The following is a 72,089-nucleotide window of genomic DNA, read 5'->3' as shown; positions in this document are numbered from 1 at the left end:
ACCCACCAATCAGAGTGCTCTGAGCCTAATTGCAGGGCGGGGCAAGGCTTTATAAGCCTTCCCCCACCCTGCAGAGCTCAGTCTGCGCGGAGCCCTCCATGGGTGAAGATGGATTTTTTTTTGCGCTCGTTTTTTTGTTTGTTTTTTATAATTGCGTCGGTTATTATGGTTTTTTTATTTGGCCTTTTTTTGGGGCTGAAAAAAGAAGATTTTAGAAGAAAGAAAATATCGAATGGAAAGTTTTATTTATTTTTTTACAGGTACTTAGTTAAAGGTCCCCCCCTCATTAGTTTTTAGGGTGAGGGGGGTAGGTAGGGGGGATTACTTTTATTGGGGGGGAGGGGGTGACTAGAGGTTTGGGGACCCCTAGTCACCTGGGGGAACACATTTTTTTAGGGCCCCCACCCGCCGCTCAGGGGTGGGGGCCAGGGAGGAGGACCTTAGGTTCCCCCCCTTATTAGTATTTAGGGCCCCCACCTGCCGCTGAGGGGTGGGGGCCAGGGGGAGGACACTAGGACCCCTCTTATTCCAATTTAGGGCCCCCACCCGCCGCTCAGGGGTGGGGGCCAGGGGGAAGGACATTAAGTCCCCCCCTTATTAGTATTTAGGGCCCCCACCCGCCACTCAGGGGTGGGGCGGGGGGGAGGGCCTTAGGTCCCCCGCTTTATTCTTGTTTAGGGCCCCCACCCACCTCTCAGGGGTGGGGGCCAGGGGGACGGACATAATGTCACCCCCCTTATTCTAGTTTAGGGCCCCCACCCACCGCTCAGGGGTGGGGGCGAGGGGGGAGGACATTAGGTCCCCCCCTTATTCTTGTTTTGGGCCCCCACCCACCGCTCAGGGGTGAGGGCCAGGGGGGAGGACATTAGGTCCCCCCCTTATTAGTATTTAGGGCCCCCACCTGCCACTCAGGGGTGGGGGCCAGAGGAAGGACAATAGGTCCCCCCCATAATTTTACTTTAGGGCCCCCACCCGCCGCTCAGGGGTGGGGGCCGGGGGGGCACTATTTTTTTTATTTTTTTTAAACAGTGAGCAGTCACAGGCTGCTCACTGTTTACTAGACATGCCCCTACTCGCGGTATAGCGAGTAGGGGCAGAATTTACTAATACTAAGTAGTTTTTACTTAGTATTAGTAAATTTGGCTGAAAGACCAATTTAGGTCTTTCAGCCTTTTGGGGGGCACTATTCCTTTATTTTTTTTAAACAGGGTGCAGTCACAGGCTGCTCACTGTTTACTAGACATGCCCCTACTCGCGGTATAGCGAGTAGGGGCAAAATTTACTAATACTAAGCAATTTTTACTTAGTATTAATAAATTTGGCTGAAAGACCAATTTAGGTCTTTCAGCCTTTTAGGGGGCACTATTTTTTGATTTTTTTTTAAACAGTGAGTAGTCACAGGCTGCTCACTGTTTACTAGTAATTTTTACTTAGTATTAGTAAATTTGGCTGAAAGACCAATTTAGGTCTTTCAGCCTTTTGGTAGATAACTCCCTAATACCGTGGGGATTAGGAAGTTATCTACTAAGCAGCTGCAAGAGAAGTGCCGAAGTGGCGAAATGCCGAAGTTCTGAAGTGTCGAAGTGCCGAAGTTCCTGAATTTCCAAAGTGTCGAAGTGCCGAAGTGTCGAAGTGCCGAAGTGCCGAAGTGCTGAATTGCCGAAGTCCCGAATTTCGGAATGCCGAGCCGAACCGAACCGAAAATTTTCCCCATGCACATGCCTACTGGAAAGCACACAATGCTGCTTAAGGTCACAATTTTTTTCCCATTGAGCTGACTGTTGTGAATTTTATTCCCAGCTTATCCGCCCATTTCTCCATAAACTTTGGGGGTGCTGTTCTAGCAGGGGATTGGAGAGTGCTATAAAAGTATGTAATCCTGTGTTCTAGGGCATCTGGGTCCAAACACAATGATTCAAATGAGGGTAAGTCTCTGGCAAGGAGAGGATCCTGTCAGATGTTTCTAAGGAAGGTCAGGAGTTGTTGGAATCAGAATTGAGTAATGAAACACAATGTGTCTTGACCCATCAATCCTGTCAGGGTTTGGATCTTATTATTCACCAGTATATGTTTAATCTGTGGGGTAGGAGTTTTAAAGGGTGTAGTATATGGTAGTGCTTCCAATTTGGTTTAAAGGCTGGATTGTGAACCAGTAGGTACAGTGGGGATCGGAAGGAGGACAGTTCCCATGTGGCAACCACCGCATGCCATACTATTAAAGTGGACAGAATAAGAAAATATTGGGCCACTAGCTGCGTACTCAGTTGCTGCTCCATTCAAGCTAGTACTATAAGTTCCCTGTCCACCATATCAGTTTCTGTCTCCTTCCACAACTTATAAAATCCTGTCTTTGACCACTCTACAGTTCTCAGGAGATGTGTGTCCATATAAGATAATCTAAAGTCTGGCAGAGCTAGACATTGGCAGCGTCAGTCTGGCATTACCAGTACTCAGAGTACTCTTATGCCAAATATATTTGGTGAATAGCAAGCGCAATGAGGCAAAAAAGGCTACTGGAATGTAAATCGGCAGCCTTTGGAACAATAAAATATACTCAGAAATAAATTCATTTTTATAATAACTCTGCCCAGCCAGGAGAGGTGCGGCAGCGTCCACTTCTACAGATTACTAAAGAGATCTATCCAACAGTGGTAGAAAATTTGCCTGATAAATTTTACTGATATCACTTGTCACCCAAACCCCCAAATATTTGCCTCCAGCACTGATCTACAGGTTTTCCAGGCGGCAACTGAGTTACAGGAAGTGCAGATTTCCACTAGGCAGGGGCACCGCAACCATTGGGGTTAAACCGTTTTCGAACAGTATTATCTTTTTAAGGCTAGAGAGAGGCTTTTTAAGGCTTCATTTAGATTAAGTTGTAATGGTGACCGTAATGTTTCTTTAATGTTCCAGTTCCATCTGATTGAGTTTAGGACGGGTTGGAGAGCAAGGACAAAGAGTAATGATGAAAGGGGGCAACCCTGATGGGTACCAAGTGAGAGTCAGGAGTGATTCAGTGAAAACCTTGTTGACACACACCCTGGCTGAGTGTGACTAGTAAATGGCCTGAATCCATTCCATTAGTTATGGGCATAGTAACAGGTAGTCTAGACTCTAGAGTCTCAAAAAGGAACTCCCATTCCATCCTGTCAAATGCCTTCTTTGCATCTGTGGATAAAAGAAGAAAACCCCCCGATGAGACCTGTAAATGGTGGATAACTGACAACGTCTCAATTGTGCCTGCTCTCGCTTCACATTTAGGGACAAAATCTGTTATTGTAAGCTGTCAGGGTGGCCCGATGTATAAATGGGAGATACTTATGTATGAGGATAGCAGTACCCCTCAATTTGTTCTTGGGGTTGTCACTCTGGAAACATCTTGTGTAAATGTGTTTGTTGAATCTTGGAGAACAGCTATCTTTCAAGTATATTTCTTGTAGGTAGATTATGCATGCTTTTAGTTTCTGAAACTGTCTAGTGCATGGGACCTCTTATGTGAACATTGTGACCTTTAACATTGAGTTAAGTGTGGTTTGGTGAAAGCTATGGAAGTCTAATATGGGATAATGAAGTGGAAAAGTATATTTTCTAGCAAGAGTGACATGGGAGAATCTTCAGTTGTCTTGTTCCCTTAGTGGGAAGGTAACCCCTTTGTCCACTTACCCTTGTAGAAAAACCAAACAAAAATAAAAACTTTAGCCTAACTACAAACTAATTGAGAGCTCACTCGTCAAGAGGCCCTGGAGTCTGGAGAGACCAAGCTCCAATCTTAAAGCATGGGAATGCTATGCAGTTGCCTGGGGGCCTCAAACGCATAAGGGCCCCATAGACTTGCCAACCTTTCAGTGTATTGTTCTGGGAGATTTAGATTCTAGCATGCGAGTGTGGTGGGAGTATGATGCTAGAAGCAAACTAACACACAAACATATACGACGAATACCTTTTTCAACTGCCAAACAACAGGAGTAATCTATTTACTAACCTGCAGCTGCAACCTGAAATATGTAGGAAAGACCTTCAGACCTTTTAAAAAACGAATTCTAGAGCATGTCAACTCTGTGAATCCCTCTAGACACCTCGATACGGTCATTTCTCGACACCTAAAATTAAGACATGATGGCTCAGCACAGGGCCTACGCTTCAATGGCATAGAAAAAATCAAATTAGGTCCTAGAAAGGGTGATATAGATACAAAACTACTTCAACGGGAGAGCTATTGGATCTTCACACTGAAAACTTTATCCCCAAACGGACTAAATGAAGGTTTTTCTTATACTCCTTTTATTTGATATACACATTTATCTGGAGCGGAGTAGCCTCTCCAAGTGACATGTCTAAAAGTACTTTTTCATTCCCATTCTCGTCTATATACCACCTCTCTATGGCAGTACAGAACCAACTTCTTACTTCCATTCTGAGCACGCTCTACTATTAATGTTTATTAGTACAAAAGAGTAATCTGTATATATTGTAAATATGTAAATATGTATTATATGCTCCATTATAATCGCTGTGTCTCTAGGACCTAACTGTCCATGTAGAGTACTTTGTTAACTCCCAATTTTCCCACAACTAGTTCTTCTCCTTAACCATCTAACATTATATATGTTCTTAATAGCACTCCAACCCACTTTCAGCACGACTATAACAGTGTGTATGAGTAATGCACTATACCAACAGAACAGTATAAATGCTAATACATATACGCTTGACTTTGATTCTAAATAATATACACTGACTAACATGGCAAGTCACTAGAGGTGAAGATTGATATCACCTTCTATAAGATTGGTTATGGCCATGAAAATACAGAGTATTTACAGGGCCGGATTAAGAGCACACTGGGCCTGGTGCTGACAATTATGATGGGCCTAATTACGGAATCTTATCGACCAAAAACATTAAAACAATCATACCTCCCAAGCGTCATGTATCTGATGGAGATGGTGCTGGAGGGAAACTCATAGGATGCAGCTATAAGAAAACACATACTCTATGCTAATCTCTCTCTAATTTATATCTTTCATCTTTCAATTAAATCCATAACCCTTAACAGCAGTGTCCAGTGAAGCAGGAAGTCAATGGGCGGGGTAAAAGGGTGGCCACTAGTGCGAATCACGTCACCAGACCTGCCAAAAGGGGAGAACATGCCCAAAAAGGGGGCATGTCTGTCCAAAGAATTTGAAGGACAGCCTGGCATGAATGCATGTCAGGATGCCCGCCAATCATGCAGGCTGTCCAACCAAGGGCATACTATGCAGGCAGCACCCTGAGCTTGACATAAATGCGTCTAATGATGCGCTCACTCAATGCTTTCTAAGGACTGTCCCCTAGCACTTGCTGGTCCACTTGTCTCCTTACCTTCTTACTAGCAGGCAGAAGTTCCTGGTATATAGTCTGAGACAGATAAAAGGTGTATGTAGTGAGTGTAGAAGAAAGGGGACATGCCACAGTGTTAGAGAGACCAACGTCTGCATTACCTAAACTAATTTTATTGTCAGCCAGTCCACACAGGTTTTGTTCCCATACATCACTCTTAAGCTTCCAAACTTAAAGGGACACTATAGTCACCAGAACAACTACAGCTTATTGTATTTGTTCTGGTAAGTAGAATCATTCCATTCAGGCCTTTTGCAGTAAACACTGTCTTTTCAGAGAAAATAACTCCACTGGCCGCTCCTTAGATGGCTGCTAGAGGTGCTTCCTGGGGCAGTACTGCCTAGTGTGCATCACTGCCATTCAGTGTCTCCTCCCTCGGCATGCAGACACTGAACTTTCCTCATAGAGATGCATTGATTCAATTTATCTTTATGTGGAGATGCTTATTGGCCAGGGCTATGACTTGTGCTGGCTCTGCCCCTGATCTGCCTAGTTGACAGTCTCAGACAATCCTATGGGGAAGTATTGTAATTTGCTCAGACCACCACTTCTGATGATGTCAGTAGACAGTCAGTTCAAAGGCAGAGCCAGCAGCTTCAGACTTGAATACAAGTTATATTTTACTATACTTAGGGAGGCAAGAAGGGGGCAGGGTGGTGGTTTTAACATAATAGGGTCAGAAATACATGATTGTGTTCCTGACCCTATAGTGCTACTTTAAGCAAGAGTATGTGAAGAGTAGTTAAGGTTGCCACCTTTCTTGGAACAAAATACCAGCCTTAATCCTTTGTATAATCACAAGGAGTGACATCAGAGAAAATTCTGTAAAATCACCAACAAACTACTCACAGTTTGATTCTGCTGTATAGATGGATTGCTCCCAGTGTCTCAGTCTCCCTATGTATCACAGTGTCAGTGTCCCCATGTCGCCCAGTCCCCTAGTCTCCCAGTGTCTCAGTGTCCCCATTTCTCCCAGTGTCTCAGTGTGTCCACATGTCACTAGGACACTGAGAGACATGGGGACACTGAGACCTGGGGACACTGAGAGACCCGGGGACACTGGGAGACATGGGGACACAGACATTTAGGGAAACTGGGGGAAATGGGGACACAGACACTGGGAGACATGGGGACATTGAAACATTTGGGGACACTAGGGACACAGAGACATGGGAACACAGACACTGGGAGACTATGGGACACTGGGAGACTAGGGGACACTGGCTGGGAGACAGACACTTGGGGACACTGAGAGACATGGGGGCAGTTGTGGACATAGACATGGTGACACTAGGCACACAGAGACATGGGACACAGACACTGGGAGACTTGGGGACACTGAGACACTAGCGACACTGGATGGGGCACACTGGGAGAAACAGTATCCCCATGTGTCTCAGCATCCCCATGTGTCTCAGTGTCCCCAAGTGTCTCAGTGTTCCCAGGTCTCCCAGTGTCTGTGTCCCCATGTGTCCTAGTGTCTGTGTCCCCATGTATCTCCTAGTGTCTCAGTGTCCCCATATGTTCCCTAGTGTCTCAGTGTCCCCTAGTGTCTCAGTGTCCACATGTGTCCCCTAGTGTCTCAGTGTCCCCATATGCTCCCTAGTGTCTCAGTGTCCCCTAGTGTCTCAGTGTCCACATGTGTCCCCTAGTGTCTCAGTGTCCCCATGTGTCCCTGCTGCCTTTCCCCCCCATCCCTCACTTATCTGAGCTGTAGAGCTGCTGTCTGGACTCTGTGCTGTGTTGCTGGTCCCCACGGATCAGTGAGTAGTACAGAGAGGCAAGGATATGCATAGACATAAAATACTAGACGCCGCATTGACTGCTACTTCCTATTGGCGCTGATGAGCCGCGGGGCCGCCATCTTGGATAGGTCACAGTGTGATCTGCAGCATAGACATATTTAGAATATATATGTCTATGATCTGCAGAGCAAGGTCCTCAAAGTAAACATGGTTAGTCTTAAAATCCACCCGGAGGGTGTATAGATCCAGTAGCATGATGTTTAATCCTGGGATATTAAATAAAATGAACTGACATTTGCTGCTTTAAGACCTCTGTGGTTATTTACGTTATCGACTAAGTTTACTCAATACATTGAAATTATTTGAATATCCAGATTGAAACTATGCGTTGCATTTGGATTTAGGTTTGCTAAAATTATAAGTTTAGTGAACTAACCCCACAATCTATCATCTTAATATACATGTTTTAAAGTGGGACTGGATCTTTGCCTGATTTGTAATGTATTTACTTTTCACCTATTTTTAACTAATATGGATTTTGGATCTGTGCAAAATAAAATGTAGATATTTACAACTCTTTATTATTGTGAGCTCTGTCTTTTGCACTTTGAAGTCCGCATGGAGATGGCATAAAGAGAATAGGAGAACAAACAATCACATCACTATTTACTAAAGTGAGATTTGTCACTAAGGCAAAGTAAATTAAAAAAAATTAGGGACAGAAGTCCTAATATATAGACATATAATACCACACCGGGTGACCGGCCCAAAATGGCGCCCGCATTTCATGGCCCCCCGAGATCAATGCGGCGTCTAGGTATTATATGTCTATGGGGATATGCTGTAACTTCCTATCCCTGCCTCTCTCCACACACAGTGACCCCTACTGGCCGGTGCTGGTATTGCAGAGTAATCTCCACTTATTCTGAGAAAAATACCTGCATTTGTATTGCCAGTATTACTGCAATACCGGCACGGCCAGGCAGTCTCAAATACCGGCTGTGCCAGTAAAATACCAGTCAGGTGGCAAACCTAAGAGTGGTGTGTGTGTAAAAAAAAAAAAAAAATTAAAAAAAAAAAAAAAAAAATTTTTTTTTTTTTTTCAATGGGCCTATTCCATGCATTGGCGGATCCAGGGGGGGGGGCAACGGGGCAATTGCCCCCCCCGAGATTCCCCCCGGCCGGCTAGTGCAGGGCTGGCATTGCCCAAGTGCCAGCCCTGCAATGTGCCTGCGGACCGGGAAGAGAGATCAGTGATCTCCCTCCCCGGTCCGCAAGCACTGTGCTGGCAGCCGGCAGGAGAGTGAGAGAGGACCCGGCAGGAGCTCAGCCTGCAGCTCCTCCGGGTCCTCCTCTCACTAGCATGGAGCGTTGCCGCGGTAACCACGGCAACGCTCCAAATCTCGCGAGAGTGAACTCTAGCCCTGGAGCGCGGGCTAGAGTTCACTCTCCCCACCTGACCACCAGGGAATCACACTGGGACCACCAGGGACGGAGAAATGTCCCCCCTCCTCCTCCTCAATAAAGGTAAGAAGGGAGGGGGGACATAAATATATTCATTTTATTAAATACATTTTTTTTTTTATTAAAAAAACCTCCCTTCCCTCCTCCCCCAGTACACACACTGCCCCACAAACACACACTGTCCCCATACACACACTGACCCCTTAAAAACACTGACCCCATAAACACACTGACCCCATACACACACTGACCCCTTAAAAACACTGACCCCATAAACACACTGACCCCATACACACACTGACCCCATAAACACACTGACCCCATAATCACACACTGACCCCATAAACACACTGACCCCATAAACACACTGACCCCATACACACACTGACCCCATAATCACACACTGACCCCATAATCACACTGACCCCATACACACACTGACCCCATACACACACTGACCCCATAAACACACTGACCCCATAATCACACACTGACCCCATACACACACGTCCCCATAATCACACTGACCCCATACACACACTGACCCCATACACACACGTCCCCATAATCACACTGACCCCATACACACACTGACCCCATAAACACACTGACCCATACACACACTGCCCCAAAAACACACACTGACCCCATAAACACACACTGACCCCATAAACACACTGTCCCCATACACACACTGACCCCATAAACACACTGACCCCTTAAAAACACTGACCCCATACACACACTGCCCCACAAACACACACTGTCCCCATACACACACTGTCCCCATAAACACACTGTCCCCATACACACACTGACCCCATAAACACACTGACCCCATAAACACACTGACCCCATAAACACTGTCCCCATACACACACTGTCCCCATACACACACTGTCCCCATACACACACTGCCCCCATACACACACTGCCCCCATACACACACTGCCCCCATACACACACTGTCCCCATACACACACTGCCCCCATACACACACTGCCCCACAAACACTGTCCCCATACACACACTGCACACCCATACACACACTCCACACACACACACACAGACACATACAGTGCCGTACACACACTGCTGCCCCCCATACACGCATTGCCCCACACACACGACCCCCCCATACACACACTGCCCCACACATACATACAGTGCCTCCCCATACATACAGTGCTCCCCATACACACACTGCCCCACAGACATACAGTGCCCCCCATACACACACTGCCACCCTCACACACACACTGCCCCACACATACACTGCCCCCTAACACACACACTGCAACCCTGAAATACACTGCCGCCCTTACGCACTCACACACACTTTACCGCTCACACACACACTGCACCTTTCACACACACCACTTCTCCTATGCCCTATATCCCAGCAGACCCCAGGTAAGTTGTCAAACTGTTCTTAAACGGTATGACTACTTACTCTGGGGTGGGATCCTGGCACTACTGGCACCATAACTACTACACTGAGCTGTAGTGGTTATTGTGCCATGATTATTTATTTAAATAATCTACAAGTGCCCCTCCCGAGATCAGGCTCTGGATCCGCCACTGATTCCATGGGCCTGGGCCTGGAGCTGCAGCTCCATCAGCCCCTATGTTAATCCGGCCCTGAGTATTTATAGCAGTATAGCATTTAATTGAGTGGCTATCATACAGTGCCTAATCTCAAGTTAAACGTCCCTAGCAAGACTCCAATTTGTACGCAGGAGTCCAAGGCAACAAGGCACAACGTAGGAGACTTTAGACACCTATGTAAAAATACAAAGATAACCAGACTCCATACCCTCCCCCTAGAGGACTACATAGTGTAATGCCTAGGGTTACATGTTATATCCTAAGATAGAGGGATTCCTAACAGCTTTTGTCTATTAGGAAAGTTGTTCAATCCTCTAATGTACATGAACGCTTATTCTGGTTGCTTTTTGCTATATAATATATAAATAAATATGACGAATCAATTGTATTCAAGTATAAATGTATAGCAGTATTGCCCCATAACTGTCAGCAACATAAAGTGCAAAATTAACCTCGTTCAATACACTATCACCATAATTGACATACAGTGATAACCATGCCGTTCTGGTAACCTACAATTCTGTAATATATTGCAAGCGTATCCCAACGGCTACATTGTTACGGTTCCTCGCACACACCTAGATGCCGGTGGAATTCACCAGCACTGAGATGGTTAATAGGCTATGGGGACCGGGCAGTGGAATGCCGCTCTAGCCGCAGGTCACATTTGGAGACGGAGAGACCTTTAAAGCCTGGCTTCTCTCTACCATACAACAAAGAGGCAGAGAGAATCAGCTTTAAATCTCGATCGGCACACACAGTGACAACCAGGCCGCTTTTGAGTCTATGTGATGTGATCCGTAACTTTCGGAATTCTCTGTTGCACAGTACAATAGCTAAAGGGATATTGCTCCCTTTAGATACTTAGATGCCTGTGGACGTTTTACGGCACTGAGGTGGTTAATATGTTTAGACAACCACACGGAGTAGAACACCTATGATTGGATGGTTGGACCTGCCCATTTGCATACCACCACGTGGGGGAGTTTTTGGCGCCGGAATACTCAGAATACCGGCTCACGATTGGACAATATCAGAGACACAGTTATCTGACTACGTATAAAAGGAGACATGGGACCAGTCTCCAGTCAGCCCCTGACGAAGGTGCATCTAAGCAAGCACCGAAACGCGCGTCGGGCTCTATGGGCTCATTTTCACTCACTATTTTTTTTCTCACTAGGGCTATCTATCACTATGTGCAGGCAACCAACATCCTAAGTATGGTTATGCACATATAGTCACTTTAACTATTTTTTTTCACCTCCTTTCGTTGGGTCACAGTTCTCTACATATTATAGTCTGTGGAGGAATTTTCCTCAAGTACTATGGGGTTATCTGAATAAGCATGCAGTACACATCCCAGTAGATCAAGTGACTACTTTAAGAGTGTCGCTACAGGGACTTAGCAGCTATTTCTAGTGTCATATTTGTACCTAGATGCTAAGGGCTTATCTACAGTGGTGAAGATGCATGCCACCCCTAACGCCGATACAAGACTCTGATTTAACCAGTCACTTACAACCATACGATCATAGGTGTGGTATAGAGTGGAGTTAATCAGTAACAATTCAGCGTTAACTATTATCCAGACTTTCTTAGTGACCCATTCCAGATACCTAGGTCAGCTGTCTGACAGACACCTATTCTATACGCTCTAACCACTGGACTTGACCTGTACCCAATTGCCTAATAAAGTCAGTACCCAGTGGGTATCTCTGGAGCGAATAGGTACCAAGGTATCACTGGATCTATCTGGAGGTGAGCCATTTAAGGCTGGATTACACTAGGTTGAGTTAATACCTATTACTCAATTCAGATTACTCAGTACCTATATTTTATAGTAAATTATCCATCTACCCATCCAGTACTATACTCAGCTAGTCTGGATTACTCCAGCTTTTTGAGTATTTTTCTCTATGATGCTAGAAGCATTGTCTCATTTTTCACAAGTCTCCAAAATTACTATGATTCTTAGTTGTTTGGTTTACATAAAAAAAAATGATTCTCACAGACAATGCATGCAAAAATATGATATACAACAAATTTCATTATTCTGGAAGATATTAAAGTTTGTGTACGAGACTGGGAGTTTCAATTCAATTTCTGGAGTCGCCCAGCAATTCCAAAAGGATTGGCACGCTTAGGGCTGGCACAGCATGTCAAGCACTGATTTTGTTGGCTGTACAAATAAATATAAGTTTAATTTTATCGATAATTTAAATTGTTATATCTGTGAATGATTGTGTAGGCAGAGCCCCAGTGCCCAGGAGCCTATAATGGTGTTAAGGTGACCATGGAACAAAGAACACTCTACCACACCTGCCCTTTCAAGGTCCCCCCAACCCTCACCACTACCACACAAGCATATATTGTAGTAAACCCAAGTTGAGGAGCAGGCACATATAAGCACAAAAACTGCATAGGTACTAAGTTACAAGATTACTAAAATATGTGATCCTCCATGCCCCTCCCACCCAAGTTCCACTAAAAGCCCCCCATTTCCTGGTTGTCAGGCCCCTATTAGATATTTAAATCTATTCAAGGAGACAAAACATCTAACATAACATGACAGAACCTCCCAGAACTCCCTTTACCCTGATAGTCCTTCCAACCCAGAAGCCAAGGCTCAAATTCTGAAAGTGAGCTTGGTCACTCAAACCTCTCCAAACGCCCCAAATTACCCCACACCCCAATTCACAACAGTGATGATGTGCAGATTCTAGCTTTTAAAAGGTTGCTCCTTAGGTACACCTCAAATTTCCATCCCAGTAGAACAGGTACCATAACGGTGGCTCGTGAAGGCCAGGGAAGGGTAGATCCCCATCTGTCATCCAACTCCAACAATGCTTTGTTAGCTGGGGCTCTACCATTTTCAAATGCTTGCAAGGTTGTATTTAGCACTGAGCAGTGTTTGTGTGTTTGAATGTAAGCATGTTTTTGTATGGCGTATGTTTGCGTGAATTTAGGGGTGTGTTTGTATGTGGTTTTGGCATTTGAATGCTGAGATTTATGCACATATACACATATGCTGCCCCACACACCGTGATACACATACACCCAGATACACACATGCATATACACAGATATTTACACTGACACACATGCAGATATAAAGACACACACACTGAAACACATACAGATACATACACACAGATACACAGACACACATAAAGATGCAGACACACAGATACACACACTGACACACATACAGACACACAGATACACAGACTGGCACACATACAGCCCTATATTTAACCCTGTAACTTTCCACAACATCATAAAACCTGTACATGTGGGGTACTATTGTACTTGTGAGACTTCACTGAACACATATATGACAGTTTTAAAACACTCAAACTTGTAATGATGATGATATCATCAATGAAAATTTAGTTTTTGTGTGAAAAATGCAAAACAAAAATATGAAAACGAACTTTGTCTAGCATTTGTGACTAAGTGGCTACTACAAAAGACTCGACTTACCCAATTCTGAATACCCTGGGTTGTTTACTTTTGTGAATGGTATGCCATAATGGGGGTAATTATTTTTTCTTGGCTTCCATATGGACTCAAAGGCAGCTAGGTTCAGCAAACCAATCTGGCAAACCGAAACGGGAAAGCCCTATATTTGTTCCTGTAACTTTCCAAAACCCCATAAAACCTGTACGTGAGGGGTACTGTTTTACTCATGAGACATCACTGAACACAAATATGAGTGTTTTAGAGCAGTAAAATGTATAATGACGATGATCTAATCAATAAAAGCACTGGCGGAACTACTGTGGGCGCAGGGGTCGGACCTGCGACTGGGTCTGTTATTACAGGGGGCCCGGTCGCCCTGTCCACCCCTGCGACCGGGGTGCCCGACTGCACGGAAAAACCACCAGGGCTTCATTGAAGGAGCCCATCGGGTGGTCCATGCTCTTGGAGCCACCCGATGGCAATTGAATTCCTGGGGCCCGGTCAGCACTGTGGGGCTTTAAGAGCATGACCGGGTCCCCCCTTCCCCCCAGCCAACAGAGCGCCGCACAGGAGGAGATGAGGGAGTCAGAGTGGGAGCTCTGACTCGCATCAGCATGAGGCAGCCACTGGTCCCCAGGTAAGTCACTACATTTTTTTAACAGTTTGTGTGTGTGTGATAGAGAATGTCTGTATCAGTATATGTGTTTGTGAGTCTGTGCGTCTGTGTCTGTATGTATGTGTCTCTGTGTGTATGTGTGTGTCTGTATGTATCTGTGTCTGTATGTATGTGTCTCTGTGTGTATGTGTGTGTCTGTGTGTATGTGTGTCTGTGTCTCTGTGTGTATGTGTGTGTCTGTATGTATGTGTATGTGTGTTTGTATGTCTGTGTCTGTGTGTGTCTGTATGTATGTGTCTCTACCCTGGGTTGTCTACTTTTACAAATGGTATGCCATGCTGGCAGGGCAGGAGTAACATAGGGACTGATGGAGCTGCAGCTCCAGGCCCATGCCCATGGAATAGGCCCATTGATTTAAAAAAAAAAAAAAGGTTGTTTTTTTTAAACTTTTTTTTTTTTAAACACACAACACTTAGGGTTGCCCCTTGGCCGGTATTTATTTGAGGCTGCCTGGCCGGTGCCGATATTGCAGTATTGCCGGCAATACAAATGCCGGTATTTTTTTCAGTATAAACAGAGATTACTCTGCAATACCAGCACCGGCAAGTAGGGGTCGCTGTGTGTGTGGAGAGAGGCAGGGATAGAAAGTTACAGCATATACCTGCATCTCTACTCACTGATCCGTGGGGTAGCGGCTACACAGCAGAGAGAGTCCAGACAGCAGCTTCCAGGCTGCAGAGACAGTCTCCAGCTCAGGAAAGTGAGGGATGGGGTAACTGAGACACTAAGGGACACTGTGAGACATGGGGACACATGGAGACCTCTGGGGACGCTGAGACACTTGGGGACACTTGGAGATACAGGGACACAGGCACACATGGGGACACTGAGACATGGGGACACAGACACACTTGGGGACACTGAGACCTGGGAACACTGAGACACTAGGGGACACTGGGAGACATGGGGACACCAAAACTTGGGAACACAGACACACATGGGGACACTGAGACACTATGTCCCCAAGTGTCTCAATGTCCCCATGTCTCCCAGCCAGTGTCCCTGGTGTCTCAGTGTCCCCATGTCTCCCAGTCTCTCAGTGTCCTAGTGTCTCAGTGTTCCCATGTCTCCCAGTGTCTCAGTGTTCCCATGTCTCCCAGTGTTCCTAGTGTCTGTGAGCCCATGTCTCCCAGTGTTCTAGTGCATGGGTCGTCAACCTGGTCCCTACCGCCCACTAGTGGGCGTTTCAGGATTTCAGGTGGGCGGTAGGGATTTCCTCGTTTTGAGAGACTGGGCGGGCGGGCGGTGCAAGGTACCCCCATCACCATTTGCGGCCCCGGCCCGCGCGGCAAACCTGTCAGGGCCACCCGATGGATGTGGATTGGAGGGGGCCCGGTCAACGCTGGGCACATTAACAGCGCGACCGGGCCCCCTGTGATAACATCACAGAGCTGGGAGGAAGTGACTGCATGTCACTCCTCCTAGCTAACACACAGACCGCGCGGGAACTCTGACTCCCATCCACCTGAGCCACCACTGGACCACTGGGAATGTCACCCTCCTGCACCTAAAAGGTAGGAAACAGGAGGGTGACTAAAATATTTTGTGTGTTTTTGTTTGTATGTATGTGTCTTTGTATGTATGTCTTGTGTGTGTGTCTTTGTATGTCTTGTGTGTGTCTGTCTGTATGTGTGTGTATGTGTCTTTGTATGTATGTATGTCTTGTGTGTGTGTGTGTGTGTCTGTCTGTATATATGTGTGTATGTATGTGTGTCTTGTCTTTGTATGTATGTGTTGTGTGTGTATCTCTTTGTATGTATGTGTGTCGCATGTGTGTTTTGTGTCTGTCTGTATGTGTGTATGTGTCTATGTATGTCTTATGTGTGTGTCTTTGTATGTGTGTGTGTGTCTGTATGTGTGCGTGTATGTGTGTCTGTATGTATGTGTGCCTGTGTGTTTGTTTGTATGTATGTGTATTGTGTGTCTTGTGTGTGTGTCTGTATGTGTGCCTGTCTGTGTGTCTGTATGTATGTATGTGTGCCTGTCTGTGTGTCTGTATGTGTCTTTGTATGCGTGTCTTGTGTGTGTGTCTGTATGTGTGTATGTGTGTCTTGTGTGTGTGTCTGCATGTATGTATGTATGTGTGCCTGTCTGTTACAGTGGGCTATAGTAAGTGGGCTACTTAGCTCAGCCTTCCTACTGGGCATTGCTATAAGGAAGGTTAAAATATAGAAAAAAGGGGAAAAAAAGGTGGGGAGGGGAATTGGGGGAGAGAGGAGATGAGCTGACGCACAGATGAGAAATCATATTATGCGTAAACAGAGAAGTCGTCTGAATATCACCGAAAGAGGAGACCTCCGTTTGTTCCTTACAAAAATCAAACCAGATATCAAATATTTAGTCTCGCAGCATCAACCTCAAGGATCTCATTAATCACTAGTAAAGGTAATTTCAATTTACTTCATTGTTTTCTCATTAAACTTTATAAAGTTAAAAACATTATAAACATGCATTAAGTAGAAATAAAAAGATAAATGTACGTACATTTATTTTTTTTTAAAACACCCTCCTTTCTAAAAAATATTCTGCACTTGCGCGAAAACTGGTGGGCGGTAAGGACATTTTTCCATCAAGAAAGATGCATTAGTGTAGCGGTACTTACCCTATCCGGGGGCCGGACGCGGTCCTCTCTTCAAGCCGCGCGCGGTCCTGCGGCTGCACGAGCCGCGCGCGGCTCGTCCGACTGTTCAGACAGGAAGGCGGGCAGTGACCGCGAGAAGCGGTCACGTGTCCCGCCTGCAGCTAAGAGCGCGCCGCGAATCTCGGGCGCGCTCTTAAAGAGACAGTGGGAGCCTAAATTGCAAAAAGGCTCCCATTGGCTCCTGTCATGCCAATCACCCCATACACTTACCTGTTGGGGGAGTGGAAGTGACAGGAGCCAATCATATTAGTTTTAAGGCTACTTATACTTACCCTTTTCCCTTAGTTCCTTGCCCTATCGTGGTTTCTGCTACAGTTCCCTTTAGTGCTTGTTGTGTTCAGTTGTGTTTCTCCGTATTTGACCTTGGCTTTGTATTCTGACTTCGTTTTCGCTTTATCCTATTCTGTACTGTTTGCCGGCTTGCTGATTCCTGTGTACCAGTCCCCGGCTAGTTTTCGTTTACGCTGTCTCTTTGTGCCCTTGACCTCGGATCGTTCCTGACTCTGTCTTATCCTATTACGTCGAGTCCGGCCACTCTAAGGTCCGGTAGACGTATCTCTCCTCTGTACTGTCTTCTGTTAGGCTGGATCCTGCGTGTAGGGGTATATACTCGTTACATTACGATAGGGCCATGGACCCCGCAGATTTAGCTCAACAGATGGCGACCCATGAGGCTAGATTTGTAGAGCAGGATCACCGTATGGATCAAATAGCTCAGGCTCTCCAGACGCTCTTAGCTAGAACCATTCCAGCAACCGCACCTAACCCTCCTGCACCCCTGCTTCCTGAAGTATCGACTATGCCTAACGCTACAGCACATTTAACGCCTCCTCCTAGGTATGGAGGGGATTCTAAGACATGCAGAGGGTTCATTAACCAAATAGAGTTTCATTTCGAAATGTATCCACGTTCATTTCCCACAGAGAGGTCTAAAGTTGGGTTCTTTATGCACCAACTTACCGACAAAGCACTTGAATGGGCAAACCCTATTTGGGAGGCTAATGGACCTATGGTGCATAACTTTCACAGTTTCCTAACAGCTTTTCGCAGAACTTTTGATACTATGAAAAGGTCTAAGAATGCCGCTAGAGCATTAATGAGGGTTAAACAGGGTTCTAGGTCTGTGGCTGATTACGCTATACAGTTTCGTACCCTTGCCTCACAGGTCGATTGGACCAATAATGGGTTAACTACGGCCTTCATGGAAGGTTTATCAGACTCTATATTGGATGAGGTAGCAGCTAAGGAGCTTCCTATTGCCTTAGAGGACCTTATTGACTACCTCATCGATATAGATAATAGGATTCGTGACAGGCTCTATACTAAGAACAGGAATAGACGTTTTGTTACACCTATTCAACCCAGAGTTAATATACCGGAGAGTGTTAAAGTATCTGAAGAGGAACCTATGCAATTAGGGGTTGCCAAACTCTCAGATACTGAGAAATTACATAGGAGAAGGGAGGGACTCTGCCTATATTGTGGTAAGAGAGACCATATGGTAAAGGAGTGTCCTCTGCTCCCGGAAAACTCTCGCACCTAAGACCTTATAGGGGACTGGCCTTGGGTGTGATTTCTAAGTCTCCTACATTGCCTCCTAACCAACTGCTTCTCCCTGTTTCTTTACATATGGGAGAGAGTTGTATAGTTGAAAACATAGACGCCCTGGTTGATTCTGGGGCAGCCGAGAACTTTATAGACTCTGGTTTTGTAAAGAGAAACAATATTCCCATCAGAGAGAAGGAGATACCCTTGGCCGTTGAGGCCATAGATGGTAGACCATTGATATCTCCTGTTGTTACTCACGAGACTACACCGCTACACATGTACACAGGGGTTCTACACTATGAAACCATTCGGTTCCAGGTCATCACCTCTCCCTCTTCACAGTTGGTGTTAGGGTATCCATGGTTACGTGCCCACAATCCCATTTTTGACTGGGAGACAGGGCAGATAAAATCATGGAGTGAAGCCTGCCATGAGTCATGTACTATTGAAGTCACGCCTGTGAATTCTATTAACGTTCCTACTGTTCCTCCTTTATCTACGACAATACCCTCTCAGTATTTAACTTTAAAGACTGTCTTTGATAAAAGAGAGGCTGACAAATTACCGCCTCACAGACCCTACGATTGTGCTATTGATTTGTTGCCTGGTACTATACCTCCTAAGGGCAGGGTGTACCCCCTATCGGTTCAAGAAAACCGTGTCATGGAGGAGTACATTAAAGAGTCATTAGACAAGGGATTTATTAGAAGATCCTCTTCTCCGGCTGGAGCGGGGTTCTTCTTTGTATCAAAGAAAGAAGGTGATTTAAGACCTTGCATTGATTATAGAGGTCTTAACAAGATCACCATCAAAAATGCTTACCCTATACCTCTAATAACAGAATTGTTTGACAGGCTCAAACATGCTACGGTATTCACCAAATTAGATCTTAGAGGAGCATACAATTTGATACGTATTAAAAAGGACCACGAATGGAAGACAGCCTTTAACACTCGGTCAGGTCATTATGAGTATACCGTCATGCCATTTGGGCTTTGCAATGCCCCAGCAGTGTTCCAAGAATTTATTAATGATGTCTTAAGGGACTTTATTCATTCATTTGTTATTGTGTACTTGGATGACATTTTAATATATTCTACTGACATTCACGCTCATCACAGACATGTTACAACAGTTCTGAAGACCCTTCTTGCTAATGGTCTTTATTGCAAATTAGAAAAATGTCTATTCGACCAGTCCGAGGTCCAGTTTCTAGGGTATTTGATTTCCGCCGAGGGTTTTCGGATGGATCCCCAGAAGCTCGCTGCAGTCATAGAATGGCCTCTGCCGCAAGGTCTAAAAGCCATCCAGCGTTTTCTGGGTTTCTCTAATTATTATAGACGTTTTATCAAAGGTTTTTCGTCTATAGTAGCGCCTATTACTCGTATGACTAAAAAGGATGGCAATACACGTGTCTGGTCTACTGAGGCACTTCAGGCTTTTGACTTTCTTAAAACTACGTTCGCCTCTGCCCCTATTTTACAGCATCCTGTCCCCTCATTGCCATATATACTTGAGGTTGATGCTTCCGATATAGGGGTAGGTGCTGTCTTATCCCAAAGAGAGTCTCCTGACAAGCCATTGCATCCTTGTGGATTCTTTTCTAAACAAATGTCCAAGGCAGAGAGGAATTATGATGTGGGTAATCGCGAACTCCTTGCTATCATTTTAGCACTCAAAGAATGGAGACATTTGCTAGAAGGAACTAAGGATCCTATTCTCATATTTACAGATCATAAGAACCTATCCTACCTTAGCGAAGCTAAAAGATTGTCTTCAAGGCAGGCTAGGTGGTCACTGTTCTTGTCTCATTTTAATTATATAATCACTTATAGGCCAGGTGACCGGAACACCAAAGCGGACGCTCTGTCCAGACAATTCGAGACTATTGACAAACAGGAGATTGATGTCACTCCTGTCATTCCCCCAGACAGGATAATAGCAACTACTATATTGTCTATTTCCTCGTCCCTCTTGCAGGCCATACAAGCGAAACAAGGCATGGCACCCAGCGAGAGGCCTAATGATAAATTGTTCGTTGACATTCCCGAGAGACGGGATATTCTGTCACTTTATCACGATACTAAGACTGCTGGACATCCTGGTATTTCCAAAACAGTGTCAGCCGTTTCTCGGTATTTCTGGTGGGATACCTTACGTAAGGATGTTACTGACTATATAAGTGCTTGTACTACTTGTGCATGTATGAAAACTTCTCGTAGAGTTCCTTGTGGGCTGTTGCATCCGTTACCCGTTCCCGAAAGACCTTGGTCTAATCTATCAATGGATTTTATTGTTGAATTACCCCCTTCGAATGGTAACACAGTCATCCTAATGATAGTAGATCGGTTTTCCAAAATGGCTCACTTTGTGTCTCTTCGCAAGTTGCCCACTTCCAAGGAATTGGCTCTTATCTTCGCTAGAGAAGTGTTTCGATTACATGGTATTCCCTTATCTATTGTATCCGATAGGGGTAGCCAATTTGTTTCCAGGTTCTGGAAAGCCTTTTGTTCGGAGATGGGTATTTCCCTCTCATTTTCTTCCGCTTACCATCCCCAGTCTAATGGAGCTGCTGAACGTGCCAACCAGTCTCTTGAGCAGTACCTCCGTTGTTTTGTGTCTCACCATCAGGACAATTGGTCTGACCTGCTTCCTTGGGCTGAATTTGCTCGGAATAATGCCACTCATGATTCTTCCGGCAAGAGCCCTTTTTACGTTGTCTATGGCCAGCATCCCGTTGTTCTTCCGGCTGCATTCTCCTCACAGGGCATGCCAGTTCTGGATGAGCATTTGGCTGGTTTGCGTAATACTTGGGAGCAGGTTCAGCGTTCTTTGGTGGACTCTGCTGCCCGCCAGAAGGCTCAGGCTGACAAGCATCGCAGAGCGGCTCCTTCCTATGTTGTGGGGGACAGGGTTTTGCTTTCCACACGGAATATTCGCCTCCGGGTGCCTTCTATGAAATTGGCTCCCCGCTTCATTGGTCCTTATCGCATTATACATAAGGTTAATCCCGTTTCTTATGCCTTGGGTCTGCCTAAGAATCTGCGTATACCCAATGTATTTCACACCTCTTTGTTGAAGCCTTACGTACGCAACCGCTATACCCGGCATACTCCCCCTCCCCCTCCTGTCTCTGTGGAGGGTCATGAGGAGTTCGAAGTATCTGCTGTTATTGACTCTCGTTTTCTTAGGGGTCGGCTTCAGTACTTGGTACATTGGAAGGGTTATGGGCCTGAGGAGCGCAGTTGGATTTCTGCGGATGCTGTTCATGCTCCCCGCCTTGTACGTTCTTTCCATTCGCGTTTTCCTGCCAGGCCTGGTCCTGCCCGCCCGGAGGGCGTGTCCTCAGGGGGGGGTACTGTAGCGGTACTTACCCTATCCGGGGGCCGGACGCGGTCCTCTCTTCAAGCCGCGCGCGGTCCTGCGGCTGCACGAGCCGCGCGCGGCTCGTCCGACTGTTCAGACAGGAAGGCGGGCAGTGACCGCGAGAAGCGGTCACGTGTCCCGCCTGCAGCTAAGAGCGCGCCGCGAATCTCGGGCGCGCTCTTAAAGAGACAGTGGGAGCCTAAATTGCAAAAAGGCTCCCATTGGCTCCTGTCATGCCAATCACCCCATACACTTACCTGTTGGGGGAGTGGAAGTGACAGGAGCCAATCATATTAGTTTTAAGGCTACTTATACTTACCCTTTTCCCTTAGTTCCTTGCCCTATCGTGGTTTCTGCTACAGTTCCCTTTAGTGCTTGTTGTGTTCAGTTGTGTTTCTCCGTATTTGACCTTGGCTTTGTATTCTGACTTCGTTTTCGCTTTATCCTATTCTGTACTGTTTGCCGGCTTGCTGATTCCTGTGTACCAGTCCCCGGCTAGTTTTCGTTTACGCTGTCTCTTTGTGCCCTTGACCTCGGATCGTTCCTGACTCTGTCTTATCCTATTACGTCGAGTCCGGCCACTCTAAGGTCCGGTAGACGTATCTCTCCTCTGTACTGTCTTCTGTTAGGCTGGATCCTGCGTGTAGGGGTATATACTCGTTACAATTAGTGGGCGGTAGGTAGAAAAAGGTTGACTACCACTGTTCTAGTGTCTCAGTGTCCCCATGTTTCCCAATGTCCCCATGTCTCCCAGTGCCCATATGTCTCCCAGTGTTGGTGTCCCCATGATTCCCAGTGTCCCCATGTCTCCCAGTGTCCCAAAGTGTCTCCGTGTCCCCAAGTGTCTCTCAGTGTCCCCTAGTGACATAAGCACATTGGGAGACATGAGGACACATACACAAGGTGACACTGGGTGACATGGAGACACTGGGCAACATGGGGACACAGAGACATGGGGCACTGAGACACTGTGATATATAGAGACACTGTGATACATAGTTTCAGTTTCCCTGAGTGTCCCCAAGTCTCCTAGTGTCCCCAAGTGTCTCAGTATCCCCATGTATCACAGTATCCCTAGTGACATAGGGACACTGGGAGATATGGGGACACAGACACTTAGGGACACTGGGTAACATGGGGACACTGGGAGACAGGGAGACACTGGGAGCAATGCATCTATACAGCATAATCAAACTGTAAGTAGTTTTTTGGTGATTTTACAGAATATTCTCTTATGTCACTCCTTGTGATTTACATCATGTGACGTCACCCATACATAATTAGTTATGCAAATTATTAAGGCCTGTATTTATTTCCAAGTAGGGTGGCAACCCTAACTACTATTCACATACTCTTGCTTAAGTATATGGAAACAAAACTTATGTGGACTAGCTGAAATAAAATTAGTTAAGGTAATACTTACTTTGGTCTCTCTAACACTGTGGCATGTTCCCTTTCTTCTACACTCACTACATCCACCTTTTCTCAGTCTCAGAATGTATACCAGGAGCTTCTGCCTGCAAGTAAGAAGGTAAGGGGACAAGTGGACATGTGAGTGCTAGGGGACAGTCCTTAGAAACCATGGAGCGAGCGCATCATTAGACGCATTTATGCCAAACTCAGGATGCTGTTTGACAGAATGCATGATTGGCAGGCAGGCTGACATGCATTCATGCCAGGCTCGCATTCCAATTCTTTGGGCAGACATGCCCCCTTTTTGGGCATGTTCATCCCTTTCTGAAGTTCTGGTTACATTATCCGCGTCAGTGGCCCACCCTTTTACCCTGCCTCTTGACTTCCTGCTTCACTGGACACTGCTGTTAGGGGGTATGGATTTACTTGAAAGATGAAAGCATGAATTGTAGAGATTAGCAAATTTTAAGAAAATCTGAGTTTTCTTATAGCTGCATCCTATGAGTTTCCCTCCGGCAACATCTTCACCAGATACATAACGCTTGAGAGGTATGACTGTTTTAGTGTTTTTGGTCGATAAGATTCTGTGCTTGGGCCCCTCATAATTGCCAGCACCAGGCCCACTGTGCTCTTAATCTGGCCCTGCATGCTGGGGTTAATTTTCATTCCTGGACTGCCATACAGTCCCAAAGGCAGCATAGGCCCAGCAAACCAACCTGGCACATTTCAACATGTAAAAATGAAAAGGGGGAAAGCCCTAGATTTGACCCTGTAACTCTCCAAAACGTGCTAAAACCTGTACATAGTGGGTACTTTTGTACTTGTGAGACATCGCTGAATACAAATATGTGTAATTTATTGCAGTACAAACTAATAGTATTATGATATTAACAATTAAAATGCCATGCAGAACTTGAAAAATAACAAAATGTCTTAATTTCTCAAGGTTTTTTAAAATTTTATTCATATTAAATTAAGTTTCATATATGAATATTTGATATAAAATAAAATCCCTGTTTCTCCTGAACAAAATGATATATAATATGTATGGGTGTAGTTAATATGAAAGAGTTGAATCACGGTTGAACAGACATATAGCGCAAATTCCAGGTTTTGTTTACGTTTTGTTTTGATCACAACTTGTACAACTGACTCCATCCTTAAGGGGTTAATCTGGTGATCTATGCATAGCAGTTTTTTGTTTTTTTAACAAAGCAGTTTATGTATGTTTTACTGGAAAGAATGTATTGATAATTTTCTCGTAAACAATGATGTTCTGGGACGGTCAAACAATAAAATCTTGTTACATTAGCATGTTTGGTATTACAAATTATTTAACTATTTAACTACTAGCGTTAGCTATGTTTCGAAAAATCATTTAATCCTTTCTTATCCAAAAGCCTTTGTAATACAGGTTTATTTACCTATGTTTCCTGGATACAAACCAGGGGATAATCAGTGGCACTCTCACCAGTTTAGTGGTAAGTTACTACTGCAATGGCTTGCTGGAAAATGGTCACTTGTTTGGAAACATGCTTGTTGTTGTGAACACTCAGAAATACATCCTTTGTGATATGTGCTATAATCATGACCCGTGATTTTTTCTTTCTGGTGTAAAATGCCTTATTGGGCTCTATAGGGAATTACAGTATAACCCTCAAATAATAGCATTTATTGGCTAATAGGCACTCTGTCTGCAAGGGAGAAGATTTCTACGTCTGTTGTCGGTGTGCTGTGTGCTCTGTGCTGTGTACAAAATATGTACAGAATTGACAATGGCAGCCAAACAGAATTCTGGGCTGCCAATGTCATGCAGACTGGGTGTGCAAATAGCCCCCAACACAAAATTACAAATATCTTAATATTAGCAGTGCTTGAATAACTGAAGTGGTTGTGGTGGTTGGAGTAACCCTTTAACAACATAGTAAACCTTGTACAAAGTCCAGACAATAAATGATGTCTGGTTTGACACTTGAATGTAGATAGTGCATTGTGTTGAGAAATTGCACTACAGTGTGTTCAATGAGTTAATGTTAATTGTGTGAAATAATGTTTTGTCCCTCAGTCTCCTCTTTAACAGGGAGAAGCATGAGTGCTATTATCCAACTAAGGAGGTGCAGACTCTTATTAATTGATTGGTGAAGCTTTGGACCAAGGTTGAATTGAAAAGAAGGATTTTGAACCTTAATCCACCCCCTGTTCATCCTATTGTGTCAGGTTGTGGATCTGTACTGCACACATAGAGACAAAGACACATACAGAGACACACACACATACACAGAGACACAGACACACACACATACACATACAGACACACACACACACACACACACACAGACACAGACACAGACACACACACATACACACAGAGACACACACACATACATACAGAGACACAGACACACACATACAGAGAGACAAAGACACATACAGAGACATAGATATACAAAATGTTTCCTACCTTGTGACTTTCCCTGGGGGCTCATATTGATGGGAGTCAGAGTTCCCACTCTGACTCCCTCCTCCTCCTTCCTCCAGCGCGGGTCCTGATAGCTGGGAGGAGTGACCGGGGAATAACTTCCTCCCAGCTTGTGATATAATCACAGGGGGCCCGATCGCGCTGTTAAAGTGCCCAGCGCAGACCGGGCCCCCTGATAATCCATATCCATCGGGTGGCTCTGACAGCATGGGCCACCCGATGGACCCCTCCATATGCGGTCCCGGCGGTTTGCCGCACAGGCCGGGGCCGCAAAAGGTGGCAGCTGGTACCCGGTCGCGGGGGTCCGCAGGGCCCCCTGGAGTGCCGGGCCCGGTCGCAGCTGCAACTCCTGCGACCGCAGTATGTACGCCGCTGTATGTATGTATATACCTTTATTTACATGTGGTTGTACTAAACCATAGTCGCGGATTATCTCCTCTTTGTTTGTGTCTTGTTCTGTATTTTCACAAGGTTGGGGAAATCTTGTGTGATAATCTGCAGCCCCTATCCATCGTTTAAGATATAGTGAGTACCTATACTCCATTTTTTGTCATTTAGGAGATAACCCTGGGAGGCTGTATACCTATAACTTAAGTCTTTATTCTCATATTGTTCATAATTCACTGGTGTTTCAGGTGGAGTTGTCACATTTATACTTGCTTGTTCCCTGTGTATCTGTATATCTGCATATGTGCAACTTGTACTCTGTAAATGTGACAATGCCAGTGGCTCTTGCTAGCACCATTTGTATCACCTTGATTGTCCTCCGACATGGTACCACAGCAACATCATGTAGGGTATCTAAAACTACTCTGCCATCCCAATTATATGTGTTGTGTTTCTAATTCTATACATTCTATACATACATTGTTCTAGGCAAACTGCTAGCAAATGTTCAGCTTTATTAAAAATGAAAAACTTACATGTACACAAGCTGTGCCTAGAGCAGGATTAACCATAGGGTGAACTTAGACAGCCATCTAGAGCCCAGGGGTTATACAGAGGCCCTAAGACCATGAATTTGCTTGGCCCATTCACCATCCCTATGGTCAGAAGAAATATTGTGGAAGCAGCAGAAATGATTTTCATGTAAGTATGGGCTAGATTCTATAAAATGAGTTGAGCTCATATTTTGTAACGGAGTAGTATTTTACATCTACAAGTCACAGAGAGAACTGCTATTTAATTACAAAAGATATTTTTTTCTCGTCTTATAGAATCTAGCTAGCCCTATATCTTTGAATCTATACTTTGCAGAGCTTGTCTTAAAATGTATGTAATTAACCTGCACAAATGCTTCAATGAGAGCTTATTTCCATTTTTTTTGTGTAGGGAAAATAGACCTTCTTCGGTTGTATTAAGGTGTATAAGAAATATTAACGTCAATAAAGTTTAGTGAAGTTGAGTAATGAATACTTTGTTTGGTAACAGGTATTAAAAATATTTTTTTTTATTAATTGATAGTTAAAATAATTTAAGAAAACTATACTTAAATTAACCTAAAATTCTGGTACAAAAGCAATGCAATATACATAAATTACACCAACGGATTGTACACTGGGAGTGGGGAGGGGGGTAATATTATACAGTATGTATTGTAGAAAGCAGTTATGGTGTATAGATCTTAGCTCTGCCGGCTCAATACTCTGACATTTAGGAGTTAAATCACTTTTGTTTCTATTTATGCAGTCCTAGCCACACATATAGCAGGGGTAGGCAACCTTCAGCACTCCAGATGTTGTGGACTACATCCCCCATAATGCTCTGACACCCATAATGCTGGCACAGCATCATGGGAGGTGTAGTCAAAAACATCTGGAGTGCCGAAGGTTGACTATGCCTGTACTAGAGAGATAAGGGGATAGCAGATGAAAATACATGTACTAAACATCCCAGTATAGCATTAATATATAAGTTTGCAAATTATACTAAAAAATTATATTAAAAATTCCAGATTGCAAAATAGATGCAAAAATAACTGGTTTGTGAAACTCTGTTAGTTAAAATTATATAAACCCTTAAATCGGCTGTATATGTAAAAAAATGTATATATCCACAGTGTAAATCTATAGCAACATGCGTGTCTTGTTTAGAGTACCATCAGTCGATTGGCAAGTATTTGCCTCGACTTACCTATAAAAATATATCATTTATTCGTTAGGTGAGCGTTATTACTTTGTTTAAGCAAATGTTTATTGCTCCTACCACTCTGTGTCACTATTGGCATATACATTGTTATTGCAATTTCCCACAAAGCAGCTATTCTGTAAACATTATGTTTCTTGACACACCATTTTGACAAAATAATAACATCCAATCTACAAAAATATGATTTCTCAGCACAGTATTATATATAATACTTCAATACAGTAAGCAACTTCACACAAAATGAAAATGCTGAATAACAATAAATATCCCAATTAAATGTATTAAAGATGTCTTTGCGTTAAACATTAGATACGGGTCTTTGAAGTTCAAACTGTCACATTATTTCATTTTCCTTGAAGATGAAAACTCTTCATTTGTCCTTGCAGTTATTCTGTGATATTAATTTAAATGGTTTTTATTACAGCACACCATTAAATATCAAAAGGACGCATAAATTCACAGCTTGTCATCGAGCTCTGAATCATAGGCTTTGTTGGAAATCCCATCGCAGTTAAGTATAGGTTCTGCAAAAAAGTTTCGGGATGCAAGGCTTAAAGATCTTGAAGAAAACCCTGAGGATATGCTGAAATTGTCTGAGAATTTGGAAAGTGGATGAACTTTACAATCAAAACTGTCCGGTAACTTGTAAGAGAGAAAAAAAATTCCACTTAGGAATAGGAGGACTGCGGCGACTATTCCGACCGCAATACCAGCTCCAACTTCCTGCATTTCTGGGCTAGATGGCATATCATATGAACTTGGAAAATATATACTAACATTGTTCACAACTGAGTGGAGATTCCAAGCCACTGGAATTATAATACAAAGACTAGAGAGTAAATTCAGGATTCCTCCTAATGTAAACCAGTAACGAATAAAATGCATACGAGATGATCCTTGATAAATGTTTTTTAGTGCCCAAACAGAAAAAGCTTTTCCTGCTGCCCCTAATATAATGGCCACAACCATAAGACCTTGAGCAACAAAGATCTCTTTGGGTACAAAGGCGTCCGTGACACTGAATTCTTGACAGAACATGGTTTCTTGGTTTGAAGAGTCCAGGACCTGACTGAAGAAACATGTTCTCCAGATGCCAATCCATGCAATGCCAGAGGTTATAACAGTGGTATTAGTCACGTGCCACACTCTCCATTGGACAAGTCCAGTAGTTATTGAGTTAAGAATCCAGCCCACGGTGGCAAAAGCAAATCCTGCGAGTTGAAGATTAGCTGTGTGAGCCAGGTATGGCATGACCTGAAGATCTTCACCAGTTTTCACAAGGGGGTCCAAGGTTATTCAACCATACTCCTTAACGGCTGGACACTAGAAAAGCAATAAAATAATCATATATGATTGTTAAGAACGAACTTAGCTCCACAGAAAGCAGCATACACCTTCACCTTTCTATTACTGTTACTGGTTTACAATCCCATGAACAGAATGTACACACATATGGTTTGTAGTTTGACACTTGCAGTTGCCAAGAAACTAGAACAAGTCCATCCTGAACATTTCTGGTTCCTACCCTATGATAATATATAGTACAATGGGACTAGCACAATGTTGTGTCTGACATGGCAACTGTCTTGTGTGTAGAAAAGATTTGTCTGCTTTGCTTTGGGGAGTTACTACTTAGGTGTCTCATTTTTCTTTTCTTATTGACAGCTAATGTAAAGCATGTGGTTATTACAGAATAAACTGTATTATGTGATAGAAGAGTAATAAGAAATATATTTTAAAAAAAACTGCCTTGTTTATTGTTTTCTTGTATGCTATGTTATTTCAGGCTGTGGGGCACTGACAAGGAATGAATATAACATTTTATTATTTATATATATATATATATATATATATATATATATATATATTATTTGTTTTAAGCATAATCGGATCTGGACATTACTTGGTGCTATTCAGAGGTTTACCCACCAGTTTTACATGTTTTAGTCTAATCTGAAATCAGAGCTGTAAAAACTCCAACTCGACTATTTTTCCATTCTGCCTATTTTTACTTTAAATTTGCAAACAAACAATTACCAGTTTAGAAAATAAACCAAAATAATAAATAATATACATCACCAGGTGTGGTACAATTTTAACCACTAGGTCACTAGCAGTCACATTGTGTAGACACACGCACTTCAAAACTGAATAAAAATCATTGCAGCAGCTGGAAAAAATATCCCCCACCTCAAACACACTGGACCAGTTGTGATAAAGCATTATTTGTAAAAGACATATTTTAAAGGCTTCATAGAGCACAAAAATGAGACTCCTCTGCTATAGTGGGGCTGAATACACTGTGTATTAAATATCTTGTATTGCTGTATTTTTAAAGCGTTCGTGTCCCTGTCCCTATTAAAAATCACTTCCCTCCACTTTTGCCATATAAAATAGTAAAAGTAAATAGTGAAAGTAAATGTTTTATCTCATTTCTTCTGTGCTTACCTCTCCGCCTCCTGTGATGTCAAGGAGGAGGCATGTCTTCCTCTGCCAATGTCCAATCCAATGCACCTCATTAAGGGATAACTGGGGATCCAGTGTGCACACACGGCAAGTGTCATCCAAGCTGCCCCATAGAAAAGCATGGAATCAATGCTTTCCTATTGGGGCTTACACGTCACATGAAAGAGATTTACTCAATCAGTGCCACAGAACCCCTCCTGTGGCTGCCGGTATGATTATTGCTACATTTACATTGTTACAAGGACAGGGCCACTGCACCCAGGCCACATCTGGGTGACTTTAGTCCTCCTTTAACAGAATAAATAAGCCCAATGTTCTTTTTTCTATTTACATATATAGTGAGCTTCCAGATAACGGACAGTAACACCCGCTGAACATATAAATAAATATACAAACCTTTTATACAGTACAGTTAGAGTACATTTTATTTCAAGTGATAGGATCTAGCAGAGTGAAGGATATCACTACCATTAGAGGGTGCCAAACTACCAGCTGCCAACACTAAAAGCTGATTGGGATGTATTGCAAAAGATCTCCAATGCAAATTAATAAAAAGGGGCCATGATAATAGAATTATGGCATTTAAATGTGTTTTCATTTTGAGCAAATAGATGTAATAAAAAGTAGGCATATGCATGGGGAACATTTTCGGTTCGGCGATTTTCGCAATTCGGGACTTCGGCAATTCGGCACTTCAAGACTTCGGAACTTCGGCAACTTTGGAACTTCAGCACTTCGGAACTTCGGCACTTCGACGCTTCGGAAATTCAGCAACTTCGGAACTTCGGAAATTCGGCAACTTCGACACGGAATTTCGGTACTTCGGCATTTTGGAATTTCGGGACTGCGGCACCTCGGGACTTCTCTTGCAGCCGTTTGGTAGATAACTCCCTAATTCCCACGGTATTAGGGAGTTATCTACCAAAAGGCTGAAAGACCTAAATTGGTCTTTCAGCCAAATTTACTAATACTAAGTAAAAATTACTTAGTATTAGTAAATTGTGCCCCTACTCGCTATACCGCGAGTAGGGGCATGTCTAGTAAACAGTGAGCAGCCTGTGACTCACTGTTTAAAAAAATAAATAAAAAAATAGTACCCCCAGCCCCCACCCCTGAGCGGCGGGTGGGGGCCTTAACGTAAAATGATGGGGGGGGGACCCATTGTCCTCCCCCTGGCCCCCACCCCAGAGCGGTGGGTGGGGGCCTTAAATCAGAATAAGGGGGGACCCAATGTCCTCCCCCTGGCTCCCACCCCTGAGCGGTGGGTGGGGGCCCTAAATTATAATAAGGGGGGACCTAATGTCCTCCCCCCTGGCCCCCACCCCTGAGCGGTGGGTGGGGGCCCTACAGTAAAATAAGGGGGTACCTAATGTCCCCCCCCTGGCCCCCACCCCTGAGCGGTGGGTGGAGGCCCTAAATACTAATAAGGGGGGGACACCTAATGTCTTCCCCCTGGCCCCCACCCCTGAGTGGTGGATGGGGGACATTAGGTCTCCCCCTTATTAGTATTTAGGGCCCCCACCCACCGCTCAGGGGTGGGGGGCAGGGGGGAGGACCTTAGGTCCCCCCCTTATTTTACTATAGGGCCCCCACCCACCGCTCAGGGGTGGGGGCCGGGGAGAGGACATTAGGTCCCCCCTTATCAGTATTTAGGGCCCCCACCCACCGCTCAGGGGTGGGGGCCAGGGGGAGGACATTAGGCCCCCCTTATTATAATTTAGGGCCCCCACCCACCGCTCAGGGGTGGGGGCCAGGGGGGAGGACATTAGGTCCCCCCCCTTATTCTGATTTAGGGCCCCCACCCACCGCTCAGGGGTGGGGCCCGGGCGGAGGACAATAGGTCCCCCCCATTATTTTACATTAGGGCCCCCACCCACCGCTCAGGGGTGGGGGCCAGGGGCTCGTGAGGGGGGAACTTTTTTTTTTTTTTACAGCGAGCAGCCACAGGCTGCTCACTGTTTAATAGACATGCCCCTACTCGCGGTATAGCGAGTAGGGGCATAATTTACTAATACTAAGTAATCTTTAATCAGCCTTTTAGTAGATAGCTCCCTAATACCGTGGAAATTAGGGAGTTTTCTACTTATTCATTCTGGTCATTACATTGACAGGCTAAGTAACTTACATTTTATATGAATGTATGTTACTTGATTGTTGTAAGTGTTGTAAATGCTTACAGTTGAATCCTGGCTATGTTTGTATACTTTTTATTTAAAATTATTTACAATGTAACATTCTTCTTCTTTCACTGGGTAAGTATATTAGTACTTTGGCAATACTGTGCTTTGGAACCTTCGGCACTTTGACACTTCGGCAACTTCGGAACTTAGGAAATTCGGTACTTTCGGAGCTTCGGGACCTCGGCAATTCGGACATTCGGAAGTGTCTAATAAAAAGTGTAAATCCCTCACTGAAGAACTGAGAAAAATGTATAATATATATGTGGCTGCATGGTTGGTTGCTATGTAATTATTGGCTATTTTGATGATATTGAAGTGTAGCACAGTAAGTCCTAATCTAGAATTATATTTTAAGCAGGATTGTAGGATCACCCTGTTATAATCACAGGAGCCCCAAAAGAACTGCTAGAACCAATTCAAAGATTTAAGTCATGTAGAATATTAATGTTTTTTGCAGCTGACATTGGTTTACCAGACAATATATTTTACTTAGGAATCCCTAACAAAGTGCTCAAGGCTTGTGACTTTTCCTTCAGTGACAGAAAACATGCAATTTATTCAACTCATTCAGAGCACCTTTACCTACTGTAAATTGTCTAGCGTGACAACAACAGTTAGTAGTTACTTTTTTTATTTGCATTTTGGTTTGTGACATTTACCCTAGTAACACCTACACATGCTTTATGTTTTCTGAGCAAAACCCGTAGAAAATGCCCTACATAATGCAAATTCAGGAGTCATTTCTGGTTAAGGAAAGTAATGAACTCATGGGAACACGGGGAAATGAATATGGGACACTTTTGCAGCTTTGCATCACTTTATTGTTCCTGACACTTCTATAAATCTCTCTACCTTGAGGTCAAGAGCTGCTTTTAATGCATGGTAAATCTTGGTAATAACGCCCATCCATACAGTATCCACACATTGTCACAATGTCACTCACTAGACACACATAGCCAAAACTTTAATAAGTCAATAATTACTTCCATTATTTCACTTTGGAATTAGCGAATAGCGCATTTAAAACACATATTTTGGAGGAAAGAAATGTGATGGCATATTATCGTATCTGGCTAAAATTACCGTGCGCACTACAAGGCTTCCCACAGGCCCGGACTGGCCATCGGGCACACCGGGCAAATGCCCGGTGGGCCGCGATGGCAGTGGGGCCGAGGCCGGCAGGGGAAGGTCCCAGGACTTCCCCTGCCGGTTTATGCAGGGCCGGCACTATCCGAGCGCTGGCCCCGCTGTATTCCAGGTCAGGCCGGTGGGGAGATCAAAGATCTCCCTCACCGGCCCACATGCTATCCAATGCGGCCGCCGGCGGGGAGAGAGGGAGGGAGCCAGCCCTCCCGGAGACAGGACCCGGCGGAGCTCTAACTTGCAGCTCCGCCGGGTTCCTCTCGCGAGATCCGGAGCGTTGCCATGGCAACGACCGGATCTCGCGAGAGTGAGCTCTAGCCCGCAGGCTAGAGTTCACTCACCACGAGGACCACCAGGGAACACTGCCACTCTGCCTCCCAGTCCCAGGAACCAGTCCCCCCCTCCCAGGCTAAAGGTAAGAAGGGAGGGGGGGACATAATGCCTGTTATTTTATTTGTTTACCCCCCCCCCCCTACACACAAAATCCATTCTAACATTTATACATCACTCACACCCATCACACTCAGCACTCTCACACCCATCACACTCAGCACTCTCACACCCATCACACTCAGCACTCTCACACCCATCACACTCAGCACTCTCACACCCATCACTCTCACCCCGAGGACTCTCACCCACAGCACTCTCACCCACAGCACTCTCACCCACAGCATACACAGCACTCTCACACCCATCACACACAGCACTCTCACCCAAATCATACACAGCACTCTCACACACAGCACTCTCACACCCATCACACACAGCACTCTCACACCCATCACACACAGCACTCTCACACCCATCACACACAGCACTCTCACATACAGCACTCACACCCATCACACTCAGCACTCACACCCATCACACTCAGCACTCTTACACTCAGCACTCTCACCCACATAACACACAGCACTCTCACACCCATCACACTCAGCGCTCTCACACCCATCACACTCAGCACTCTCACACCCATCACACTCAGCACTCTCACACCCATCACACTCAGCACTCACACACCCATCACACTCAGCACTCACACACCCATCACACTCAGCACTCACACACCCATCACACTCAGCACTCTCACCCACATCACACACAGTACTCTTACACACATCACACTCAGCACTCGCACATTCAGCACTCTCACACACAGCACTATCACACTCGGCACTCTCACACCCATCACACACAGCACTCTCACACCCATCACACACAGCACTCACACCCATCACACTCAGCACTCACACCCATCACACTCAGCACTCTCACCCACATAACACACAGCACTCTCACAACTATCACACACAGCATTCTCACACACAGCACTCTCACACACAGCACTCTCTAACCCATCACACACAGCACTCTCACACCCATCACACAAAGCATTCTCACACACATCACTCTCACACACATCATACACAGCACTCTCACACACAGCACTCTATAACCCATCACACACAGCACTCTCACACACATCGTACACAGTACTCTTACACACATCACACTCAGCACTCTCACACACAGCACTATCACACTCAGCACTCTCACACCCATCATACACAGCACTATCATACACAGCACTCTCACACACATTACAAACAGCACTGTCACACACAGCACTCTCACACACCACATTCTTACACACATCACACACAGCATTCTCACACACACCACTTACCGCACCCTCACATACCACTTACCGCACCCTCACACACAGCACCCCTCACACACAGCATCCATCACGCACACATACTGCACCCCTCACATACACACAGAACCCCCCCAACACACTGCACCACACACATACACAATAGTTCCAAACACACACATATATATACATACACACACACACACACACACACAGCACCCCTCACACATACTGCACCCCTAAACACATTACATTCCAGACACACACTAGATCCCTTACCCAACTCTGGATCATCTACACACATATAAACACTAGATCCCTATATACACTCTGAATCCGTTATAAACACACACTCACTAGATCTCCTACACATTCTGGGTCCTTCAAACACACACTAGACTCCTATACACATACACACACACACACACACACTACACTCTTAACATATACACTCTGAATCCCCTATATACACACACACACACACACACACTAGATTCCTTGTAAGCAAACACATACTACACCCCTAAACACACAATTTCTACAAACACTACATCACCTATACACACACTCTATAGCCTGTTTGCACACATGCTACATCCCCTTTACATACATTCTCTACAGCCCCTAGCCACATATGCATCACATTACACCACAGGCACAACATGTCTAAAACTAACCTTATTACACAATACCACACCACAATCAGCTCACTCTACACACACGCAATGCAAAAGGGTAATAAGCGCTCTCTTCTCAAGGGTGAGCAGCAGTTCACCAACAAGGTGTTCCCTCTACCTTGTGATAAATGGACAGATAAAATAGAAAGGTGAACAGCGCTAGAGATCAGAAATTGTACATACGTTTAGTAGAAATACTGGCCAGCGGAGTAACTTAAAAAAAAAGGAGAAACAAAGATACAAATAATGGTACAGTATGTATGAACGATATAATTCCACAAGAACAAATGGGTTATATTCACACTCACACTTTGAGGAGCTATATCAGCTCGGTGTTAAGAGCTTGGACGGAATAATCCCCGTCTATGGATTTCTTGAGGTTCCAGATCGTTGGTGAGTTTATAGGTGTAAGTATTCGTTATATGAAAAACAAGAGTAAAATACGCCACATGGTCTAGTACGTAAATATAAAATATTGTAGTAAGAGTAGATGATCCTACTTACATATACTAGAGCAACGACCTGCTCTAGTTTGGAGAATTTCAGGTGGAATAATCCCCACCTCGGGATATAGTGGACCCAGGTATAGCAGCAAAGCAGTATTAAATAGGAAGGAGGACAAAAAAAAAAAAAAATGACTGGATAGTTTAAAAATTATATATACTTTAATACAATAAGTAAAAAGTGAATAATACACTATAAAACCAGTCCTGTATAAAAGTCCAAAATTCTTCCTCACTTGACGCGTTTCGCCGAAGCTTTCTCCAAAGTGAATGCATTCTAATACTGCTTTGCTGCTATACCTGGGTCCACTATATCCCGAGGTGGGGATTATTCCACCTGAAATTCTCCAAACTAGAGCAGGTCGTTGCTCTAGTATATGTAAGTAGGATCATCTACTCTTACTACAATATTTTATATTTACGTACTAGACCATGTGGCGTATTTTACTCTTGTTTTTCATATAACGAATACTTACACCTATAAACTCACCAACGATCTGGAACCTCAAGAAATCCATAGACGGGGATTATTCCGTCCAAGCTCTTAACACCGAGCTGATATAGCTCCTCAAAGTGTGAGTGTGAATATAACCCATTTGTTCTTGTGGAATTATATCGTTCATACATACTGTACCATTATTTGTATCTTTGTTTCTCCTTTTTTTTTAAGTTACTCCGCTGGCCAGTATTTCTACTAAACGTATGTACAATTTCTGATCTCTAGCGCTGTTCACCTTTCTATTTTATCTACACACACGCAATACCACAAGCAGACTCCAAACACATGCACAATACTCTTTCCTGGCATTTTTGTCTCCTGGTATCCAGTTATAGAGACACCAGAGACAAGTTGCAAGGAAACACAGTGCAAGCATGTTATTAAATTTGCTTGCACTGTGCAGAACAAATACAGTTTTTTTTTTCTCATGCTAGAGCTCTTCAGCAGAGCTCTGCGCATGGTCTGCCCTGGAAGAGCATTGAACCAACATGCTCACTTTGAGAGGGGGCGTGCTTGTCATTAGTGATGACAAAACATACCTCCTCTGACCCGCCCCCTTCTTAGTGGGCCGCTGGGATAAAAAAATGCCCGGGCCGAATTTTTCTCCCAGTCCGGCCCTGGCTTCCCATGTATAGCTTGCAGGTAATCAAAATGTATCAATACAAAATGCCAATAATAAACATTCCTGTACTAGACACTAGAGCACCAAAACTACTAGATTTTACAAGGTTATTTACTAAAAGGAGGATTCAATGCGAATTCAAAGTGAATTTTAAATTTAAGACCAATATAGCTGAAATGAACACATAGCTAACTTGGAGAATTTTTAGTTTGGCTATTTTAACTTTAAATTTGACATTAACTTAGAATTAACTTAGAATTAACTTAGAATTAACTTAGAATTCTCAGTTTAGTGAATAACTCTGTTAATGTTTTAGTGCAAAGACTTTGACAGATGTAAACATTGCTGTTTGTAAGAAGTTGTAATGTTTACAATGTCTCTAATGGCTGTTAATTACCCATACCATCACCACCACCTTATACCTTTTTTGTGATCTATTTAAAAGTTTCACAAGAATGGGAAGAAGCGTCAGCTCAGTTTTACCACCTATGTGCTCAACCTGAATGATCACAATGTATACATATGAAGAACACTGGTGAGACCTCACTTGGAGTATTGTAACCAGTACTGGAGACCGTATCTCCAGAAGGATATTGATAATTTGGGGAGAGTTCAGAGAAGGGCTACTAAATTGGTTCATGGATTGCGGGATAAAACTTACCAGGAAAGGTTAAAGGATCTTAACATGTATAGCTTGGAGGAAAGACTAGGCAGGGGGGATATGATAGAAACATTTAAATACATAAAGGGAATCAACACAGTAAAGGAGGAGACCATATTTAAAGGAAGAAAAACTACCACAACAAGAGGACATAGTCTTAAATTAGAGGGCAAAGGTTTAAAAATAATACCAGGAAGTATTACTTTACTGAAAGGGTAGTGGATGCATGGAATAGCCTTCCAGCTGAAATAGTAGAGGTTAACACAGTGAGGCATAAGGCTATCCTAGCTGTAAAACAAGGCCAGGGACTAATGAAAGTATTTCGAAAATTGGGCAGACTAGATGGGCCGAATGGTTCTTATCTGCCGTCATATTCTATGTTTCTATGTGCACAACTATACATAGTTTGTATAGTTTTTATTCATTTATGAATTATTATGGGGTACTTGCCAGCATGCCTTTTCAAAAACAGTTGGTATAGGAGAGTACCAGAGTTTTTCTCCTGATGCAAGAGATTACTAGAAGTTTTAATTCTATAAATAAAGGGTCGGGTGATGTAATGGGAAATATCCCACAATGGTGCAACACCATATCAGAGCACAACAATGGTATTACAGGACCAGTAGGAAGATAATGCAAACATTGAATGAGTAAACTATTAGATAAGATATTGAAATGTTGATTTTGAAACCTGGGAAAAACACAGTTACAGACCAGGGCCGTCTTAAATATCAATTGGACCCTGGGCAAGCATTTGTTTGGGCCCCCTGGAATCCCCCCCCCCCCCCCCCACCACCACTCCCAACCCCCAGCTCCCTGGCTTGCAATCACGGCCTCCACCCCAACCTAGTGATGGAACTAATATAGAGAGGGCCTGGTGCAAGAATTTCTTTTGGGTCTCCCCTCTAGTCGTACAACTCCCACAATGCTATGCCAGATGGGGATCTACCATTTGGCCATTCCAGTAGGGTTGTATTTGTGAGTAATGTTTATGAATTTGAATGCAAGCATGTTTTTGTATAGAGTATGTGTGTGCATGTAGGGGTGTATTTGTATGCACTGTTATCATTGAAATGCAGTGGTGTACTTGTGTGTAGTGTTTGCGTTTTAATGCAGGGGCGTGTGTTTATATGTAGTGTTGGCTTTTAAATGCAGGTGTGCTTTTGTGTGTAGAGTTGGTGTTGGTATATAATTTTAGCGTTTTAATAAAGGGGTGTGTTTGCATGTAGCGTTTGTAATTGCATGCAGGGGTGTGTTTGGATGTAGTGTTGTTTTTTTAAATGCAGATGTTCATTTGTGTGTAGCATTGGTGTGAGTTATGGGCGAGTTTGTATATAATTTTGGAGTTTAAATTCAGGGGTGTGTTTGTATATAATGATTGTGTTTGCACCGGTGTCTTTGATTGCCTATGCACATAAATACTAACACAGATATACATACACATTGACATGCAGATACACACATAAACACACTGATACATGCACACACCTGGACACATGCACACACCTTGACACACAGATACACACACCAACACAAATACAATGCCATATACACACACACACTAGCACATACACACACCCAGATACACACTTTGACACACAGGTACACACACTGGCACATCCACACATAGAGATACACACTGACACAAATATGTACACACACTCAGATACACACAGACACACAGGTACATATGCAGGGGTGTATTTGTGTGCGGTGTTGGCATTGGAATCCTGGGATATATGCATTGTCACATACACACACATGCACACTTACACACACTGAGATACGCAAAGGAACACAGACACACATGCAGTGGTGCATTTGTGTTCAATGTTGTTGGAACACAGGAGTGTATTTGTGTGCAGTGTTAGTGTTGGAATGCAGGGGTGTATTTGTGTGCATTGTTAGCATATGTGTGTGCAGTGTTGGCATTGGAATGCTGGGATGAATGCATTGCCACACGCATAGATACGCACTTACACATACATATATATATATATATAAACAAAATACCAAAGCCAGGCACTCCTCCGTGTATGTAGTTTAGGTATTCTGAGCCTAGGTGCAATCCCGCGTTATATATATCAAAAGGTAGTAAAGGGAGCACACTAGGTCTTGAAAATTGTGCAAAAAGTATTTATTGCATTCAAAAGGAATACAACGCTGTGGTACAGCAAATCAACGTTTCGACCCTGCTGGGTCTTTATCAAGATCACAGTGCAAAACATAAAATACTGACAATTTATACATAAACATATGTGGAGCTTACCAATTAGGATGATCGGACAGCCTGTAGACTGAAACCCGGAAGTGAGGAACCACCACGTGATAGTGTGCGTATGACGTGTTGCGTATTGCGTGGATAGCGTAGATGCTAGGTACTTACGTCAAAAGAGTGAAAATTGTGTTACATGTTACGTAAATGGCGTGGTCACCGAGTACCTACGTCCAAGAGTTAAAAACAAATGCCCGGACAGGGCAAATTGAAAATACAGAGGCTACATCAGCCTGCCAGCTTGTATACATGAAGCCCTTAAGCCCCTTTCATGAAAATCCCCTTATGTGCATCTATGTGTGTATTAAAGTAAAGTGCCGTGAATAAGTGAAAAAAATACATAGAAAAGCTTACAGTGCGTCAACCGTGTACATATACTCACACAAGAGGTTGGGAGCGGGGCTGGACCATATAGCAAACAATAAAGTAGTAAGTACTATTGTATCATCTACCCCTATGAGGTATATGGGCTTTGTACTAACTGCCCCTGAAGGGGTATACGAATTAGTCTTAGTTGCTATGCCAAACTGCAGGTATTGAGCTGGGGAAAAGATGGCTACCTAGATATTAGTCTTATCGTATACATAAACGGATAAAGATATATCTACATAAAAAATTGATCAATAAAGAAATTGGTACATAAAAAAATTAATTAATTAATAAATAAATTTATATCTGATCCTCTCTCTAACTATCTAAACTGGCCCTCTGCGTTAGGGGCTGTATTGCCAATGTACATTAGACTCCATTTATATATATATATAACTAATGAGAATCAAGTTCTACTAATTAAGGTGTTTATGGTAAGAAAAAAATTGGGTGGGATCTTTTCTTTATAGACTAATAGGTAGTTCCATCCAATGGGGAGTGGGTAATATCACTTGTTTATCAAGTGGGCACTGTACTATAAGGTTGCAGCGATAATTTTTGACGTACTAAATACTGTAATGTATAAACCTAATACAGATTATAGCAATAGAGGTTCTGTTTCAAAGGAACATGGACAATGCAAGGTGTTCATTCAATCCATTCGGAGTCACTGTGTTGAGATGATAAATCCAGTAGGCCTCGCGTTGTAGAAGTAGCTTGGATCTGTCACCTCCTCTCGGTTGTACCGGGACATGGTCAATGGCGATGAATCGTAGTAAGGGTAGATGATGGTTGTTAGCTAAGAAATGTTTTGCAACGGGTTTTTCGGTCCGTTTGTCTCTAAATGCCGTCATTATTCCTGACCGGTGTCCCCTGATCCGGTCCCTCAGAGTCATATCGGTTTTGCCGACGTACGAGAGTCCACAGGGGCATGTGATCATGTATATGACATGTGTGGTCATGCACGTAATGTAGTGTTTGATTGCCATTCTTTTGCCACTGTGGGGATGAGCGAATGTTGATCCCGTAAGCATATGGCTGCAGGTAACACATCCGCTACATTTAAAGCAGCCTTTTAAACCACACATGTCATATACATGATCACATGCCCCTGTGGACTCTCGTACGTCGGCAAAACCGATATGACTCTGAGGGACCGGATCAGGGGACACCGGTCAGGAATAATGACGGCATTTAGAGACAAACGGACCGAAAAACCCGTTGCAAAACATTTCTTAGCTAACAACCATCATCTACCCTTACTACGATTCATCGCCATTGACCATGTCCCGGTACAACCGAGAGGAGGTGACAGATCCAAGCTACTTCTACAACGCGAGGCCTACTGGATTTATCATCTCAACACAGTGACTCCGAATGGATTGAATGAACACCTTGCATTGTCCATGTTCCTTTGAAACAGAACCTCTATTGCTATAATCTGTATTAGGTTTATACATTACAGTATTTAGTACGTCAAAAATTATCGCTGCAACCTTATAGTACAGTGCCCACTTGATAAACAAGTGATATTACCCACTCCCCATTGGATGGAACTACCTATTAGTCTATAAAGAAAAGATCCCACCCAATTTTTTTCTTACCATAAACACCTTAATTAGTAGAACTTGATTCTCATTAGTTATATATATATATAAATGGAGTCTAATGTACATTGGCAATACAGCCCCTAACGCAGAGGGCCAGTTTAGATAGTTAGAGAGAGGATCAGATATAAATTTATTTATTAATTAATTAATTTTTTTATGTACCAATTTCTTTATTGATCAATTTTTTATGTAGATATATCTTTATCCGTTTATGTATACGATAAGACTAATATCTAGGTAGCCATCTTTTCCCCAGCTCAATACCTGCAGTTTGGCATAGCAACTAAGACTAATTCGTATACCCCTTCAGGGGCAGTTAGTACAAAGCCCATATACCTCATAGGGGTAGATGATACAATAGTACTTACTACTTTATTGTTTGCTATATGGTCCAGCCCCGCTCCCAACCTCTTGTGTGAGTATATGTACACGGTTGACGCACTGTAAGCTTTTCTATGTATTTTTTTCACTTATTCACGGCACTTTACTTTAATACACACATAGATGCACATAAGGGGATTTTCATGAAAGGGGCTTAAGGGCTTCATGTATACAAGCTGGCAGGCTGATGTAGCCTCTGTATTTTCAATTTGCCCTGTCCGGGCATTTGTTTTTAACTCTTGGACGTAGGTACTCGGTGACCACGCCATTTACGTAACATGTAACACAATTTTCACTCTTTTGACGTAAGTACCTAGCATCTACGCTATCCACGCAATATGCAACACGTCATACGCACACTATCACGTGGTGGTTCCTCACTTCCGGGTTTCAGTCTACAGGCTGTCCGATCATCCTAATTGGTAAGCTCCACATATGTTTATGTATAAATTGTCAGTATTTTATGTTTTGCACTGTGATCTTGATAAAGACCCAGCAGGGTCGAAACGTTGATTTGCTGTACCACAGCGTTGTATTCCTTTTGAATGCAATAAATACTTTTTGCACAATTTTCAAGACCTAGTGTGCTCCCTTTACTACCTTTTGATATATATAACGCGGGATTGCACCTAGGCTCAGAATACCTAAACTACATACACGGAGGAGTGCCTGGCTTTGGTATTTTGTTTATATATGGAAGTGCTGGCGGAGCACTTGCTTGAGCACCCCCACGATTGAAATTGGATTTATTATCTAAACGGTGATTTGGACATAGCCATCAAGATCGTTTCAATATGGAGGATTTCTTACAAAGAGCTGGGGCTCTAACAGAGGTAGCAGAAACACTATCTATTACGGATGAAAAGGCTCAATCTGTACTATGGCCACGCAGCTCACAGGATCTACCACATAGACACACAGCAAAAGATCTTTACAATGACCTATCCAGACTTAAAAAACGAGAGGTGGACCTTGACCTGCACGGTGTGTTCCTATCGGACTATTACAGATCCAAGCGGATCCCGAGGGGCTTCCGCATCAAAAATGCTCCCACTATAGGGAGACAAAACCCTGAGTTCTGCAAAAAGTGGATGAACATTTCTAATAAATGTTCCTTAGACTGGCTGGTGATCGTTATTGAAGAGGTTGGAACAGAATTGGTGCAAGTTAAAAAGTCGATACAGGATTTTGAACTTGCACATGTAAGCGCTTTACAGTCCATACCATCTACAGATTTTATGCTAAAACTCCAGGACGATATACAAAGATATCAGGATGAGTTGATTCGCTTCAAGAAAGTAAAACTGGAAAAGGTAAATCATGATTATAAGTTCCACCAGGTGTACCGCTGGCTCAGCGGCTCAGACTCTAACACGCGCAACCCGCCTCCACGATTCCGCACACGCATTAGGAAGCCTTCATTACAAACTGTAGACGTCAGTTCAGGGGAATCTGTCTCCGATGGTGACACTCGTACCGATCAACAATCTGCGAAACAGGTTACTTTTTTAAAAACGGGAGAACATTTAAACGATCCACCACGAGTATACAATACCAACAGACGGGATGGAAGAGACGCAAGAGACACCCCAGACGTGGACAAAAGGGTCACAAGAAATACAGGCAACATGGGAAAACCTCCCAGACAACGGAGATAATACCGATATTTAATTTATCCCAGAAAGTATTGGACCATAACCATCTTTCGGTTCTACAAAAAGGGCTCACATTTATACCGGTTACCCATCCGAAACCATTCGAGATGGCAATCGATTTGTACAAACTTCAAAGAACCCTCTACAGCAATGAGATCATAAAAGAGACACCTACAACCAAAACATATAGGTTCCCTACACGGAACAAAAAAGACATATATACACCGAACCCTTCAATCAAAACCTTCATGCAAACGATACGCCATGAAACCACAACGTCATGTACCATACCACCAGCCCATCGTGATAATCTGTCACCAGAGGAACACACAGCACTCAAAGATCTTATGCAGGATCCCAATATAATAATTAGACCTGCGGACAAGGGTGGTGCTGTGGTAATCCAAGCCTATGATGATTATAGAACCGAAATTTTACAACAACTACAGGAGGAATCAACATACTTAAAACTCACGTTTGATCCAGTTTCAAAATTCCAGAAAAGGATCACATCCGTGATTGAGGAAGGATTAGCACACCGCTACCTGGATGAACGCACTGCTGAATTTTTATTTGTGAAACATCCCAAACATCCGGTGATGTACACCCTACCAAAAATACACAAAGATGCTGATCGTCCACCGGGCAGACCGATTGTGTCAGCAAAAGAAGGGTTAATAGAGCCCATTGCTCAATTCATCGACTTCCACATCAACAGCAGCATAAGGAAGCTACCGACATGTTTACTTGACACCCAGCACTTCATTAGTCAGATAGAAAACATAGAGCTAACCAACACAGATACCATTCTAGCCACTATGGACGTTAAAAGCCTTTATACGATAATACCAAAGAAGGAAGGTATGGAAGCCATCAGTGAAATTTTACAGCAAGATGAAGCATACCAAGGTCCTCCGATCCCATATTTAATGGAATGGCTCGATATTGCTCTAACCTGCAACTACTTTAAATTCGAGGAGCACTTCTATCTGCAGACCTCCGGTACGGCCATGGGGGCGGCCATGGCACCGGCATACGCCAATGGATTCATGTACTGGTTTGAAAATACGTACATTCTCCCTATATACCAACATCAGATAATTAAATACTTAAGATATGTTGACGATATCTTCATGATCTGGAAAGGGACTACGATTACACTTGAGGAAATGGTGGAGAATATCAATAGTCTACCAATACCAGTAACGCTGACACTTAGTTGGCATAATACCAACATTGAATTTTTAGATGTCTCGATCTTTAAGGAAAAGGGTCAGCTGGGGTTCACCCTATACAGAAAGGCGACTGACCGTAACACTCTCCTATCGGCTACCAGTTTCCATCCTCAACACATCAAGGACTCTTTACCCATATCACAGTTTCTAAGAGTGCTACGATTTAATAGCGACCTAAGTAAATGCGAAGAGCAATTGCACGAAGTCCGTGACCGCTTCCTAGCAAGGGGATTCCATCCCAGGATATTGGATATTGCATTGGATAAAGCTCGAAGCAAATCCAAACAAGTTAAAACTACTAAATCCAACACAAAGGACAGACTGTTTCTTCCTCTAACTTACAACACCGCAACTGCATCACTCAAAAAATCTATATTTAAAAACTGGAGCATACTCCACGCGGATCAAAACCTTCCTAAAAAATTTAAACAGAGTCCTATGATCAGCTATAGACGGGGCCGAAACCTAAGGGACCTATTGGTTCGAAACGACCCTCGGCACTGCTATGCGAAACCACCTCTCATTCACAAAAAAGGCTGCTTTAAATGTAGCGGATGTGTTACCTGCAGCCATATGCTTACGGGATCAACATTCGCTCATCCCCACAGTGGCAAAAGAATGGCAATCAAACACTACATTACGTGCATGACCACACATGTCATATACATGATCACATGCCCCTGTGGACTCTCGTACGTCGGCAAAACCGATATGACTCTGAGGGACCGGATCAGGGGACACCGGTCAGGAATAATGACGGCATTTAGAGACAAACGGACCGAAAAACCCGTTGCAAAACATTTCTTAGCTAACAACCATCATCTACCCTTACTACGATTCATCGCCATTGACCATGTCCCGGTACAACCGAGAGGAGGTGACAGATCCAAGCTACTTCTACAACGCGAGGCCTACTGGATTTATCATCTCAACACAGTGACTCCGAATGGATTGAATGAACACCTTGCATTGTCCATGTTCCTTTGAAACAGAACCTCTATTGCTATAATCTGTATTAGGTTTATACATTACAGTATTTAGTACGTCAAAAATTATCGCTGCAACCTTATAGTACAGTGCCCACTTGATAAACAAGTGATATTACCCACTCCCCATTGGATGGAACTACCTATTAGTCTATAAAGAAAAGATCCCACCCAATTTTTTTCTTACCATAAACACCTTAATTAGTAGAACTTGATTCTCATTAGTTATATATATATATAAATGGAGTCTAATGTACATTGGCAATACAGCCCCTAACGCAGAGGGCCAGTTTAGATAGTTAGAGAGAGGATCAGATATAAATTTATTTATTAATTAATTAATTTTTTTATGTACCAATTTCTTTATTGATCAATTTTTTATGTAGATATATCTTTATCCGTTTATGTATACGATAAGACTAATATCTAGGTAGCCATCTTTTCCCCAGCTCAATACCTGCAGTTTGGCATAGCAACTAAGACTAATTCGTATACCCCTTCAGGGGCAGTTAGTACAAAGCCCATATACCTCATAGGGGTAGATGATACAATAGTACTTACTACTTTATTGTTTGCTATATGGTCCAGCCCCGCTCCCAACCTCTTGTGTGAGTATATGTACACGGTTGACGCACTGTAAGCTTTTCTATGTATTTTTTTCACTTATTCACGGCACTTTACTTTAATACACACATAGATGCACATAAGGGGATTTTCATGAAAGGGGCTTAAGGGCTTCATGTATACAAGCTGGCAGGCTGATGTAGCCTCTGTATTTTCAATTTGCCCTGTCCGGGCATTTGTTTTTAACTCTTGGACGTAGGTACTCGGTGACCACGCCATTTACGTAACATGTAACACAATTTTCACTCTTTTGACGTAAGTACCTAGCATCTACGCTATCCACGCAATACGCAACACGTCATACGCACACTATCACGTGGTGGTTCCTCACTTCCGGGTTTCAGTCTACAGGCTGTCCGATCATCCTAATTGGTAAGCTCCACATATGTTTATGTATAAATTGTCAGTATTTTATGTTTTGCACTGTGATCTTGATAAAGACCCAGCAGGGTCGAAACGTTGATTTGCTGTACCACAGCGTTGTATTCCTTTTGAATGCAATAAATACTTTTTGCACAATTTTCAAGACCTAGTGTGCTCCCTTTACTACCTTTTGATATATATATATATATATATACACAGCAGCGTAGATACCGCGGTCGCAGGAGTTGCAGCTGCGACCGGGCCTGTCACTCCAGGAGGCCCGTCCGCCCTGCGGACCCCTGCGACTGGGTACCCGCCACCATCTTTTGCAGCCCCAGTCCACGCGGAAAACCACCGGGGCCGCCGTCCAAGGGGTGCATCAGGTGACCCATGCTGTCAGGGCCACCCGATGGATATGGATTGTCAGGGGGCCCAGTCAGCGCTGGGCACTTTAACAGCGAGACTGGGCCCCCTGTGATTACATCACTGCTGGGAGAAAGTGACTGCAGGTCACTCCTCCCAGCATATAGAGAGCCGCGTGGGAGGAAGGAGGAGGGAGTCAGAGTGGGAACTCTGACTCCCATCAACCTGAGCAAACACTGGACCCCAGGGAATGTCACCCTCGTGCAGCTAAAAGATAGGAAACAGGAGGGTGACTTGTATGTGTCTGTATGTATGTGTCTTTGTATGTATGTCTTGTGTGTGTGTGTCTGTATGTATGTGTGTCTGTGTCTTTGTATGTATGTGTGTCTTGTGTGTGTATGTATGTATGTATGTATGTGTGCCTGTCTGTTTGTATGTGTCTTTGTATGTATGTGTCCAAGAAGAAAAAACTCACAGGCACTCCAACTTCAAGCTGAGCAACCACTGGACCCCAGGGAATGTCACCCTCCTGCAGCTAAAAGGTAGGAAACAGGAGGGTGACTTGTATGTGTCTGTATGTATGTGTCTTTGTATGTATGTCTTGTGTGTGTGTGTCTGTATGTATGTGTGTCTGTGTCTTTGTATGTATGTGTGTCTTGTGTGTGTATGTATGTATGTATGTATGTGTGCCTGTCTGTTTGTATGTGTCTTTGTATGTATGTGTCCAAGAAGAAAAAACTTACAGGCACTCCAACTTCAAGCCGCAGGCAGATTTATTATGACAGAATGCAACGCGTTGCATTCTGTCATAATAAATCTGCCTGCGGCTTGAAGTTGGAGTGCCTGTGAGTTTTTTTCTTCTTGGATTATTGTACTGGGATTGCTGGTCCTGCTCTGGAGCACCCTTGGCCGTTGGGACTGAGTGCGGTTCTCATCAGTTTTGCACCAGGGTCCCATGGGTTGTGTGTACGCCACTGTATATATATATATATATATATATATATATATATATATATATATATACACATATACACACACACGCTCAGAAACACACACACAGGTACACATACACATTGACACACAAGTACACATACACAGGTATACATTCATACAGTAAAAAAAACACAAATGTGCATACACAGACACATATAGCCAGATACACACACACACACACAACCAGATATACACAGACACACACACACAGCTAGATACACAGCCAGATACACACTGACACAAACACAGCCAGATACACACACAGCTAGACACACAGCCAGATACACACACAAAGCCAGATACACACTGACACAAACAGGGCAGGATACACACACAGCCAAATTCACACACCACAGCCAGATACATACGACACAAACTCAGCCAGATAAACACACACACAGCCAAATTCACACGCCAGATACACACACAGCCAGACACACACACAGCCAGATACATACACAGCTAGATACACAGTCAGATACACACACTGACACAAACACAGCCAGATACACACATAGCTAGATACACAACCAGATACACACACAAAGCAAGATACACACACACAGCCAAATTCACACACCATAGCCAGGCACACACACACACAGTCAGATACACACACACACACACACACAGACACATACACATACACACATAAACACACACAGATCCAGATAAACACACCAGATACACTGACTCAGACCCAGGTAGACACATATATATCAATTTACATCATATTTTAGCCACCCTCTTGCCTCCTTACTTTTTGGATACAGAACGGTGGCTTCCCTGGGGTCCAGTGGGAGCTGGATGGCCAAGGGTGATGGGAGTCTGACTTTCTCAGTCCCTCTCCTCCTCCACCTCCTCCACCTTCCCAGCAGCACTCTGTTACTTGGGAGAAAGTGATCTCACCTCACTTCCTCCTAGCAGGCAGCATGAAAGGGCCTGGTCCGGAGCACTCTTAAAGGTCTGGCGGCCCTTGATTACACAAGGTGCCGCAGCACACAGGGTTTGGACGCAGAGAGGGGGCCCACGGGGCAGCTACTTTGGGTCCCCCAGTAAAGACGGCCCTGTTACAGACATAGAATAAGACATTGATCGTTGATTCGAGACAGAATTGGTAAATAAGCAGGAAGGCCAGCAAATTGCTGGCTGGCAAGGGGGACATTACACACTGAGATCTGTGCTTTTTGAGAGCAAAAAAAAAGCCACTCATTTGTATTTGACCCCAGGGCCAAGTAATTTCCTATCTAGGAGGCTAATATATATGTTATAAGGTATTATTTCCACGGAATGTTCCATAGAAAATATATGGCTCAGTTGTGGCGAGTTTATGCAATGTATGATTATATACTGTAACTAAACCCCATTATTTTTCTGCGTAGATTTGGTGTGTTTTTAAAAAAGAAAAAATATTAAATTTTGTGAGCTCTGAAATTGCTGTTTAGTGAATGAGTGAGTGCACCAGATCTTGTATGTTGTGTGTGTGTGTGTATAAGTTGCATTAGCAGTAATTTGTAATACAATTTTGTCTAGTAGATACACGCTTTTGTGGCTTGATAAATGTAGCAGTTCTCTAAAGCTCATTGTTACAACTTCCGTTAGCCCAATAAAATGTCATTTTTTTATATACATTTTACTCTAGTCCAATCAGGTTTGACCAGGGCCAGGGCTCTTGTAATATTCAAGGCCTGCAGTAGATAAGTGTGTCAATATGACTTATTTGGTGGTGGGGGTTGGGGGTGGGGGGCTGAGGGGTTCAGGAACAGAGCATTTTCCCTTAGAGGTCTTTGTTTAGTTGAGATGTGCTAGGTGTTAGGATGGATGATGCTGGGAAATGTCTGATATTATGCCAAGTAAAGTCTAATCTAATCTTAAAGGGACACTCTAGGCCAGGGATAGGCAACCTTTGGCACTCCAGATTTTGTGGACTACATCCCCCATAATGCTCTTACACCCATAATGCTGGCAAAGCTTTATGGGAGGTGTAGTCCAAAACATCTGGAGTGCCGAAGGTTGCCTATGCCTGCTCTAGGCAGTGTAACTGCTTCACCTCATTGAAGTGGTTATAGTATCCGAAGTGCCCTGGCACCTTGCTTCCATTCAGTATTACAATGTTTTAATGATAAATGAAAGTCAAAAGCCCCCCATACCCTCAGTGTGCTGGGCCTAATGAGGCAGCATTAGCCTGAGCAGCCATGGCTGGTTGTAATTGTCTGTGAGTGTCCGCTGATTGCTTTCAGTCTATCACAGCAGCTATTGGTATTATGAATTAGTATGCCCTGGGGCGAATTGTGTACTCCCTGCCTCAGCCATCACTCCAGTAGGGGCCAAGCTGCGTGTGGCCAGGGACACTCATTTAGTGTTAACCTGCTTGAAAATGGTTTAGCACTACAGGTACCCTAGGCACTCTAAACAATTCAATAAGATGAAATGGTTACAGTGCCTATAGTGTCTCCCTTAATTTTAACTGCATTAAAACGAGTCCCCTGCTTTAACTCACTTTTTTGAAGACATTTACTGATTCCATATGTAATTGTCATACTCAGAGCTTTTCTGTGGGTTAAATTATGGAACCATAAGTAATAATGACATCTCTTCTATGTTGTGTTAATGATTAAGCATAAAAATGTAATGCAGACAAAAATTAAGGGAGAGCAGAGGCAAATATGGATTAGAGGGATCTCTCAATACTAGAATAACTTCCATAAGCTGCCAATAGCATCAGTAAAGGTACGCAAGGAACAGACACAAAGGTTAAGAATAACATTGGCACAGAGACATAAAGGTAGTTATGGAAGCTAAGAGACATGCGTAAAGAGAGACAGACGTAAACGGGAAGGTAAATGTAAATTCAAAACCAATGTGGCTTAGTAGAGAAGTAAAACAAGAGATTAAAAATAAGAAAAGTGAATTTAAAGCATTTAAATCGGACAAATCACATGCATCCTATAAAAGATATAAGGAAGCCAATAATGCGTGCAAAAAGGCGATTAGATTTGCTAAACTTCAAAATGAAAAAATGATAGCCAAAGAGAGCAAAACCAATCCTAAAGCATTCTTTAAGTACATAAATTCTTCATAAAAAAAACAAAAAATGAAATTGTAGGTACACTAAAAACTGAAATGGGGAAGTTAGTTAATGAAGACCAGGAAAAGGCATACATTTTAAATAACTATTTCTCCTCCGTATATATTAAGGAAGAACCCATGGCAATAGATGTGCAAATGATACTGAAAAAATACTCTGCTACTAAAAAGGTGCAGAGTAATTGTAATTGGTTAACTCAAGACAAGGTGCTGCAGCAACTAAAGAAAGTTAATATAAACAAAGCTCCAGGGCCTGATGGTATCCATCCACGAGTACTTAAGGAACTAAGTGTAGAAATAAGTGAACCTCTGTTTTTAATCTTTCAAGATTATTTTCTTTCAGGAAGTGTTCCAGAGGATTGGAGGAAGGTAGATGTGGTTCCTATATTCAAAAAGGGTTCAAAATCCTTGCCTGGAAATTATAGACCTATGAGCTTAACTTCTGTGGCTGGGAAAATATTTAAAAGGTTATTAAGGGATAATATTCAAAAATTCATTGAGAAGAACATGATTATCAGCAAAAATCTGCATGGTTTTATGAAGCACAGGTCATGTCAAACTAACTTGATTCCGTTCTACGAAGAATTAAGTAGAAGTATAGATCAGGGGTTTGCAATGGATGTGATCTATTTGGATTTTGCCAAGGCATTTGATACAGTTCCACACAATAGATTAGTGTTCAAACTCACGGTCTAGAAATCGGTCTAGATGAAAATGCATGTTCTTGGGAGAACATTGGCTTAAAACTAGAGTACAAAGAGTTGTCATTAATGGTAAATTTTCAAGCTGGACAGAGGTGGCAAGTGGTGTCCCTCAGGGTTCTGCTCTGGGACCCCTTCTATTTAACATGTTTATAAATGATCTTGAAAAAAGCATTGAAAGTCATGTTTCAGTGTTTGCAGATGACACAAACTTCTGTAAAATAATACAATGTGAGCAAGATCTCTTTTTAGCTATGTAATTATGTAAATATGTAACTATGTAACTATGTAATATATATCTGATAGAGAGTGAGTGACAAAGAAAGAGATTAACTGAAAATACAAATAGATAGGAGAAGGGTAGACAAAGACAAAAGAGGAAGAACAGTCTGATAGCAGAAGAAAACAATTTAAATATGTATTGAGAGAGGGTAGAAAAAGTTAGAAACAGACACAGAGAGGGCCAAACAAAGAGATGGAAAAGCTTGAGACACAGAGCCAGAAAACAAAACAAAAAACTAAACATATAACAGAATTTAAATGGATAGCTAGTCCAAGGATGCGAGACCTGGGCGAGCACAAATACATTGGGCGTGCCACCTCACTATAGGCTGTAATGTTTAGAGAACCCCTAATTTGATTGACATGCAGAATGTGGACTAGATAGCTACTCAGAATCCACCCTCCGGCAGCCTATGGGTGCAACTGACCAGTGAGTGTCTTGGGCAGCTCTGCATCTTCCGTCTCAGCCTTAACACTTCACACAGCACGAATAAGAAATAGGCAGGAGACAGAGATACCTGGGGGACTAGAATGAGTGGGAGTAGATAGGGAAGGATAACTACTGTAAATAAGATAACTAACTAAATAACTCCAATGATATTCAGTCCAGCCATAAGCCTGAATGAGTATTATGCCAAGTGCATGTTACATGTGGAGGACATGACCTTTAAAAATGTGTAATACAGGTTCTAAATGCTCAATTCAAATTTAAGTCTGGTTGACATAATTTTGCCCTTGTACTGTGCACACAGAAACACACACACACACACACACACACACACACACACACACACACTGCAGGCACATTCACACCAACATACACACATACATACAGACATCATAAAAACAACATACAGGACACAGATATACACAAAATTGTGCACATAGAAGAACACTATTCACAGAACATCATACTGCCTATAATTTTAAATGGGCAATGAGGGACACCTTAATTTTCAGGATGGGAATGTGACCTGAGGCAGGGTTGTTCTGAATACATTTTTAGTGACTTACTAATAACAATTTATGCAGCTAAAACACATTTTATCTTATCTATTAATTATTATTTATATATAAGTATCTTATTTACATAGACTGATTTTGAAACACATTTATTGTACTGTGAAGACTCATTACTGTGAATACTATTGCTGTGGAGCTCTGTGATACACTCAGACACACCAATAGAAAATATGAACACTAGGACAGGAGAGGGGGACAGAGCGATTTGGTCCCAATATATGATTATTATTTTATTATTTCTATAGCGCCATCAGATTCCGTAGCACTGTACAGTGGGTATATATATATTTATATAGGGACTGTCCTTTCAAAATAGGGGCACATGGGATTTTTGTAATATATTGTACTATTATCCTGAAAGGTAATCACACAAATTAACAATGATTTCACAGACAAAAAACCCTCACGTTAACCAAGACTGGGACAAAGAGATTGACTGATTTATGTCAAAAGCATTTTTTTACATTTATCTACATTAAATAATGGTGTGCAGTCGGACACTGGAGTCTATCACTCCTAGGTGTCACACAGGGTGCCTGAGGTCATAAGGCCAGCCCTGTGTCAATATACGTATTGCAGTTCTATGACCCCTCATTTACAGTATTTACAGATTTAAGAAATAAGCCGTGAGTTCACCGCTGACTTGGAAAATGTAGGTCGAAATAGCTAAAAATTGTGTCCAATTTAGACAAACTGCAGCTGGTTTTGTCTATTGTCTATTCTGGCCAGGCTTTTCCAAGCTAGTTTACAAAAATCCAATCTTTTGATAAATGAACATAGACAGAGATTTCATGAGCAGGATCTCAGCTGGCCTTAGATTTGCAAGTTTAGTAAATAAGCTCTATAAATCCCTATAAAATCTGTAAATTCTCTCATCTAATACTTAAAACATAAGTTCCTTTAACCCCTTAAGGACACATGACGTGTCTGACATGTCATGATTCCCTTTTCTTCCAGAAGTTTGGTCCTTAAGGGGTTAAACAAATTGGTTTATCTTCTCTTATCTGAATTCAGAAATGCAAAAACATAATATTATCATTCTGTATATAACAGCTCAATTCATGTTTTACCGTAGTGCTGTGAAATTGAACGCAATGAAATGAAAAAAGGATTTTGTAAAATATATAGAAACAAGTTAAAGTTACTTACAGCCTGCTATGTGCACCTCGCATGCTAAGCACAGAGAATGACTGGAAAGGAAAATATTATCATATAATATTGTTCTGTCTCATGTGCCTACAGGAAGTACAGTACAAGTCCTGAGCAAAAAGCACTGCTCCCTCTCACTAGCCCACAAAGTCAATAGAGATGTAATTAGGTTAATCATTAACACAACAGAGAAGAGGTGTCATTATTACTTATGGTTTCATAATTTAACCCACAGAAAAGCTCTGAGCATGACAATTACATATGGAATCAATAAATGTTTTCAGATAAGGGAACTTGTTTTAACGCAGGTAAGTATAACTTCATCTATTAAGGGTCTATTTAAATTAAGCTAGAGGGCAGCGTCACGGGGGAAAAAAGATGATGCCACATTGTGGCTTCTAAGGAAAACAGAGAATAAATCTGGTCAACATTAGTTGTAAATTTTATTCAAGACCATTAATATGTATGAAAAAGGAAACGCGTTGGTACAATTCCGATGTGATTCACATATAACAAAGCTCCCTCCTTCTAATAACATTTCCTTGTCGGTTACAAAATACTCCTTCTCACCTAGGTCTACCGAGGTAGAAAGTTTATAGCAACTATGCGTACTCAGTCAAGGGAGTTGGTCTCTTTGCCTGAGCATATAAGCAGCGAGTTTACCTGATTATTTCATTCCCTATACACCCATACCCCAGATCAGGGCTACAATTCATATAGAAGAACATTAGAATCCTTTTTTGCGTCACTTAATCTTCCCAAATTGCCTGACTCTACTCATCCCTCCTTAGAGAGGCTTAAATTTATGGAGAAATATGTTATATATTATATAAGTTATCACAGTTGACAGCTTAAGTCAAACGGTTCCCCTACCTCCAGCTGACTTTAGGTATATACAGCTCAGAGACTTTGCCCCCCCCCCAGGGTCGATAGGGCTCAAGCTGCGCATAGGGGGCACACCTTTTACGAGTCTCTTTGTGAAATAGGGACTACCCCTAAGAGTTTAATCTCCTCCATATACCACTTTTTTGTTCTATCAATGGAAAGTGGATATTAATGAGGTACTTGGGGTAGGCTGTTGGCGGGACATTTGGGAGATCGCAACTACTATTTCGATGTTGGTGGCTCTTCAATAGCAGATGTACAAATTTATGTACAGGTAATACATCACTCCTGTAAAACTATTCCAAGTGGGCAAGAACACTGATGACCTCTGCTCGCCGCGATCTTATGTCCGTATGTTTAAGATGTCCAGTGCAAAGTAAAGAAAAAACAAACAAAACTGGAATTTTTTTTCCAATGCCCCTTTGTCCTTGACCTGTGACCTTTCCTCCGCTCTTGCCCTCTGGATGACCTTCCTACGTGATCTCAAAAACTTTACAATAGAAGCGCCTTGGCTGACAGAAGAGCAGCAGCAACTAAATGGTTGGAACCTTCCCTCAGGGAATTAAAGCTAAGGTGGCACAGAACTGTCTAATGAATAAACTGACTGCCATTGTGAAAACTACTACAAGCCTATTTCATAAAATATTATTCCCATGTGATTAATTTGTTGACGGTTGCTCATGATGTAACATAAATCAGTCTGTGTAACTAAGATACATTCTTCTTGTCATAAATTTCTCAGCCTCGCCCCTGTCCTTGCCCCCACTCACACAACTACAATGAAAGTGCTCCTCTTTGTCAGTTTTGAAATGTTGGGCGGCATGCTGGAGATTCACATGTCCTTCCACTTGGTTCTCTGCCAAGTTTAGTCGATTTAAGTCCCATACTTTAAGTCCCATACTTGAGTTTGTTTTAAGTTCATTTTTATTTATTTTTTATTACTGGATCCATAATGCCAGTTTATGTAGAAGAGTCTATTCTAAGCTGAACTAGTGATTATTGAAGGAGGTGACTAAGCACATATCACATGCAACAAATTACATTGCCACGTACAATATACTTGCTTTAAAAAGCACCTGGAGGTGTTAGCTCAGCAGCTCAACTATACATCAATTCAAGGAGTGCCACACATTCGTTTCTGAGGAAACCTTGATCCTGGACACCGTACACAATTTTCTGGACTGGTTTACAATATTTCAGTGGTGGTATGCTATACAGTGAGGGGAAAAAAGTATTTGATCCCCTGCTGGTTTTGAACATTTGTCCACTGACAAAGAAATGATCAGTCTATAATTTTAATACATTTTATTTTAAAAGTGAGAGACAGAATAGAAAAAAAAAATCAAGAAAAACTGGGTGTCAAAAAAGCTATAAATTGATTTGCATGTCAATGAGTGAAATAAGTATTTGATCCCCTATCAATCAGCAAGATTTCTGACTCCCAGTTGTCTTTTATACAGGTAATGAGCTGAGATTAGGAGCACTCTCTTAAAGGGAGTGCTCCTAATCTCAGCTCGTTACCTGTATAAAAGACACCTGTCCACAGAAACAATCAATCAGTCAGATTCCAAACTCTCCACCATTGCCAAGACCAAAGAGCGTTCCAAGAATGTCAAGGACAAGATTGTAGACCTACACAAAGCTGGAATGGGCTACAAGACCATCGCCAAGTAGCTTGGTGAGACGGTGCAATTATTTGCAGATGGAAGAAACACAAATAACTGTCAGTCTCCCTCGGTCTGGTGCTCCATGCAAGATCTCACCTCGTGCAGTTTCAATGATTCTGAGAATGGTGAGGAATCAGCCCAGAATTACACGAGAGGATCTTGTTAATCACCAAGAAAACAATTGGTAACACGCTACGCCGTGAAGGACTGAAATCCTACCGTGCCCGCAAGGTCCCCCTCCTCAAGAAAGCACATGTACAGGCACATCTGAAGTTTGTCAATGAACATCTAAATGATTCAGAGGAGAACTGGGTGAAAGTGTTGTGGTCAGATGAGACCAAAATCGAGCTCTTTGGCATCAATTCAACTCGCCGCGTTTGGAGGAGGAATGCTGGCTATGACCACAAAAACACCATCCCACCATCAAACATGGAGGTGGAAACACTATGCTTTGGGGGTGTTTTTCTGCTAAGGGAACAGGACAACTGTACCACATCAAAGGGACGATGAAAAGGGCCATGTACCGTCAAATCTTGGGTGAGAACCTCCTTCCCTCAGCCAGGGCATCGAAAATGTGTCGTGGGTGGGTATTCCAGCATGACAATGACCCAAAACACACATCCAAGGCAAAAAAAGGGTGGCTCAAGAAGAAGCACATTAAGGTCCTGGAGTAGCCTAGCCAGTCTCCAGACCTTAATCCCATAGAAAATCTGTGAAGGGAGCTAAAGGTTCGAGTTGCCAAACGTCAACCTCGAAACCTTAATGACTTTGAGAGAATCTGCAAAGAGATGTGTGCAAGCCTGGTGGCTAACTACAAGAAATGTCTGACCTCTGTGATTGCCAACAAGGGTTTTGCAACCAAGTACTTAGTCAAAGGGGTCAAATACTTTTTCACTCATTGACATGCAAATCAATTTATAACTTTTTTGACATTGGTTTTTCTGGATTTTTTTTACTGTACATAAGAGATGAACAACACTTGTCAAAGAAGCACATACCCGCTGTACCTTCACTGTTCAGGCTAAGCATACCATTATGAATAAAATTGTTTGTTAAAATTATGAATTGCAAGGGCAACAGACAAGAGAACTGCAGTTCTGCAAGCTGATTTTAGATGTAACTCCAATGAAAAAAATGCATAATTAAATAAATACAAATTTTAATTTGGGGTGTATTTGCTAACAAATGAGTTTTATCTATTTTGTATTTGGGCAGTGGAGTGTCCCTTTAAGTACAACCTGGTCCCCTGGTTCTTAACTGTGGGATTTCTATTATTGCTCTTATGGTCATATAGTTTAATAATATTATTGTTTCTTATTATTATTGTTTATCATGATTACTATGTTTTATTGACTTTGTGTATTCCCTAACCTGTTTTTGCATTATCCTTTTGTGTCTTAGATTTTGGAGTTTCCCCTTCGACCTCCCTGGCCTTTACTCTTTGAGTGGGGCTTAGGGAAGTATTGGGCGTCTACCCTTCTTTTGCATTTTTCTCACTATATATTTTCTGTTATTTTACCTCTTGTCCAGATGTTCCTTGTATTTAACTTTCCAATCCATCCTCGACCTCCATTTAAATACTGTTGGTGGTTTTCAAATGTTCTCCAGCAAAATCCCCAACAGTACTTAAACGGAAGTCGTGGAAGAAGGAGTATACATCCCTGAAGAAGTCTACTCAGACGAAACGTGTCTGATTTACACCATAGAGACTCTGGTTGTTATCTTCGGACTCCATCTTTTGTATTACGACTGATCCTGGTCTTATCTACACCATCTAGGCAGATATGCTTGCTTTTACCGTAATCTTGTAAGTGTAATCTAATACATTGTGTTATTTTATATCTACAAGCTACACTATTTTCGCTTTCTGTTTCTTGTCACAAGTAGGAATAAACCACACCAGATGTGGAATTCATCTCCATACATTCTGATGGACCTGACATTATCCAGATTCTTGTGAGTGCAATTTATATATTGTGGGTGAAGTGATTTCTTACAATATTACCCTATGTCAAGTTTATTCTTTCTTTAGATATTTGGACAATAATCAGGGTGGTATCAATTTCCTATTTTTAAGGGATAACTACCTTTTTTATACACATCCTACCTATATGTTGGTTGTTTATCGGTTTTGTTGGTGTATAGAGGACACAATGTTTTAGGTGGGTTTTATGTGCTGTATATATAGTGGTTATATACCTTTTGTGTTTTAATCTTTTCTTGGTCCCCAAAAAAGGTGGAGGTGTCTGATCAGTAATAAATCTGAAATAACACAATAGTTATGTACTTACCACCACTTCAAAAGATCTACTTTGTCTATGCGATTTACTCCAACCATCGGATTAGATGACCAAGTTGGACCTACAGAACGCTTACCTCATAGTGCCTATTGCAGATGGGCATTGTCATGGCAAGGGTGCATAATTCATTGTTGTACTATGGAATATTGTCATATTGTTAATATAGTTTGTGTAGTGCATAGATAAAATGGCTGCTTGGTAGAGGTGGTATTGTCAATTCCAAAAGGGGTTAATTTGATTGTATGGGAGAGCAGAAGGTTTACAACCTAAATTCCTATTTGAAGCTGGGACCCCAACAGAGCTACTCTGTAAGGTGTGAGAAGTCACACATAAGTGGCCTGGAAGTCTGGTTTAAATATAAACTAACAATAATTAAGCCTCATTTTTTTTTCTAATCAAGCCTAAACATGAGTTGCGTAACTTATGCTGTTGGGCGGGATTGGGATGTCCGCTATATTGGGTCACAAGTAAGAAGTTTGACATATCTATGGAATGGTAAAATGCTTACATTCATAGATGCAGTTATTATTTCTATGGAGAGTACAAAGGAGGAGATAGAACCAAGTGTTTCCATTTGGATTGATGTTGGTCTGGAACACAAGGGACTTATTGTCTCTATAGGTATGCCTTTTCCCCACTTCTGGGCCATGCTTGGTAATCCACAGGGTATATTTCTAATGATACTGAAATGTGTATTGTACTTGCTTGGGGCCAAAATCTAATTTTGAGTGAGTCACCATCTCCCTTGCCAGAGACCCCCTAGTCACCATCTCCCTTGCCAGAAACCACTGTGGTACTCCGCAGATGTGGCCAAAATAGTAAAAAACAAAAAGTTAGCATTTAGTAATTATAAAAAAACCCAGAGTGAGGAAGACAGAATGACCTATAAGATTAGGCAGAAAGAGGCTAAGCAAGTTATAAGAGCTTCCAAATCACACACAGAAGAGAAAATAGCACAGTCAGTAAAAAAGGGGGAAAAAACTTTTTTTAGATACATAAATGAGAAAAGAAAAGTAAAACAAGGATTAGTTAGATTAAAAACAAAAGAAGGAAGGTATGTAGATGAGGATAAAGGTCTAGCTGACTGCCTCAATGAATATTTTTGTTCGGTATTTACAGCTGAAAACGAAGGAAAGGGACCTCTGTTAAAAAAAAGGATAAATGAGTAATTTATTACACGTGAGTTTACAGAGAAAGAGGTTCTATTTCAACTGTCAAAAGTAAAGACAAATAAGTCAATGGGACCTGATGGAATACACCCAAAGCTATTAAAAGAGCTTAGTGGTGTACTAGCAAAACCATTAACAGATTTATTTAACCAATCATTGTTAACAGGAGTAGTCCCAGAAGATTGGAAGTTAGCGAATGTTGTGCCCATTCACAAGAAAGGTAATAGGGAGGAGTCGGGCAACTATAGGCCAGTAAGCCTTACTTCAGTAGTGGGGAAAGTGATGGAAACCATGTTAAAGGATAGGATTGTTGAACATCTAAAAACACATGGATTTCAAGATCAGAGACAACATGGGTTTACTTCAGGGAGATCATGCCAAACTAATCTTATTGATTTTTTTGATTGGGTAACTAAAATTATAGATCAGGGTGGTGCAGTAGACATTGCTTACCTAGATTTCAGTAAGGCTTTTGACACTGTTGCACATAGAAGGCTTATCAATAAACTGCAATCTTTGAGTTTGGATTCCAATATTGTTGAATGGGTAAGGCAGTGGCTGAGTGACAGGCAACAGAGGGTTGTAGTCAATGGAGTATATTCGAAGCTTGGGCTTGTCACCAGTGGGGTACCTCAGGGATCTGTACTTGGACCCATTCTCTTTAATATTTTTATTAGTGATATTGCAGAAGGTCTTGATGGTAAGGTGTGTCTTTTTGCGGATGATACTAAGATATGTAACAGGGTTGATGTTCCAGGAGGGATAAGCCAAATGGCAAATGATTTAGGTAAACTAGAAAAATGGTCAGAGTTGTGGCAACTGACATTTAATGTGGATAAGTGCAAGATAATGCATCTTGGACGTAAAAACCCAAGGGCAGAGTACAGAATATTTGATAGAGTCCTAACCTCAACATCTGAGGAAAGGGATTTAGGGTTGATTATTTCTGAGGACTTAAAGGTAGGCAGACAATGTAATAGAGCAGCAGGAAATGCTAGCAGAATGCTTGGTTGTATAGGGAGAGGTATTAGCAGTAGAAAGAGGGAAGTGCTCATGCCATTGTACAGAACACTGGTGAGACCTCACTTGGAGTACTGTACACAGTACTGGAGACCATATCTTCAGAAGGATATTGATACCTTAGAGAGAGTTCAAAGAAGGGCTACTAAACTGGTTCATGGATTGCAGGATAAAACTTACCAGGAAAGGTTAAAGGATCTTAACATGTATAGCTTGGTGGAAAGACGAGACAGGGGGGATATGATAGAAACATTTAAATACATAAAGGGAATCAACACAGTAAAGGAGGAGACTATATTTAAAAGAAGAAAAACTACCACAACCAGAGGACATAGTCTTAAATTAGAGGGACAAAGGTTTAAAAATAATATCAGGAAGTATTACTTTACTGAGAGGGTAGTGGGTGCATGGAATAGCCTTCCAGCTGAAGTGGTAGAGGTTAACACAGTAAAGGAGTTTAAGCATGCGTGGGATAGGCATAAGGCTATCCTAACGATAAGATAATGCCAGGGACTAATGAAAGTATATAGAAAACTGGGCAGACTAGATGGGCCGAATGGTTCTTATCTGCCGTCACATTCTATGTTTCTATGTTTCTAGGCAGAAGTTTTACTTTGAAAACCTAAAGAGTACGTGATTAGGACTTCTGTTATTTTATCCCTTTTGCTTTTATCTGTTGTTGGTGTAAATAATTTCTCATCTATTTTTTGTATACACACTATTTTTTGCTCATGATATATATTCCTAATCAAGTTCTGCCTTTGTCTGGTAAAGAATCACGTTACCTGAAGAGACTAATTAGTGTTTTGCAATAGCTTAAATATTGTGCTAATTTGTATTTGGTGTTTTTTTTTCTTTTATTACGTTACCTGGGGGACCAAGGAACCCCATTTAAAAATTGTCTTGGTGGTGGCAGCGTTAAAATCGTAATATTTATATTATTATGGTTAAGTGTGGGTGGTGTTAAGGGGGATTTTTATAATTATATCCTATCTAGTGCAGACAAATAGGGAACTTTAACCCTTTCACCACCACAACTACGTCACGCACACTCTTGAAGAATGGTGCGTTCGTGACAGGCATCCAGATTTCCTTCAATTCACATGGCAAGGTTGCAAATGGAGGTTTAAGTTCCTCCCATTCGGACTGTCCTCAGCCCCATGGTGCTTCACCAAGCTCAGGAAACCTGCAGTGGCCCTGCTGAGAAGTCATTACTGTTAAAATCAACTGTCTAGAACTTCTCGCAGTCCTTCGACTCAGTCGAAGTCCTTCTGAAGATGGACAACTTGCTGGCTGTCTGATACCTCAACCACCTAGGTACAAAAAGGTTCTGGTGAACATGGCATGGGATTTTTGCTAATTTTATCTCATGCATGGCATTTTGGTGACGACAGAATACACTCCTGATCTTTCCAACACTACGGCAGACTGATAGTCCCATAACCTCAAGGATTCCAGCAACTGTTATCTGGATTCCAGCAACTGTTATCTGGATTCCACGGTTTTCCAAGAGATCTGGGATCTTTGGTGTCATTTGGAAAAAACACTTTTTTCCAAGATTGGTCTTCCTCAAGGAATTATGGGTTCCCTTCCTTTGTGCTCATTCCCTCTGAAGTTTCACAGTCAGCTCTTCGACTTCTCAAAGGCGCATAGGCACCTGGCATGAGACAAGCTTATAGATCTGCTTAGAGCATATGGAATGGCTGGTCCGTGGAATAAAATCTGGATCCCGTATCGGCTTCTTTGGTGTCTATTCTCCCGTTTTTAAGTTTGATGATGGAAAAGCATATTGCACATGAACCTTTATCCCACTCAGCCATTTCTGCCAGACATCACAATACCAATGGGGCCCCTGTCGGACGTCATCCTGCTGTGCGTCGACTCCTCCGCAGAGTTTGGTTTGCTCATCCTCCCTTTCCACATTATTCATTCCTGTGAGACGTTTCTCTTGTCCTCCAAACTTGGACAGATAATGCTCCGTTATCTTTTAAGCAACCTTTGGCCACATTGATCATGCTTTTTTGCTTAATCTCCTGCAAGAGAGTTTCTGACGTTCAAGTTCTTGACAGCATTCATTTATGCCGGAAGGCGACCTTTTTGACATCTCTCAGAGACCTAAGACTTCTTCCAAATCTGTGGTTTACCCAGCTTTTTCTAGTTACATTCTTACGGTCTTTTGCGTAACCCTTTGATGCCTCAGCTTTTCATTTCATTATACTCCTACCATGGTCCATTGGGTCAAATAGGTTATGTCCCTTGTGGGTATTGACTTCTCTGTTTTCTCCCTGCACCTTCGTGGTGCAATGGCTTCTCATGCTTCTGTGGTTGGCTGTTGTTTGGAGAATATATTGCAAGCTACCAATTAGCCTTTGGAGTCCTTGAGATTTTTACTTCAGACCTATTAAACACTTTGCAGGAAACGTGATTTCCCAGATTTAAACTAGCCTAATATGAACCTCTGTGTCTTAAATAAAATTCCCAGATTTTACTATTATCATGACAAACTCTATACTATTAAACATGACAAAAAATGTTAATAAAACAAACATATTTTATTAATGACATGGAGGCAAGTATTATCCCTCCCTGCCATCCATAGAAGATTTTTCTGCTTACTGGTAAGTTGCATTTATGGTAAATCGTTAATTTTTTTCTTCATGGTGAGTTTTCATTATCTTGTTGTGATTTGTCATTCTTAAGTTGTAATTCAACTGGTAGTTATACTGAACATTCATTAATTATGTACAAGTTAATTACTTTCTTGATATTACCATATTGTCCACTGTCTCTTCTAGCTTTTGGTTTATCCGACTATTTGTTCCTATTGCTAGGAAGATATGCTTCTTATGTTATCTACGTGTACGACTGGGTACCTCCACCAAGCACGCTTCCGAGCTATCGCCGGGACACCATCAGCACTTCAGCCCCTTCAGCCCTAAACCTGCCGCAGCAGGGCCACGGTCTCACCATCACTTCCCACCCTGGAACAGGGTCCTGGTCAAATCCATGCAGTGTAGGGGAAATGCCACCGTGTTAAAGTTCTGACCGGCCGCACATGTGGTATTATGCCCAAGACAGTTCCAGGGCATTTGGTGCTTTGACCGGTCAACTTTCAGGAACTCCTGCGTCCAAAATATAGGGTGCTCCGGCTGGCTCTTAGGTAGTGTTTGTGCCCCAGTCTCAGGCACCTTCCCTCCAAAAAGCGCTCTCCTGGAGGGTTGCAGATTTTTAAAACCCCGGATCAAGTTGTCCGGCAGCCGCACAATCACCTCGTGCTGAAAACAGTTCCATAACATTTGCGGCTAAGTCCCGCTGGGGACAATTTGTGGGTTTCTTCATACGAACGGCTGCCAGGGAGCTAGTGCTCGGTTCCATTCGAATGAAGGGAAAGTGCAGAACCAGGGACAACCAGGGAAAGGCTAATGGTGGCTGGGGAGGTTTACCTCCCGAACAGAGCCTTTGGATATGGCCCATAGTCCTTGGACAGGATGCTAGCTAGCAGGCTCCTCCAGGAGCTTGTGGCATAGGCACGTTTGCCACAGTATTGATTTTAAATGTTCACATGCACCCCCCAGTGACAGGGAGTTACTGGCTGCCACTATAATTTACGATTACAGTATAAAAAGAAACGTTGACCACTACCTAGTGACTGGTTTCTGACCCATGTCGCTACTTTTCATCACCCGCTGCTAACAATCAAAACATACTGCCTTTTGCCTGGGGGAAATATATAAAAAAAAAAAAATTAAGTGCAAACCTCCGTACTGATAAAAATTGTAGTAATGGTAATAATGGGGTCCAGGAGATTCCCAGTCTCCTGGGCTCCTGTATGTGTGCCCTAATCTATCTATTAAATATTAGGTTATTAAAAAAAAACATTTAGGCCTTGGAGTGTTCATTTAAGGCAGGGCTAGGCAACCTTTAACACTCCAGATGTTGTGGACTGCAACTCCCATAATGATGTTACAGCCACAATGCTGGCAAAGATGTAGTCAACTATATCTGGAGTGCCAACGGTTGTCTGCCCCTACTTTAAGGCATTGTATAGAGCTGATTTTAGAATGGGCTTAATTCAATGTATGCAGGAAGAGCCATACTATATTTACCATTGGACTGAAGCCCTTTTTGTCTTTATTGGAAGGTATGCCCCTGGGGTACAGAGATCTCTTCTGCCAAATGCACACACATACACACAAATCTCTATTGTCATACACACACAAATCCTTACTCCCTTACACAGAGACATTCAGCTACTCACTCCTTTATACACTAACACATACCTGTTTAGCAGGGACCCGTGCTGCCATCAGGGGGTGACAACCATCACAGGTATTATGGGACCAGCGGTCCTGGGTGGCTGGACTGCATTGGTAATTTTCTGCGTGCCCACGCCCCCGCCCTCCAATATGCATATATTTATATATAGAGTGAGAGAGAGAAAGAGAGAGTACCGCTATACGGGCTGCCATCAGACATTTTGGGGCCCCTGATACAGCTCAAGGTCTGGGCCCCCCGGTGCCTGCACCCGAGTCCGCCCAAAGTGCTGCCCCCCGCCCGAGTCTGCCAACAGGGATGCAGTGTCTGTACTGATTCTGGTGTGTGTATAGTGGATGTAGAATGTGTGTAGTGGATGCAGAGTTTGTGTGTTAAGTGGATGCGGTGTGTGTTTAACGGATGTAGTGTGTATAGTGGGTACAGATTGTACATTTGTGTAATGTATGAGGTGTATATTAGATGCAGAGTGTGTGTTTGTGTAGTGGATGTAGTGGGTGTTTTTAGTGAATGCAGAGTGTGTATGTGTGTTTGTGTAGTGGATGTAGTGTTTGTGTGTATTAAATGTGTTGTGTATAGTGAATGCAGAGTGTGTGTTTGTGTAGTGGATGTAGTGTGTCTGTAGTGAATGTAGAGTGTGTAGTGGATGTAGTGTTTAGTGAATACAGTGCGTGGATGCAGAGTGTGTGTTTGTGTAGTCCAGGGGTAGGCAACCTTTTAGCAGCACTGTGCCGATATAGGATTGTGATGTCCCGTGGCGTGCCGGTCCTATTTTTTTAAATTGAGGTGTGTATGTTGCCGTATTCTGCTTGTGTTATTTATACTGTAAATGCTTTGTATCGTTGTATTTGTGCGTATATGAGCTATTATATTGTATATGTTCAGGAGTAGTTTGTGGTATCGTGTAAGATACATATGAATGTGGGCTGTGTATGGGGGCTGCTTGTGGAATTGTGTGTGTGGATGGAAATGCCACATTGTGTGTTTGGTAGTGTGTGTATGTGTTGGGGCTGTTTGGGGTTGCATGTGGGGTTGTGTGCATGTATGTGTATTGTTAGCGGGTTACGTTTGTGCGGATTGTATGTATGTTTGTTTGTGGGCTGTTCGTATTATTTGTATGAGTAAATCTAGCAGTGTGGGTGGCTTCCCTAGGTTCCAGTGGGAACCAGGCTGGCCAGGTACAGGTCAAGGACAGCAGCTGCAGGTTGCTCTACTACAGTGTGGATTCCCATTCACTTCCTCTATGTGCTGCAATGCATAACTTGAGGATTGTCCTTCACCACCTTTTCGTATTAGCAGATATCTGCAGTTTCACTGGGACTCCTGATAGGCCAGAGCCTGTTTGGCTGTAGCAGCCTTTAGTGCCGTGTAAAGACACCTTGAGTGCCGTGCATGGCACTAGTGCCGTAGGTTGCCTACCCCTGGTGTAGTCAATGTAGTGTGTGTATAGTGACTACATAGTGTGTGTTTGTGTAAGTATTTAACATGTGTATAGTGACTGCAGACTGTGTTTGTGTAGTGGATGTAGTGTGTGTAGTGACTGCAAAGTGTGTGTGTGTGTGTTTGTGTAAGTACTGCATAGTGTGTGTTTGTGTTAGGAAGTAGTATGTGTAGTGACTGCAGAGTGTGTATTTGTGTAAGGATGTAGTGTGTGTAGTGACTGCAGAGTGTGTGTTTGTGTAGTGACTCCAGAGTGTGTGTTTGTGTAAGGATGTAGTGTGTGTAAATGTTAGTGAATAGTGTGTGTATATGTTAGTGTATAGTGTGTGTAAATGTTAGTGAATAGTGTGTGTATATGTTAGTGAATAGTGTGTGTAAATGTTAGTGTATAGTGTGTGTAAATGTTAGTGAATAATGTGTGTAAATGTTAGTGAATAGTGTGTGTATATGTTAGTGTATAGTGTGTGTAAATGTTAGTGAATAGTGTGTGTAAATGTATGGGGCTGCAAAATGTGGGGGGAAAAGCCTACAGGATTGTTTTCCCATTCATTAATAATAATGTTTTATTCCCCCCTCTCTGTATCTCACATGTGGCCATGGAGGGGGGAGATCACATTGGCTGGAGCCCTGGAGCTGGAGGTCCTGAGGCATGGTGCAGCCCCCGCTACCTGTATTCTGCAGGGGGCCCAACACACTTGAAATATACTGCCCATATGCTCTGCTCTGTCGAAGTCAGCTAATGTGGGGCCCGGGACGACCTGAGCAGTCCGGGCCCCCCAGGACCGCCGGGCCCATGACAACCATTATGGTTGTCATGCCCTGATGGCAGCCCTGCCGCTATATATGTATGCTTTTAAGAGGCCTTGCTGGCTTCCAAGAGGGCCCAGGACACACTGACCTCCTCCTCCGTCACTCTTGCGATCCACAGTTGTAAAGCGCTAACGCGGGTTGCCATGACGATGCTCCACAGCACACAATGCATTCCAGGCTTGCGAGAGAAGTAGAGGAACATGGAGACTGCATGGGCCCCTCTTTGTTGGCACAACCAGTTGAGCCACCAGACCACTAGAGAATCCAGTGTGTCCCCCTTCCTGGCTACAGGTTAGAGGCAGGAAGGGAAGAATATATATTTTTTTAAATTAAACAAAAAAAAATAAATACCCCCACAGCATTTGTCCAACATAAAGACACATCCACTACACACACACATCATCCACCACACAAACTGCATCCACTACACAAACACATACACCACATTCACTAAACACAAAGCATGCACTACACAAACACACACACACACATCACACTCACTACACAAACACACACCACTTTCACTATACACAAAGCATTCACTGCACAAACACACACATCATCCACTACACAAACACACTACATCTAATACACACAAACACACACTCTGCATTCACTATACACACTCTGCAGTAACTATACGCACTGCATCTAATAACTACAAACTACATCCACAACACAAACATACACTCGGCATTCACTATACACACACTACATCCACTACACAACACACACACTCCACAGTCACTATATACACACTACATCCACACACACTCTGCATTCACTATACACACAAACACTACATCCACTACACAAACAAAAACACTGTATTCACTATACACACATACTACATCCACTACACAAATACACAATCTGCATTCACTACACACACTACATCCACTATACAAACACACACACTCTATCCACAACACAAACACACTCTGCATCTAATACACACAAACATACAATCTGCATCCACCACAAACACCTCAATTATGACACACACACAGCATCAACTTTACGCACGCACTTTGCATCCTCTACACACATTCTACAGCCACTATACACACACAAATTCAGTACATAATTTATCCTTGTTGGTGGACTCAGGATGGGCCGTGTGGGTGGACTTGGGGACCGGCCATGTGGGCGGACTCAGGGTGGGTCATGTGAGCGGGCTCGGGGGTGGACCCCAGGGGCCTAGACCTTGGGCTGCATCAGGGGCCCCAAAATTTCTGGTGGCAGTTCTGGGAGGGACAGTGCCAGACTTCGGTCCAAATCCCCTTTCTATTCTAATGTTACTCTTTTCTAGGGCTCTAGGGGTTTTCCTTAAATTGCTGGCAGGTCTGGCTGGTGTAAATGCACACAAAGCTGCCTGGCAATCAAGCAAGCCAGCCCACTGAGGGCACACCATACACAGAGCAGTTTCCAATTTAAATGTTAGACAAAGAAAAGGGGGTATAGGATCAGCGCTAGGTGGTCTAAAGGAGAAGAGACAGGAAAGAAGCTGCAACCTATGGGTATGAGGTTCCCTCTAATGTCCTCAATAAAGAATGTACAGAAATAGTACAATTTAAGGATAAAATTTTTTTAGATAAAAAATAAATAAAAATTTACTCACATATAAATATACAATAAAATAAATATAAGGATAAACGTAATAGTCCCAATATATAGTGGATTCCAATAGACTGATGGAAACTTGATACTGTAGTCAAATAAGACGCTGGATCTTCTATGGTATAGAAGGCTAATTTGGCTAATTTTATATATATATTTTATATTTGTACTAATAAAGGAATATTGGCTTTTTTCACAATACATTTGCCATATACCTTTTATTTATATTTATTTTTATTTTATTTTATTTTATTTTATCTTTAATTTTATATTATATTACTTTTCTCTCTCTTAACCTGGTTACACGTCATTTTGGAGATGACTATTGTCTAAAGAATCCTAGGTGGGGATTATACCACCCACGCCATCATAGTGAGCAGTATATCCTGCTCATTCAAATGTGAGTACGTTCTCTATTTTTTAAGCCTTACTCTTATATTTTATATACAGTGAGCACTATATTTTATTTTTCCTTTACTTCGAGGAATTACCCACATCTATGTCCCGCCAGTGGGGGATAAACGCCACTGAATGCTGATTACACTTGAGCAAGTACATGCTCTTGCATGAAATACCTCCCCTACACCCATTTTACTTTATTTTATTTATGCCAATACAGTCTGCACTATTGGAGTCTCCCTGTCTTTCTATTTGCATGGTCATCATTGAGTCAAGATTGCCTATACCATAGAAGATCCAGCGTCTTATTTGACTACAGTATCAAGTTTCCATCAGTCTATTGGAATCCACTATATATTGGGACTATTACGTTTATCCTTATATTTATTTTATTGTATATTTATATGTGAGTAAATTTTTATTTATTTTTTATCTAAAAAATTTTTATCCTTAAATTGTACTATTTCTGTACAGCGCGACCTATTATTTTGTTTTTTTCCAATTTAAATGTGCTTTGTTGATGCACTTTTTATAAAACATGCATTTGAGTTCTACCCCTTTATAGATTTTTGTTGTCGTCAGTTGTGATGGCTGCTGGGAATGGACAAAAAAATGAAGGCAGAGCTATGCCTTTTATCAACCTTAGTCCCAAATTTGTCTTATGATGCTTTTGGATTGTGTTGGAATATAAATTAAATTTGAACGCAGTCTTTATCAGTATTGTACAAGAAATATACCTTTACGAAATACTAAAAAGTGATCCTCATTAGCATAAAATTATTTATCGAAATCTGGATATAAACTATTGTGCGGTCATGTAAGATGGGGCCCCTAAATTTATGAGTGCTTTAGAGGCAACATACCATAATATTTCCTTATTTCTTTTTATCTTATCCCGCACTGCCAATTTATCCTAATCTACTGAAAAAACATTCTATAATAACTAATAATGGCTCCAACTGAATACAAACAAACAAAAAATATATGGGAAAACAACGATGACTGTATGATAAATAAACTTGAATGAGGTGGAGGTTTTAACCTAGGCAATTCACGCCCCTCTTCCAATTA

General features: G+C 42.6%; 1 protein-coding gene across 1 annotated transcript; it reads right to left on the bottom strand.

Moving 5' to 3' along the window:
• Nucleotides 1-27,357: 27,357 nt before the first annotated feature.
• CLDN34 (claudin 34) lies at nt 27,358-55,515 on the bottom strand. The gene is made up of 2 exons (XM_063444256.1): nt 55,437-55,515; nt 27,358-29,252 (listed from the first exon to the last, which is right to left on the bottom strand). The coding sequence occupies exon 2, from the start codon at nt 29,178-29,180 to the stop codon at nt 28,386-28,388; it is 795 nt and encodes a 264-aa protein (XP_063300326.1). The 5' UTR covers nt 29,181-29,252; nt 55,437-55,515; the 3' UTR covers nt 27,358-28,385.
• Between the last annotated feature and the right edge of the window lie 16,574 nt (nt 55,516-72,089).

This window comes from Pelobates fuscus, chromosome 1 (genome assembly GCF_036172605.1).
Source record: "Pelobates fuscus isolate aPelFus1 chromosome 1, aPelFus1.pri, whole genome shotgun sequence".
Classification (NCBI taxonomy): Eukaryota; Metazoa; Chordata; class Amphibia; order Anura; family Pelobatidae; genus Pelobates; species Pelobates fuscus.
Note: the sequence above shows the minus strand (reverse complement) of the source record. Positions and strands in the feature narration are given on the sequence as shown.

Coding starts and splice junctions, on each gene's coding strand:
- CLDN34 (XM_063444256.1), bottom strand. CDS start 29,180: ATGCCATACCTGGCTCACACAGCTAATCTTCAACTCGCAGGATTTGCT.